At 46.9% G+C, this 62,960-nt stretch overlaps 1 protein-coding gene and 1 pseudogene across 1 annotated transcript; both read left to right on the top strand.

The window, feature by feature from the left end:
- The first annotated feature begins 16,250 nt into the window (after nucleotides 1–16,250).
- On the top strand, nucleotides 16,251–17,344 carry LOC118636993 (annotated as a pseudogene).
- Nucleotides 17,345–22,460: 5,116 nt separating this feature from the next.
- On the top strand, nucleotides 22,461–62,738 carry RGSL1 (regulator of G protein signaling like 1). Its single transcript, XM_036273583.1, has 21 exons — nucleotides 22,461–22,473; nucleotides 23,928–24,010; nucleotides 26,972–27,046; nucleotides 28,296–28,425; nucleotides 31,015–31,176; nucleotides 32,244–33,211; nucleotides 36,012–36,074; nucleotides 36,482–36,704; nucleotides 39,199–39,306; nucleotides 40,823–40,928; nucleotides 44,552–44,745; nucleotides 46,052–46,169; nucleotides 47,343–47,457; nucleotides 49,261–49,387; nucleotides 52,269–52,440; nucleotides 55,910–56,048; nucleotides 56,285–56,409; nucleotides 58,422–58,531; nucleotides 60,663–60,755; nucleotides 61,801–61,867; nucleotides 62,702–62,738. The coding sequence occupies exons 1-21, from the start codon at nucleotides 22,461–22,463 to the stop codon at nucleotides 62,736–62,738; spliced, it is 3,228 nt and encodes a 1,075-aa protein (XP_036129476.1).
- Nucleotides 62,739–62,960: the final 222 nt, after the last annotated feature.

The following is a 62,960-nucleotide window of genomic DNA, read 5'->3' as shown; positions in this document are numbered from 1 at the left end:
TCTAGGAGACAAAATCCACTCCTCTTGATGTTCTTAGCATCCCCAAAGCCGACCACAGATGTTGGCCGCGAACAGAGGTCAGGGGCTTACACGCGAGCTACAGGGATTGGCCTTGTACTGCCAACCTCTGTCCTGTTTTGATGTTTTGTCTGAAGTTGCTGCATTAAGAAGACCTGGCCTTAATGAAATATTCAGTCCTGGATCTTTTCATGTTTCAAATTAACTTTAATGAGCAAACAGGGAAAGATCAAGAGACCTGCAACTGGGACTTAGGGGGGACTTTGAAGCAGACGCCAGGATGGGATAGATGCCCTCTGGAGACAGGCCAGCGTTTGCTTTTGATTGCAGCGAACCCTCAGATCTTGTTCATTTGAGCTGCAAACAAGGGCCTCTGGTACCAGGTACTAAGATTTCATCTTTTGTAATGCCTGTGTGTTCCTCGTTCAGCGGACGTGTTGAATAACTACTGTGAGCAAGACCCTTGCTCTCATGCTTCTCTCCTGTGCTTTGAGTGACACCAAGGTGAATAAGACACCGTTTGTGCCCTCAAGGACTTTGTGTGCTGCTAGAAGAAATAAGATGTACGCAAACAGCCACATTAGAGGGGAGACTGAGATGTCACAAAAGAGGTACAACGTTCCATCAGATCGGTGAAGGAACAGTTGCTTGTCCCTTGGAGGGAGCCAAGACTGCCGTACGCAGGAAGATAGATGGGAGCTGCCCTTTTAGGAAGAGTAGGATCCGGACAGGCAGAGATGAGCAGTGATCTTTCAGGTGGAGCCCAGCGTGAGCACTGGCAAGGAAGTCCAGGGAATGTTCTGGAAGTAGCAAGTTGTACCTACCCTGTGTCTTCTATTTGTGTTTTCATGGGGAACTCTCCTCATCTGAGCTCAGTTACCCCATGGGACTTGTTCTATCCACCCCTCAGAATAACTGTAGAGTAAATGACTTGTAATAGGCGAGTGTGTAGATTGTTGTATGTGCTGGAATAACGGTAGTGTGTGTACCTCATGCCTGTTTCTGTTTATTACACTTACTCCCGTCCCCAAGCTGGTGAGAAGTAGAGGTCTAGGAACTTCAACTGGAATAAGGAGTTTGGGGTGGGGGAGCTGCATGTCAATACAGATGTTTGAACAAGGAAGTTTAGGATTGACACAGGCAATCCCCCGCAGAGACAGTTTTCTCCTGCCATAAAAGGGCCCTAATCCTGGATAGAACTGGTCCTGGGCTAACTGTCACGCTGCATCTGTCCTTGTTACAAACTCCTGGATGACACGGTCATGTTTCCCAAGTCTTCTGTCACATCTACATCACCAAGAGCTCTTCTTTCAAAGACGTGTCCTTCACTGCTCCCTAGTTTTCTGGTTGAAGGAGAAGCTTGCCCAGAAAGGTTAAGATCCCAGGAACTTAAGAATTCATCAGATGGTTTTTCTCCTTCGCAGAGTTGGTCTTGCGGACTTCTCTCAAGAGTGATGGGCCTCATTTAGAGCCATACATTGTCACTGTCTCCAAGCTGGGAGACAGGGAGCATGAAATTTTAAGGCGCACTTTTGCTTTTACAATGATTGGGTGCTACTGTCAATTCACAGGCAGGAGATAGGGGTGTTATATATTCTGCAGTGCATGGGACAGTCTCACACAAAAAGAATGATCTCATGTCCTACCCAACTTTCAAATTCCTATCAGGCATTCACTTAAGTGAAAAGGGAAATTATAATTATTTGAATTATTTGAGCCTAGATTCTATTTTCACATTAAAAATTATTTTCACTCTGGCCAGTGTGGCTCAGTTGATTGAGCATCATCCCATGCACCAAGAGGTCACGGGTTTGATTCCCAGTCAGGGCACACGCCCAAGTTGCAGTCTCGATCCCCAGTAGGGGTTTTGCAGGAGGCAGCCAATTGATGACTCTCTCTCATCAATGTTTCTATCTCTCCCTCCCTCTCCCTTCCCCTCTGTCTCTCAAACCAATAAAAATATTTTTTAAAGTATTTTCAGTACTGCTTAATATACACTTAATATTTTAATTGTTTAAATCAAAGGAATATCGTACTTTGCTATGTTCAGAGTTCTATCAAAAACTACTCACCATTTGAGGTACTTTGTTTCAGTAGCCACACTTATATCAGACTACAATTGTAGCTGACACAATTATAGGAATTGTGTGTATGTGTATGTGGGTTCAGCCTTTATTTCATAAGGTCAAATATGAAGAAAACTGTTTTGAAATTATCTAACTTACCTTAAATAAAACATACTCATCCTAAGAAGAGATAATATAGTCAGATGCTTCTATCAAATACTGTTGAAAGGTCAATGAAGAAGAGGATTGGAGACTGACTTGGATTTAGCAGCAGAGAAATCATTAGTGACCTCGAAAAGGTCTGAAGTTGGCTCAAAAGAGCATGACAGGACAGGAATTGAGACACCAGTATAAACAACTTTTTTGAGACTTCTAATAAAGGGAAGCAGAGCAAACGGGTGGCCTGCAAAGTACTTAGCATAGTGCCAAGCACATAGAAAGGATTCAGTAAATGTTGGCCAAAGGACTTGATGACTCATGGAGGGTGCTCAGTAAATGCTGGTCTGTTGAATACGTGCTAACAGAAGGAAATGTAGAGGTAGGGGCCGGTCAGGAAGGACTTCTTAGAGTCTTTTCTTTGGAGTCCTAAGTGATGACATTAGAGGAGGAGCATAGGGGTGACAGGGTGCTTCAGGCATGAGCCAAGACACCAAGATGCGGAGGAGTTGGGGGCAGAGGTAGCCTGCCTGCCAAGCCCCAGATATTTTGGGGGAGCAACCAGACTTAAACAGAGACGCCTGGCGACAAGGCTGACAGAAGACCTTGAGTGCCAGACTGTGGCATTTTATCTTGGGTTTGATGAACCAGTAGAGAGTTAGAGATCTTGAGCCCTCAGGGACATAATGGGAGTATAGCATTTATTGTATTTTTCAGACTGTGTGCTGTGTTTCTATTCCGAGCATCGAAGTTGGGCAGGTTACAACGTGTGTTCCAGACAATGTAATGAAAAACACATGTGTTTATACTAACTCCAAACTTCAGTTCCTTCCCTGGGTTAGAACAATCCTGGGAATAAAACTCTGGGGATAGAGATTAATAGGAAATTGGAACTCACATTAGGGACTTAAGGAGGGATGGGGAGAGAGGTCCTCCTGAGTCAGTGCGTTGGATATTGGCTTGAAAACAGACTGTCTCTGCAGGAATCCAAGCACTGTTAGGAGCAGCTTCTCCTGTCCCAGGCAGGGGCCTGTAGGCCTTAACAACGCCTCTCTCATTTCCAAGTGAAGGTGACAAAATAGTCACCCGGCTGGGTATTTAGAGTTAGGTTGATTCATCTGGTCACATAGGGTATTGAGATTCTGACCAGCTGGTTACCAAGGCGAATGAGTGGCGGCTGAGTGTGGGTCCGAGAGGGTGAGCACCAGGCTTTGGCCCAACTGGACCTGGGTTTGGATTCTGATCTTTCACCTCCTGGCTAGGTGACTTTGACAAGGCCCTGAACCTTGATAATTTATCGGTCAAATGGGGACGATGCTTACTGAGCAGATTTACTAGCTATACAGTTTCTTGCATAAGAAGAATGTCTACTACTCACTTCTGCAAATACCACCCGGTTCTGACTAGTCAACAGATGCTGGGTAAGCGGAGAGCGGGGGGTGAGAAGCAGTAGCACGTTCCGGCAGGAATGTGACCGTCCGGCCCGCGAGCCCTTCAGCCCCAGACCCTAATGCAGTCTCTAGCAATCCTACTTTGGTCACGGGTTCCAGCTTCTCAGGGAAGCTCCAGGAGGTGCAGCCACTTCTGGATTCTTTCGATGATTAGATTATGACTCAGTACCTTTTTTAATCCTGGGACGATTCACACCGAGCAGTTGGGCAGGTGCACAGTTGGGGGAAATGAGTAAGCAACAACAGTGTCTGTTAATCAGTGACCTGGGGCTCTGTCTGTACTTACAGCTGTAGCTTTCTATTAGGTTCTCAACGGCTGGCTGGGATGATGGAGACACCAGGTATGTTTCCATGGGTGTCAGGGTCTTGCTTGCCCCACTTCACCGTGGAAAAGATTCCGGGCCAGCCACATGTGGGCAGCTGTAGACATTCAACATGGCTCGTGAGGGCGGCGGGTCTGACCCGGGATGGAAGGTATTGTCCTAACTCCACTGCTGGGGTGGCAAATAGGCCTTTCGCTCCAGAAGGTTGGATCTTCCTTAGCTCTCAGGAGGGTGGACAGCTCTCTTTGTCCTGAAAATGCAGACCTGGCCTGGTGGTGCAAAAACTATTGAAGCAGGAGAGGTCAGGATGAACCGTTTCTTTAGGAAGTTAAACAGCTGGCTGCAGCCTGGCCTTGGAGGAAATCCCAGGCGTTGAGACAAGCATGAGACTCGGGGTTTGGCTGGAAGTAGATGCCGCCACTCTGGGCAGGACCTCAGAGGGGACAGCAAGGATCTGATAGGACCGAATGGGAGAGACAAGGTCCCAGAGTCCATGCAAGGAACACGTGTCTGAGGTCACACAGAATGACCGGGGTGGCTTAGAGTGACCTCCTCCTAAAGCCCCTGCTGGCTTGAGCAGGGACGAGGCTGGGCCAGCCGCTTTATCCCCCTGGGCGGCAGCATCAGGGATGGAGCGTCTTTCCCCCCGAAGCTAGAGGGAGGGACAATGTTGCTGTGTCAACAGCAAGAGCTCTGTGTCACGTCTGTCTTCTTTCTGGGTCGCTTGAACAGAAACGTATTATCTCACAGCTCCGGAGGTGAGCGCCTTGGGTCACGGGGTCCGCAGCAGGGCTGGTCCTGCTGAGACTGTCAGGGGCTCTGTTCCGTGCCTCTGCCTGAGCCTCCGAGGTTGGCTGTTAACCTTTGGTGTTCCTTGGCTTCTAGAAGCATCACCGATCTCCGCCTTCATCTTTATGTGGTGTTCTCCCTGTGTCCGTGCCCAGATTTCCAATATGACATCAGTCATATTGAACTGGGAACATACTCTGCTCCAGTATGACCTCATTGTAACTTAGATAATGATATCGGAAATGTCCCTATTTTAAAAAAGGTCACATTCTGAGGTGCTGCAGGTTAGAACTTCAACAAATGAATGGAGGAGCACAATTCAACAGGGTCGATCTATACAAGCAGGGTCAGCTGACACGCATGATGAGAGAGGAACACCCCAAGAATGTACCAGAAAGTGTGATAGAGGAATATAAAGAGACAAGGCTCTTTAACCTCATGGAGACTCAGTTTCCCCAGCTGTCACAGGGAGGGAGCCTCCTCACCTAACGTGGTTGTTAATAATTCTCACTTATTGCTCTGGCCGGTTTGGCCTAGCGGTTAGAGCAATGGCCCATGGACCAAAGAGTCACGGGTTTGATTCCAGTCAAGGGCACATGCCTCGGTTGAGATTTGGTCCCTGGTCCTGGTTGGGTCATGCAGGAGGCAACCAATTGATGTGTCTTTTTTGCATCAATGTTTCTTTCTCTCTCTCTCTCTCTCTCTCTCTCTCTCTCTCTCTCCTTCCCTCCCTCCCACTCTATCTGAAGATAAATGGGAAAAAAAAATACCCTCAGTTGAGGATTAAAAAAAAAAACTCCCATTTACTGAGGGGTCTGCTATCTCTATTTCATGCAATTCTCACCATAACCCCGTGTGGTGAATATCCTTATTTTGTGGGTAAGGAGACAAAGGCATAGGTAGGTTCAGCCATTTTATTAAATACATTTTTTTCTTTATTGATTTTAGAGAGAGAGGAAGGGAGAGAGAGCATCGATGAGAGAGAACATCAATTGGCCACCTCCTGCATGTCCCCACTGGGGATCGGGCCCACAACCTGGGCATGTGTCCTGACCGGGAATCGAACTGGCGACCTCCTGGTGCATGGGTCGACGCTCAACCACTGAGCCACACCAGCCAGGCTAGGTTCAGCCATTTGCCCAAAGTCTCATGCATGGCTCGTCAGTGGCAAAGCTGGAAGTGAGACGTTGGGCAGTAGGGTCCAAAGTCTGAGCGCTTACTTATTCCTAATATCTCCTGGTTTTAGGGCTGAGTTCTGGGCAGTGATGGGCTGAGAAAGAGGCAAAAGAAAGAGGATGTTCTTTGTACTGGGGAGGAAATGCCAGTCTACTGAGGACAGTGGGTGGAGACTTATTTAAAAGCAAGTAAGCCTGGTGTTAGAGGATGGGGGGAAAGAGAAAGAAAAAAGATCAATAAAACCTAGTCCATGACCTGGAGGAGGTGGGAGTGCAAATAACAGATATGGAGGGAAAGGAGCGAGTAACTGGGGGGAGGGGAAGAGGGGGAGGCTGCAGGGGACAGGTGACTTTGAGCTGACTTGGAATGTGCCACAGGGTATGGATCCTGTTTTGAGTCCCAGCTCTCACAAGCTGTGTGACCTCGAACAGGTTACATACAATCTGGAAAACTCTGTTTTTGAAACTGTTAAATGGAAACGTCTGTTTGCCTTCTTAACAGCCACCTGCCTCTCCTGTCTCCTTAAAGATCCCTGCTTTGCGTTTCGCTAGTTACCCTCCCTGTCCTGTGCCGCAGAGGACGTGGGCCTGGGCACCAGCCACGTTGGCAAGGACGGAAGCAGGCTGAGCTCCACGGCAGGCGGTCCCCTTGCTGGGCGTGACATCCAGGTCCAGTTGGGGAACTACGAGGGGAAGCCTGCCCCCCACCATATATCCATATAACAAAGCTCTCTTTCTGCCCCTGGGCGTTCTGGGAGGATATGGCCTCTGGAAGCAGGGCAGTATCTTGAAAGCATGATGGTTGCCGCTCTGAGAACCAGGCCAATGGGAAGGGCAGAGAGAAAGACGAGCAATGACCTGGATCCTTGATGAGCTCATTCAGCCACAGTCCACCGGCCCTCGGCTGCACTAGCTCTGGAGGTCTCGTTAAGGAAGAGAGTAAGTCTCAATGCTTCAGCCAGTGGAGTCAGGGTTTTCTGTTTGCAGCCAAAAACATCCGAAATGATTTATTACCTGATAGATTTGTGGGGAATAAATGAAACATTCCTATAAAGGGCTCAGCGCTGTGAAATGTTGCACTTATCATTAAGAGGACACCTTATTATGGAATTATATATGGTTTTCTTCTTTACTAATAATATGTGTCATAGTTCTCCAACTATATATGAGAACATTTTGGCCAGAACCCAAGCTTCTGCTTCTTTGGTGCCCAACTCAGTTGCAAAGAAAAATGCGTAGTAGATATTTAATATCTATTTCATATTGTGAGTTGGGTGGAGACTGTGTCCCCAGGAACACATGTTTTATTTTACCCCTGAATTCTACAAGAATCTAATGGGATTTGTTTGAAAGGGGAGAAAATGGCAGACCTATCTAAGACTGAAAGGCGCCAGGACTCCAGGCTGTCGGGGCTGGAAAGGACCTGGGAACCATCTGGTCCTTCTTCATTTCACATCTGGGGCCCAGAGACTGCCGCATGGTCACACAGCTTGAGGCCAGGCCAGGACTGGAACACGGCCTCCAGACTCCTGCCTCAACCCCCTTCCTTTCTGTCATTGCTTCCTTGACTTTCTCCAGTCCCCTCCCCTTACAACCTGCGAACGGGGGAAGCCCTCTCCCCAGAGGTTGGGCTGCCGGGAATCCACGAGAATCTCGGGGAATCTGTACATCCACTTCCTACCAAGGTCGTTCTGCTGAGTTGCTGCCAGGGACCAGGTGGCCTGGCGTGAGATCTGAGACTCGGCACACTTTGTTGTCCGCAAACATCATCCCTGAAGGGTCACCAAGGCCAGGTGTTGGGAAGAGGCCCCTCCCTGTCCACGCACTGACCAGTATCCAGTGTGGAGGGGGCTGGTAAAGGGCACCGAGAGACCCCTCTTTGGGTCAGTGAAGAGGAGAGCACAAAACCTACTGGCTGAGGGGCGCTGTCCGTCCCAGTCTGAGCTTTGGGAACTCTTGAGAGACATTTCTCCGGTCTGTTCTGGGCTGGCTCTGCTCATGGCCTACCCTCGCCCTCACCCACCCCACCACTGCATCCACAGCTCTGTTCACGCCAGTTTCCATACCTACTCTCGTCTGCTGCCCACCCCCAAGCTGTTGGCCAGTGCAATGTAAATCTAAGTGCAAATGTGTTCCCCTCCATCAGAATTAACCACACCCTCCAGTTCCCACCATACTTGGTTTATTCTATCGTCATAAACCTTAGCTTAAGATGGCTTTAGTTGGGTCTTTTCTGCTAGATCGGTGCTTCTCAGACTTTAAGTGCATACGAATCCCCTGGAGATCTTGGTAAACAGAGATTTAGATTTGGTTGGTCCAGCCTGGGACCTGGAAATCTGCATTTCTTACCAGCTCCCAGGTGAGGCTGACACTGCTGGCCTATGAACGACACTTTGAACAAGATACTAATATAAGAGAGGGGCGTGAGGACGATATGAATTACTAAAGTCAAGCAAAGTTAAGCCCAGCATGGAACTCCCCTGACCAGATATGCAAGCAGACCACGAGGAGCTCCTACAACAAAAAGAATTCCTGCAAAGACTGATGAATGGTTACTCACCTAATACCTTATCATTTACCCAAGTCATGTAAGGAAGACAGACCACAAAATACACCTTGTAAAGGTTAAAGTGAATCCCAATGTTTTGTTCCACTCTGTTTCCCCACACCAGCAAGTTTCCATAGAAACTACAAACAGATATAAACGCTCAACCTGTAGAGACGGTTGGGGTCTCTGTTCCTTCTCCTGTAAGCAGAGTCTGCCACTGTGTCTGTGGAGTGGCTCTTCTTGCTTATGCTCTCTGCTCAGCATCTGGCTTCCTCCTGAACCCGTCTGGCTCGCGTCTTGAATTCTTTCCTTTGAGAAGCCGAGAACCCTCTTGGTTCAGGGCTGGAGTCTCCTCTAGGGTCTCACCCCTCTGGCATTAATACTGCTTTTGATTTGCTTGAGGGCAGGAGCTATGTCTTATTCATCTTTTTAATATTAGCTGATAGCATGATGTCTGGCTGATTATAGGTGGTTAATACACATCCGTTGAATTGAAGTAGGTTAAGTTACTGGTGTTTTTTTATTTATTTAAAAAATTTTTTTTCTTTATTGATGTTAGAGAGAGAGATAAAAGGAGAGGGAGAGAGATAGAAACATCGATGAGAGAGAACATCAATTGGCCACCTCCTGCATGCCCCCCACTGCGGATCGGGCCCACAGCCTGGGCATGTGCCCTGACAGGAATCAAACCTGCGACCTCTTGGTGCAGGGTCGACGCTCAAGCACTGAGCCACACCAGCCCAGCAATTTCCTTTAAACGTGATACTGGGCAATCTGGGCGGTGTTAGAAAACTCTTGTAGCTGGGATGGCAGAAAGCGGGGTGGCACAGGATTGGGGGCTCATAGGAAGGCAGGATAAATCTTGAGCTGGAGCAAGACCTCAGCTTTGCAGATCCAGAAACTCAATTTCATCAGTCTGTTTAGGTCTGAAGGACTGATTGGCACTAATACATAAACCAGAGGCCAATTTATTCATTAACATTAGAGAACATGTCTTGCACTGACTGAATTACTCATGCCTGCTAATGAGATGCCCCCACCCACCACCCACGCCTCCCACACCAGCACCCACCCGCCCCTTTCCCTGGGATCAAAGTCGCTAGGGATGGCTTAGCTCCGAACATTGACTCAGAACACAGACGGCTGAACGAACCTGTGGGGGAAACAAAGCGGGTAAAGGAAAAGCCCGAGACATTGTCCCTTTCCAAAAAGATTTCGCTTCTATAATAGAGTATTTATTTTCTTCTTGGATGGCACTGGATAAAGACAGATAAAACCTGTGTTTCTGGACCCCATATTGACCACTCACTGCCCCTTCAGACAACATATCCTTCCGCCACGAAGCCCAGCTCCAAAATAACCGATTTGCTTGCAGCTCCTTCCAGCAACATCTAATCTTGAGGACACATTCAAGCAGGCATTTCGATGTCAGGCGATGTGTGTGTGGCACCTAGTACCTCTCAGGGTGGGGCGCTTCCATTTATCTGATGCTGAATCTCCTTGTCCCCCAATTCTGGGGACCCCTCATCTGGCCTCTTTTCTTGACAATACCACCGAGGTGCTGGACAGAGGGAGACAGATCAGGATCCAGCCAGGGGGCCGGCCGGAAAACTGGGCTCCCCTGCAGCCCGGGGGCCCCGTCAGTGGAGGGGCTGGCTGGGAAGGGGGCCTCACGGCCTTGGCCCACTTACACGTTGGCCTCATGCTGAGCTGGGGTTTTCTTGTACTTCTTGTAGACAGTCCGCTTGTGACTATCTCAGCATATACTTTGTTACCAACTAAGCCATTAACCACGTGACATCCTGTGAGTCACTTCTCTCTGGACTTGTTTCAAATAGGCTCTGTGCGCTCATCCAGCCCTAAGATGACCAACTAAAGTAATTTATATGGAACCTTGGTTCTTGAACTTAATTCATTCTGGAAGGCTGTTAGACAACCAAACCATTTTTTTCCCCATTAGAAACAATGTCAATTGAATTAATCTGTTCTAGACCCCCAAATGATTCCTGTTTTAACCTTCCTTATACACAGTAAATGTCTAATGTGCTGTGTAATCGATACATAAACACTTCAAAAACAAAAAGGACATGAAATGTAAATAAAAACTTAATAAAAAGGAAATGAAGTGTACAGTAAAAAAAAAAGAAAATTTAAAAATAATAAGCAGCCCTGGCTGGTTTGGTTCAGTGGGTGGAGCATCGGCCTGCAGACCAGAGTCCCGGGTTCGGTTCCCGCTAGGGGCACGTACCAAAAAAAAAAAAAAGGCAGCAACAAAAGCAAAAAATCTACGAATATATTCACAGCACAATTTCCTGAGATGTTAACAACATGAGGTTTAGCAGTAAACTGACTCATACTCGCACATTCTCTCCTTTGTCGCCTGAGACACGCGTGACTGATCATTTCAACATGAAAGGGTTGTTGGGTTGAGAAGCGAATTGATCGGGATCGGAGATGTTCAAGAACTGAGGTTTGAGTGTATTTATAACCTGCTTTAAAGTACTACATTTATGGAATCCCACAATTCCACATACACCTATGGGGAGAATGAGTCTTAGAGGAGGTAAGTACCTCGTCTTGAAACACGCACCTAGCAAATGGCAAACTAGGTCTCAAACACAAACCAGACGCCTCATTTTCTGAATCACCGACTGGTAATGTCTCCGGGGGCCCGGACAAGGATTTTCGACGTACCCACTCCTTTGCTTTCCCTTTTCCTTGCCTCTCCCATCTCAGGGTCTGGTCTGCTTTCACCCTCTAAGTCTTCTTTCTACTGAGCTCTCTCTGTTCTCTCAGCCTTCTCGATCTCTCTTTCTCCCCTCCACCTTCCCATCCTTCTCCCTCACCAATTCATCCCTTCTTAGCTTCCTCCTGCCTCCCCTGCCTTCTCTCTTCCTCCTGCATGCCAGCCTCTTTTGGTAAACATTGCTGAGTTCTGCTCTTATAAAGATGTCGCCCCACACTCCTGGGTAAATCTGGGTTGGTGAGGCCGGGAAGATGGTGCCCAGGCGAGGCCTAAGGACCGGGGTGGTGTTTCCTAGTCCAGTGCAGTGGCCTCCAGGGATCAGGTGAAGGACGGCCTCCACCGGAACCACCAGAGCTGGGAGACAGCATGATTCCAAATGCAGATCCTTGGGCCCCTGGCCCTTTATTCATTAGGTTTGGGGTGAAAATTTAGTACTCTGTATTTTTATTTTATTTTATTGTTGAAAGTATTACAGATGTCCTCCTTTTTACTCCATTGACCCCCTCCTGCCTGCTCCCACTCCCCTCCTGCTTTCCCCAGCCTAATGTCTGTGTCCATTGGTTGTGCATAAATGCACATAAGTTCTTCGGTTTATCTCTTCCCATCCCTCTGAAGTTTGTTAGTCTGTTCCCTACTTTCATGACTCTGGATCTATTTCGGTCAACAGCTTATTGTTCATGATGTTCCATAAATAAGTGAGATCATGTGGTACTTGTCTTTCTTTGACTGGCTTATCTTGCTCAGCATAATACTCTCCAGGTCCCTCCATGTCATCTAAAAGGATAAAAGATCTTTCTTTTTTACAGCTGCATAGTACTCCATTGTGTACATGTACCACAGCTTTTTTATCCATTCATCTACTGATGGACACTTAGGCTGTTTTCAGATCTCAGCAATTATAAATAGTGCTGCTATGAACATAGGGGTGCATATAGCCTTCCCGATTGGTGTTTCAGGCTTCTTAGGATATATTCCTAAAAGTGAGATCACTGGGTCAAATGGCAGTTCCGTTTTTAATTTTTTGAGGAAGCACCAAATTATTTTCCACAGTGGCTGCACCAGGCTGCATTCCCACCAGCAGTGTACTCGAGTCCCCTTTTCTCCACACCCTTGCCAACACTTGTTCAAGGATTTCTTGATGGCCACCATTTGGCAGGTGTGAGGCGATACCTCATAGTCGTTTTAATTTGCATCTCTCTGATGACGAAAGATGTTGAGCATTTTTTCATACCTGGCCATTAGTATGTCCTGTTTGGAGACGAGAAACAAAGGGAAAAAATAATAAATGGGACTACATCAAACTGAAAAGCTTCTGCATGGCAAAAGAAACCAGCATCAAAATGAGAGGGAACTCATTCTTTGGGAGAACATATTTGCCAATGATACATCAGATACAGTGGTAATATCCAAAATATATAGAGTATATAGAGTACCCATCAACTCAACAAAAGGAAGACAAACAATCCAATTAAAAAATGAGCAGAGGACCTGAATAGATACTTCTCAAAAAAAAAGTACTCTGTATTTCTATTTTATGTTTTCTTAATTTTAATGTTTTATTTTTAATAATTTTTCTTCATTGATTTTAGAGAGAGAGGAAGGGAAAAGGAGAGAGAGAGAGAAACATCGATGAGAGAACATCGATTGGCCGCCTCCTGCATGCCCCTCACTGGGGACTGGGCCCACAACCTGGGCATGTGCCCTGACCTGGAATCAAACCAGCGACCTCTTGGTGCATGGGTCAACACTCAAAATGAGCCACACCAGCCGGGCAGTACTCTGTATTTTTAAAAAGCTCTCCTGAGATGATTACGATGAGTGGCAAGGTTGATACTTGTGCCCACCAGGCCCTGTCCGTGGGGATGAGCCAGTGAATGGCCAAATGCCCACAGTAATACCAGGAGGGCTGCCTCAGGTGGAGGCCTTGCTTATAGGTCACAGAACATCAGTTAGCAAGTTTGGCATCTGCTCCCTCCCCATCCTGGGTGGTGCCCCAGCAGTGGGTGTCTGGCTCCATAGGGGCACCCTTTTAGATGACATGTCCTGCCTTATACTGTTATCACCCCTGTTATTACTGGAAGGAAAGAGAGCAGTTTTCACTCAGTTCCCTCTAATAGAACATGAATTTCCTAATTAATTAGTTTCCTAATTAAATTAGATCCCTAAATTAAATTAAGTTCCTAATTAAATACCAGGACTTTCCCACACAAGATCTCTGGGGGACAGACATGTTGAATCTCCTCTCTGCCTATTACTGAAAGATACACGATCTTTGAAGATAAGCTCTGGGCTGCACCCCCAAGCTCCTTGTTGGGGGGTCACACTCTGCCCTTGGTTAACACCATGGGCCTTCAATGGGGGCAATGTCATCTCAAGAGGTTAAAAAAATTGTGATTTTTTTAGCTGTCACGGTGCTTCCAGGAGGCCACAGACATTAAATTACTATATAGCTACGGCATTACATTTTCATGAGGACATTTGTAATAGTGTCAACAATAAAAATAAGTTTAAGAAATCTTCATAAGGGGAAGGGGATAAGGGAACACATGTTGTGAAACTGTCTTAGAGGGGACAAAAACTAGAAAATGGTTGAGAAACACTGGCTTATGCAAAGGGGTTCATGTCTCTGGCTAAGTTATAATTGTGCCGAGTCATCCACATCCTTTCATCCTGCATCTTCTGTGATTAAGGACCAAGGAGTGAAAGATAAACTTCTCTAATTGCATAGCTCTGGTCATCTGTTCCATTCACGCTTAGCATTAGTGACCGTGCATCATTTGTAGGGATCTGTGCTGTCTTCATAACTATATTATAAAGCATTTTAGGGAAGAGACCATGTGTTCATTTGATAGCTCCTTCATCCATCAAGCATTCATTGAGCACCTCTAGGCACGGGGCAAGATTCTAAAGAGACAAAGAATGCAGGATATGGTCTCCAACTTCCAAGACTTCCCAGTAAGTCAAGAATGGTGGCGTAGTGTGACAAGTGTAACCTCAGAAATGGTGTAAGTCACATAGAGAGGTACCTTCCCCAGCTGGGAGGAGGCGGTGCTTGAGCTGAGCCTTAAGGAGAAAGGATTTTCTCAGAGAAAGAATGTGAACGGGAAGAACATTCCAGCTCAAACTGGAAGCTTCCAATATGCCTGGAGACAACAGTACCTGTGGGAAGGAACTGGAAATGAGGTCCGACCAAAGCAAGAGGCACATTCTGAGGACATGGATTTTATCCATAAAGCGATGGGATGCCGCTGGGGAATTTCAATGAGCCAGTGGCATGATTAGCTCCCTTTTGGCCCCAATGTGGATGTGAACAGATGGGGACTGGAGATCGGTTAAGAAATGTCACCACACTGCTGAGTCGGTGATGCCTGGACGAGGAGGCCGGGTGGGGTGGGGGATCCGGAGAACATGCTGAGGCTGTGGGGGTGAGTGAAAATGAGTACCACCACTTCGAAGGGAGACTTATCACTATTAAAACCAAAAAAGGGGAATAGTCTGTGACTCAGATATGCCCATTATGGTTACCTACCCTAGAGAAGATATTTGTTGAGCACTCTTTGTTTAAAAGAATCAGACCAACATGTTCATCAATAAAGAACTAGATAAGGAATATGACATGAAAAGGAATAAGCAGCACCTCTATATAGCAAAATGGTTCTGTCTCCAACACATTCTATGACTGAGTGAAAAGAAGCCAGCTACAGGACAATACGTACAAGTGTTAATGTCCTGAAGAAAACTCAATTTGGCATTTGAAGAACCCCTTTGCAAATAGCTATTTTCCCACTCTAAAATGAACCCACCCACTCACCCACACAGCACTTCTACTTAGTCTTCTTATTTCTTAAAAAAAAACAACAACAACACTTAATATTCAGTAGATACAAAAGAACATTTATAGAATGCATATAAACTACACAGAGTTGAGTTACCACCAACACTCTTGTGCTCAGCACCAACTGTAAGAACAGGAAAACATCATTATTTTCAATGTCTTGTGTGTCCCTCTCACATCTATCCTATGTTTCCCACCTTGTAAATAATCATTTTCCTGAACCTTGTTTATAGATCCACATATGTGTTTACATTGTTCAGTTTTGTGTGTTCTTGGACTCTCAATACATGGAATTGTATAGTGTATATTATTCTGTGACATTCTTTTTGCACCTGAAGTTGTAGTTTGCGGTTCCGTGTCTGTATTGGTCAGAGCTCTGCAGAGAAGCAGAACCAATAGGAGATTATGAGGAAATGGCTCATGTGGTGATGGAGACAGAGAAGTCCCACCATCTGCGGTCTCTAGCTAGAGACTGGGTGGTGTCACTGCAGTCTGAGTCTAAAGACCTGAGAGCCAGGAATGCTGATGGTGTCAATCCCAGTTCAAGGGCAAGAGAAGACCCATGTCCCAGCTCAGTAGACAGGACAGAAGAAAAAGGAGCAAATTCCTTCTTCCCTTACCTTTTGTTCCATTCAGGCCCTCGCCAGATTGAATGGAACCACCCACACTGGTGCAGGTAATCTACTTTACTGAACCCACTGATTCCGATGCGAATCCCATAGATACACCCAGAAGGAATGTTTAATCTGGGCTTCTCAGATTAAATTCTCAAATAATTGGGCACTAAGTATGTTTACATGTGGCCCTTAAGACTGTTTATACCCGGGAGAATACATTGTACTTAGTGTTTATATGAGGTCATAGGAGAGGACTCGTACGGGAAGTTCTCTACATTGTGTGTTCTCTGAGCTTCCTCGCGTCTGTGAATTTGGAGGGTAGGGAGGAAGGTAGTATTGACATCAAGGACAAGTGGGAACAGAAGCAAGGGGGACCCATAGCAACGTTTCTGAGAAGGGCAGATGCCCAGGCACTGTGCTGGAGAATATGCTGGTATCGCTGTTTGGCAATGGTCAGTTAGTTATCAATGAACCAGAGCAGAAGACCAGAACGGAAACCATGACACCCACCCCACCATAAGTTTGGGTTTCCTCCAAAACCATTTCCCTTCTGAATGTGGATGCAGTGAGCTGGAGAGAGGATATAAGTCAGCTGCAGGAAGCTCTCTCCACACTCTGGACCCTAAGGAGGTCATTCCTGAGCCCCTCACCTCCGACTTTGGCCAGACCAGTCTTCAGTTCCATGGGAGGCTTTGAGGGTCACCTGTACCCAGGCCTGTCTTTCTTCTTCTATGGACTTTATCATGCACGACTCGTTTCCAGGGCTTTGATATGCAACTGCCCCGTTCAGTATCCGCCACGCCGTCCCTGGAGCAGAGGGAGATGGGCCAGGCTGCAACAAGTTCACTATGTCGGGCTGGTGAAGATACTGAGCGCCTGCATTTTAGTAGCCCAGGAGCTGTGTAGCGTGCCTTTGCAGTTCGTCCTCATCAGCAATATATATCATCAGCGAAACTTCTTATACCGCAAGCAGTGGCAGCATCTCACTATGTATTCGACCTTCTTCTTGAGTGGATGCATCGACGTGGTGAGTCAGAACCTGCTGCCCCGGAGGTGTGCTGCTCTGGAGCAAGGTGCCCAAGCCCTGGGCATGTTTCTACTTCTGCCCCTGATGGTGTCTCACATGCAGGACTCAGAAGGAGTGGAGTTGCAGTCTCACATCCTGCTCACCCAGGCCATGTTCCTGCTGCTGCTGGTGGTGACGGGAGAGCTCTGGGCTCCCAACATGCTGCAGCTCTGGGCGATGAAGGCCTTTTTGTACCTGATTATAGGCTCTTGGCTGATGCAGATTGGCTTCATGCTGTTCAAACCCATCTCGGGCTATAAATGGATGGACGATGACAAAAATGACATTCTATTTGTCACCACCTTCTTCTGCTGGCATGTGGTTTTCACTGCCATTTTGATGATCTGGATCTATGGCTTCTCCTTTTGGTGGTACTGTTACATTCGCTGATGTCTGAGCCTGGCCGAGCCCAGAATGGTTCCAGGCACCTGCACATTCTGGAAGAGCTGGTGGGAAACTGAGGCAAGTGGAGCTGTCAGCGGAGAGGACCAGGACCCGTGCGCCCCCCCGCCCGGCTTCTCTCAGTCTCGTGTGCTGAGAGTGTGCAGAGGTGAATGACAGCACAAGAGGCACGTGACTCTGACCTTCAAGCTCCCCAAGCATTTCCCCTGCCCCCTCAACTCCCCTCAACTCCCTGCTCACCCCGCTCCTCCCTGCACTCCTCACTGTCCTCCAAGAGAATGTAAAAATAAACACCCCAAATCCTGCCTCGGCGTCTCTATAATTCCCCCCACCCATCACCCAGAATCCCCACGAGTCACAGGCAGGACATCATAATAATGTCCACACTGTATGACATCATCACGATTTACCTCTCATAACAGCCACCTCCCCATCCTTCCTCTTTCTGGATCTCGTCAGTACTCACACTACTGCCATTTTGAATCTATAGAACTCTTCAAACTGTTACCGAGTTCTTTGTTTGGGTTACTTTATAATTTGTCAAAAGAAATGTCAGAACCTTTCTTTTTTCCAGCTTTATGGAGGTATACTTAATGTTTTTAAAATCGCATCTATGAATGTATACATTTGGGTGAGTCTGGACCGCGATCCTTAGAGGCAGCGCCCTCTGCAGGGTCTGGTGGAGCAGAGTAACACCCCGCACGCTGTCTCCCCGAGCGTCATTTGTAAGGTCTTCTATCTGTGTAGACCAGCCCATTGCTCTGTACACACCTCAGTCAATTTCCAAGGGGTAGACCAACATGGATCCACTCCTTTCTGGTTCTCATGTACAATACAATCCAATGGCTTGTTTATTTCACATACTTTTCTTTCGCTCTTTTTTTATTTATTTATTGATATTGGAGAAAGAAAGGAAGGGAGAGAGAGAGAGAGAAACGATGAGAGAGAACATCAATTGGCCGCCTTCTGCATGCCCCCCACTGGGGATCAGGCCCACAACCTGGGCATGTGCCCTGACCTGGAATCGAACCGGCGACCTCTTGATATATGGGTTGACACTCAACCACTGAGCCACACTGGCCGGGTAACACATATTTTTCTTTTTAATCCTACAACTACCCTTTTGGTTGGTTTATAAATGGTCATCTAAAATTCAAAGAAACTGGCTTAAGGCTGGGTTTCCTAATGTCATTTTGCTGTGTCACATAATGCTACTGCTCAGTGTCAAGGAGGGTTGGCATTCTGAAGAGTAGAATTAAATTATTGGAGACTTACAAAAAAAAAAAAAAAAGTCTTTATGTCACTATTCTGCTTCTCTACCTGCTGTTCCCAGGAGGTGGCGCACCTGTCAAACTTCCCTTACTCCCAGCCAGGTCAGGACTAAAATGTCTAGGCTTAGGACAGAGTGAGGCTGGGGCAGGAATTCCAGAGGGTCATGGTTCTAGTTCCCCTGTTGCTTCTAGTTCCTAGAACTAAGTGAATCTGTCTTCCTTTGGTTCTGGCCCCATTCTTCCTTGTTAATTTTCTGGTTCAAAAGTTAAGGTGTAGCAGGGGTGAATTGTTGTCTGGCTGTTAAGGGTCCCTACCCTCTGAATTTGGGGGCCGGTGAGCATTCCGGGTTATTGCAAAGGGAAGAGGCGCTTCCTAGTGTCATTTAGATCGGGCTCAGCAACATCTCCGCCTGTGGGATGGCATGTGCCTGGCATCCAATGTGACCAGCAGGCAGCTGTTTGTGGAAGGCTTAGCCCTCACCCCAGTGGGGTGATCAGATCACTGGAGGTGAGCAGTGGTCCCTGGGACGGAAATACTACTCAGGCTTCCAACCCTCTGCAGAGCCTCCTCTGTGGAGGGAGCCCACCCACTGAAAATTGTCCTGCGTGTGCAGCTTTAAAACGGCTCCATTCCGTCCCTGTTTGGACTTCTGATAGCGCCCTGGGATTCTCCAGCAATGAAGGCTCCCAACTGGCTCTTAATAGAGCATTCCCTGGCCAGCCCTCCTGGCCCCGCCCCGGCAAGGTAGTTCAGATTTCTCCAGCTCTGCCTTCAATGGGAATATGCTCATTTGTGTAGATTAGGGCTTGGAATTAGGCAGATGACTCCTACCCACAAGAGCTCCAGTGTCCTCTGCAGACACTGGCCCTGCGCAGCCCTCGCATGCGCAGTACGCACCTGTCTGCTGGCCTGGGGGGCTGGGGCTTCCAGGCCGTGAAGTTCAGGCCCGCCCTTCACCGGCTGTGCTTTTTCTGGTCCTGGTGGCCAATGGAGCTCAGCAGTTTTCCCGGTGGGTTTTGCTGTGTTCCTGGTTGACCCCTCTGGTCCCATCTCCTGTTTCTCCCCCACAACCTTGGGTATCTTTCCAGGCCTTGCCCGGCCCTGCCACTCCTCCCGGTAGCCGGGTGGAACCACCTACAGTGCCAGAGAATCTGTTTCCCTCCACCTCCTTTCCTAGTGATCCAGCAAGCTGCTTCCTAGGACATTAAGAGCATATTTTGGCCCTGGCCGGTTTGGCTCAGCGGTTAGAGCGTCCGCCTGCGGTCCGGAGAGACCCGGGTTCGGTTCCCGCTAAGGGCATGTACCTCGGTTGCGGTTTGTCCCCGGCCCTGGTTGGTCGTGCGGGTGGGCAGCCACTCGATGTGTCCCTTTCACATCGATGTTTCCCTCTCTCTCTCTCTTCCTCTCTCTCCCTCCCACACTGTCTGTACAAAAAATGGAAAAATGTCCTCGGATGAGGATTAAAAAAAAAAAAAAAAAAAAAAAAAAAAAAAAAAGAGCATATTTTGGATTATTTTACTGAAAAATACGTTTTTGCTCTTACAATTAGACCTCATCTTGAGGCAGTATCTCTCACTAATTAAGGGAAGTTATTATATACAAGGGCAGAAAAGCAAAGCCCAAATATTAATATTTTGAGATATTATCACTCTACAAAGGTAACTGAAGAGATACCAAAGCTACTAGTAGACAGATCTATCCCCTTTCTGAGGACTTTTGAGGTCCTGTTAATTACTAATCACCTCATTCTTGAAGCAAATTACTGCCTAGAGATATTATGTCTCACAATATGTATCTTTCAAGTACAAAAAAAAATATTAGGAGGTGTTCACAGAGCCACAAAGGATTAATGGGGCCTGATGTAATAGTGGGATGGACAGGCCTCCTGTTTGGATGATAAGGACCTTTCTGTATTCCTACATCACAGTATGCATGAACACTCTGACAGTAATCCTAAACTTTGAAATGTAAAAACAACTTGAAGATAAATTTTGGGAAGAACAAAACCAAAAACAACAATAAATAGGGTTTTGGAGAGAAAGGTGTCATCTTCAACACTATCCACCAGAGGGCACTATAAAGGCACTTGCTCTCCATTTGGTATAGAACTACCCATTTAACAGAGAGAAAGGAGAAAAGAAAAATTCAGAAGCAAGTGTTATCCAAGCATCCATTAATATAATGAAGGTATGTTTGTTTCCTGTTAAACTTAGATGTGTGGACATGAATAAATATAGTATTTAATTGATAGATACAGATTATATTTATAGATGTATGAACATAGATACATATATAGATATATTTATTCATACACAGATATGTAGATATGTGTGTATATCAAAAACACAGTAGCGCCAACATATCCTTTGAGGTGGAGCTACAATGACTACTTTTTAGCAGCCTTATGAAAATCATCAAAATGCTCTTTTTAGCTTATCATATGTTAAGCATGCAATAAATAGTTGGTGAATGAGTAAAGAAAGAATCTGGTACAGTAGCATAGAGAAAATGTCAATTTAATTCTGATATGGGTTTTGAAGGATAAGTAGGAGTTTGATAGATGAGTTCAGGCAGGCATCCTGAGGTCTTGTACGTTCCTGTACTCAGACACCTAACGTGGCATTGCAGTTCCAGGGATGAGATTTCATGGCCCAGTGGTACTAGAGAAAAATATTGAATTCCTGTCCCACCCCCCAGGAAGGGTGATTAAGGAAGAGCCACACAAAATGGTTTTATGGAAAGTTTGATAATTTTCTTTTCAATTTGAAGGCAGAAGGTTATTAATGGGTTCTTACTAATTGAGGGAGAACCTTATGCCAACAACAAGAAAAATGCTTGCGATGGCTTGTATTGTAATAAATATTCATTATATTATGGTACTCATTTAAAAAGACTAATTATTAAGCTATTAACTTGACATATACAATTATTTATAAATGTAGTAATTTCATTTAAAGTTGTTTTCACTTGTTCATTACTTTTCAATAAAATCATACATTTGATAAATCAAATTTTCTTAAATAGATACCATTTCCATATTTTGTGAATTAAAACTTTTTATACATTTCATATTTGATTTTAAAATATTATTCTTTTAAATACTTTAACTATCTAATAAGGCATATTTATAAACTTAGCAAAATTCTTATAAGGGCTTAAAATGGTTTTTTAATTAGACCTAAATCCACATCTCAGCTCAGGTTCTTACTAGCTGTGTACTGGTTAGCATCCTTTCTTTCTTTTTTTTTTTCTTTTTTTATCCTCACCCGAGGACATTTTTCCATTTTTTGTTCAGATAGAGTGGGAGGGAGGGAGAGAGAAAGAGAGAGAAACATCAATGTGAAAGGGACACATCGAGTGGCTGCCACCTGCACGACCGACCAGGGCCGGGGACAAACGGCAACTGAGGTACGTGCCCTTAGCGGGAACCGAACCCGGGTCTCTCCGGACCGCAGGCCAACGCTCTAACCACTGAGCCAAACCAGCCAGGGCTACAATCTCTCTTTTCAAAGCAAATGGAAAATGAAGTAACCCATGGCCAACCAGAGGAATCTATCTGGAAAGGTGGGCAAGAGGTAGAAAACAAAACTCAGATATTAGGTTGAATTTTCCAACTTATCTGAGAGACAAATCAACTTACTACATATTCATTGAGTACCTGTTACATTTCTGGAAGGATATTACATCCAAAAGACACATTAGAAGTAAATGAACAGACCCGTACTTTCCCAAAGCATAAAGTCAAGTTAAAGAGACAGAACTGAAACTTAGGAATTAACCTATAACCGGACAACAATGATGAAGGACCTGTGGGTGCACACAAAGGCCTGAGAAGAGGAAGAGTCCGACACCCTCAAGGGGAACCAGGAGACTGGGTCACATAAAGACATAGAATCTGGAACCCCTTGGAACAGGTGTCACTGCGTTCTCAAAGAGCCGGGTTCTGCCGACGAGGCCAGTTCTGCCCCTAGTCAATCACAGTGGCAGAGGAACAACATGAGCAACGCTGGTGAGTCCCCGAGGGAGGGCTCCGAGGCTCTGAGCTCCCAGATAAGGCAGGTCACTCACCTGCCCACCCACGAACAGACCTGAGCCCCCCGGGGACACCACGAGTTATTCACGCCCTTTGTTTTCCTTCTCTCTTCTTTCTGCACCCTACCCCCCCCCCCTTATGCCACCATATATTTGAGGACAGGGCAGGACCCCATTCCTAAGACAGCTAAGGCAAGAGGGGAAGGAAAATGCAGGTCAGGCCATGATGTGTCACACCTCTTCCAGGTAGAAGGCTAGCGTGCGGTTTAGGGTCAGCCAGCGGTCTCTTTTGTTCCCAAGTTGGCATTTTTATTGTGTGGAACGAGTGTTGAAAGCCTTCCCAGATTACTAGGAACTTTGAAGGCAGAATAGGTGAGAATGATAAACAAGAATGAAGAAACCAGAGGACGAGGAAGGGGAGGATGTGGGGAACCGTGTTCCTATACTCTGTTAACAATGTCCCGTTGATGGCAAGCCCTGTCATAGTCAAGCCCCTTGTCACCCACAGTGTGTGTGGTTATGGAACATAATCAACTGGGAAATTTCTGCCAAACCCTACTTTCCTATACTCAGATGCCCTAAAAATCTTATTAAACAAATCCATGCCAGGCTTTGTGAATGACAAACAGAAGTCCTAAAGATTGAAGATCTTCTCTTGAAAGAACAATTCATTCAACATTTATAGAACTGAGACATCGTGCAAACACTTTGGGTGCCTAGGGGACGGAAGATGGAAAGGCATGGTCCCTACTCTCATAGGGTTCAGTCTAGTGAGGAAGACAGATACATCAATGGACGAAGACAACGACCTCATGATGGGGAGATGTACATGATGGTGCAGGAGGGTAGTGATCAATTTTACCATCTAGTAGGTTCTACCACACTTGGTTCACCACAAAAATGATTTGTAGACCCGTTGTTGTTTTTTTAATTGATTTTTAGAGAGAGAGGAAGGGAGAGGGAGAGAGAGACAGAAACATCGATGAGAGAGAACACTGATTGACCGCCTCCTGCATGGCCCCCACTGGCGTTCAGGCCCACAACTGGGCACGTGCCCTGACCAGGAATCAAACTGGTGACCGCTTGGTACATGGGTCGATGCTCAACCACTGAGCCACACTGGCTGGGCTGTAGACCAGTTCTTGATGGATGAATTGTCATTGTGAAGCAGACTGGGGGTGGGGGTGGGGTGAATGGACATTTCAGGTGGTGGGAATGCAGAAACAAAGACTTGGAGATGAGGTGAGAGTGAGAGCATATGTAAGGGAGAGCAGAGGACAGCCCTGGGGAGGGGAGAAGTTGAGGTAGATGACCCCAAAAGTCATGGCCAGCTGAGATTTGGCCATTCAAAATGACCCATTCGGTTGCTTCGTTTTCTCATCCTGAGTACAGTCCTGGTTCGTGAGGGTGTTTGTGTTTCTCTCCATACAGAGATAATTGGTTCTACAAATCCCATAATTCTGCTGGAGGATGAAGTCTTTGCCGATTTTTTCAACACATTTCTTTCTCTCCCGGTAAGTTTTCTCACTCAAACTTAAATCCACATGTTTCATCAACAGACAAGTAGTGAATCTCACTGAGAGGTGTGCCTTTAAAAAAAAATAAATAAACTTACCAAATCAAAATGATTTCAATTTGAGAAAATAAATATCAATTAGAATTTCCTCTAAAAATTCCAGGGGCTCCCCATCATTGATGTAATCATGTCCCAAATCCCCAGCCTCGTTGGTTGCCTTTGCCTGCCCATCACACCCTCTGCCGGCGCCCACTGGTCTACCCTCGGGAGCACACCTGGCCCCCTGCACCTCTCCTGTTTCCGTGGTTACCCCTATCAGTCTTCATCATTTTTCAAACCTCTGCTTAAATCCTGTTTTCCCTACGACACTCTTAGGTCCTTCCAATGGGACCTACTTTTCCCACCTCTGCGCCCCTCAGCACTTTGCAGGGTTCTGTGTTTTACACGGGTCTCCCCCACGGGATGGGGAGACTGTGACTTTCTGCAGGTCAAGGACACGGACTGTGGGCTATTCATTGCGCTGCACTCCCCCATCCCAGGTGTTTAGCACATGAAGACTGTTGAGTTGTTCACAAGAACCAAACCTATATATTTTCTCAATCTATGCAACTAAAACAAACATCCAAACATCAAAGTACTCTTAAACCCAAACCGAGGCTAATCCTGCATCTCTTTTGGTTGATGTGCTTGGTTACATCTTAGCACCGGTGCCTTATAAACATCGTGGCTCATCTCAGTGTGCCCTTTCCCGTGGAATGCCACCCGTTAAAAGGTGACACTTTATATAACTGCGAAAAAACACTCTGTTATCCCACAAACACTTGGGTGGCTACTTGGTGCCAGTCGCTGGGCTCAGCCCGGGGACACAGATAGTTACGATGCCATCTCTATCCTAAGGAATTCCCAGTCTAACGTGAGTAATTTAAGGTGCATGACATGGTAGAAGTCCCTAGGAGGCAGTGGGTGCAGAGCCCGCGCCCGCCTGGACGAGTCAGGAGAGCTTCAGTGGAGAGGTGACACGAGCCAAGTCTCTAAGGAAGACTAGGTATTCGAGAACTGGGGAGAGGATGATGGACAAAGAAGCAGGAGAGAAAGTCTGACGGGTTGAGTAGCAGGAGAAGCGCAGGCGTCATAGACAGAACGGAGTAAGTCGGCACCAAGGAGCACGGGGCTGTGGCACTAATAGCTCAGCGAGGCTAAAGGGACAGCTGTTGTGACCGCAAGAGATAAGGCTGCCCAGCCAGGCCAAGCCGGGCCTCTGAGAGCCGGCGGGCTGCGCTTAGGGTGAGGACGTGGTCCTGAAGGCCACAGAGAACCACCAAAGGCTCCTGAGTAACAGAAGAACGTGCTCAGGCTTCTGCGTGGGAAAATTGTTTCTGCGGAATTCGGGGCGTGGGGTGGGCTCTTCAGGGGACCACACCGGGGGCAGGGAGACCAGTTCGGAGGTCGTCTCAACAGTCCAGGTGAGAGATTATAAGGATCAAAAGGCAAAAGGGGTGGGACAGCCAGGAGAGATGCTTCACAAAGCAAAATGAAGATTTGTCACCGTTTGAATGGTGGGGAGAGGTGGTAACAAGAAGCGGGGAGCTGCGATAACAGGCTCGGGCGCCTGGAAGGACGGAGGAAGAGGCCCCGAGGAGCAGGTCTTGGGGTGATCCTCACACTCCTGTTGCCTCTGCCAGTGTCTTATGAAAGGTTTCAGAAGTGAAACTAGGACATTGTAGTTTGTGAATTCCGGAATTGAAGTTCTCTGGGAGGCAGTGGGTGCAAGGAGGGGGTGCGCGCCCCTGCCGGGAGGAGTCAGAATGGAAAGAGTCATGTGGGAAACAGAATCCCAGCCAGGAACATAGGGAAGTCCCGGCCGGGTAGGCAGCTGTGCTCGCCTCAGACAGACGGTGGTATTTCACGTCGACACTACTGTCTAGACGTTTCCGAGTAAATCGCCCTGTGAGGTCAACCCCATTCGCTTCTGACAGATGGGTCTCAGAAGTTGAATGACTCCACTAAGGTCACATGGGGCTGACCAGGGCTATGGCTGCAGACCTCAGCCTTGTGCCCTCTCTGGTACAAACGTCACGTGGTGTCGCTGCTGCCACACGTTACTCCCACGCGATCTCACTGCTCCCCAGTCCCACCACACACCCCATAAAGGTAGCCTCACAGTCTAGTCGGGGCATGTCCTGGTGTCACGTGCTGGGCAGGGAGGGGTCACTGAGGACAGAACCTCCTTTACAGACTGATGTTTGTACAGCGCAGGCCCAGGACAAAGAGGAGAGACGGCGGGGCCACAGACCGCCAAAGCTGGGGGCTGTTCATCTTGGGGAGGTGGTCCGACTGACATGTGCTAGGAGCCCAGAGCTGGGGCTCCAGACCCTCCAGTTTATCACATGCTTTGGGGACACTTTAAGCCCTTTGGGGGGCCTATGGTGAGACTGCTGAGCTCAGCACAGGGTCCTTCCCACGTCTCAGAGCTGGTTGCCCAGGTCACTGTCCCTGCACCACGACGAAAGAGAACAGGAGCCTAGAATTACCTATTGATTTCGAACACTTAATGCCTCCGTAAGTCACTTGCACCCCAATCTTCATATCCTCAGTCCTCTCTACTTTCTCCAGCTCAAGTGTTGAGGCAAATCCAAAGCTGTTTCTCTTTATGAAAGGGTTTAGGCCTTTGAGCCAATAAATACACAGAAGTCAACACTTTTTAACATCTGGGCTTTGGCCTTGGGACACAGACAAGATATCTGCGAGGTCGAGGCAGGGCGGAGCCAAAAGACAAACCAGCCTTGTGATTTCGTCTGCTCCGGGTGTCTGCGCACCGCCCGGCGCGTTGATGCGGTGGCCGCGTTTAGGAAGGAATGGCCCGAGACAGGAACGCAACGGAGCCTTCCGTTCCCCTGCTGCCGACGGATCGGGACATGTTGCTCTACCCCTTCGCTGTTTCCTAGTTTTCTGTTTGCAGGTCTTTGGCCAGGCCCCGTTTTACACAGTTGAAAATGCACAGTGGAGCTTGTGGCCAGAAATACCTTATGACTTGGTGAGTAAGGGTCTTACTTCAAGGGCGGAAGTCTTGGGGTGGTGGGGGGGAAGGGGAAGCTGAATTCGAAGTGTGATTGGGGGAGAGAGAGGGAGAAGCAATAAAGCAGGTACGTAGACAGCATTAAGCCAGATAGACATTTCCCCCTTGTGCGTTCTTACCCCTTGGGCAAGAGATGCTCCTGAGTCCTTTTTTTTTTTTTAATCTTCGAATCCATGGTTAGCAAACGAGATTTATCTCCCACGCTCACTGTGACTGTTGAGTAGTAGATGCTTAAAGCACTGTGTTGAGAACTGCGAGGCCACAGCTAAGCCAGAGGAGTCTGGGAATCAGTTGGCAATGCCCGCCATGGGCGTGGGGTGGGAAGGCACGGCCCAGGGGCCACATGGTAATTATTTGCACTATAAGGTGTAGCTCGAGGTACAATGCCACTCTGCAGTTCCTACTGACTGCGCCACCACTCTCCTCCAGAGATTGCCTCCCTCTTTTCCCTCTTTCTATCCTTTTTCCTTGTCCTCATCACTGTCTTTCTCCTTTCCTTCTCCCCCTTCCTGCCTTCCTTTCCACTGTGCAGACGTTAGATTTACCAATACCCTCCACATGCCCTTCCAGCAGCGGCTGGGAGCAGAAAGACCATGCTGAGCCTGCTCACTCCAAGGTTTTGTTTTTCTCCGGGATCTGGAGAGCTGGGAGAGACACTCCACCCTGACTCTTACATGGGGTGTTCCCAGGAGATCGAAACTTACAGTTGTTAGTTGCTCCTTCCCTTCTCTGGTGGCTCGATCTCTCAGGGATCCATCTCATACTCTAAATGATGTTACGGTGGAGTCTTGGTGTTTTTGGACATGCTCGTCAGTTGACATGGGCTGGGAGCCTGCAAAAAAAAAAAAATTATAAATATGCTTCCGAAGAAGCAAGTTGAATAGAGTTATGACTTGATACCACAGACGAAGTCTCTTCTGCTCCTCTTCCATCAAGCAAGACTTCGATCTTTCTAAAAACAATGTCACCCGGGTCTAAGGAAGATTTATGACGAAAGACCAAGCCTGTTCTTGCCAAACAATCCATTCACTCCTTTGGGAGCCTTAGTCCAAGTCTCCAGTCCCCTTAGGTTCTATCTGTAATCAGCACACCTCTCCTCTGGGCCAGATAGAGCGAGTGTGAGGCTATTTGTTGCCTTTGCTAAGCTGCATTTCTTAGCAGTTCAGTTCCATTTCTCCTTTCTGTTTCTGTTTTGTTTGGACTCTAGATCCCAAAGTACAAAGGATTATTGACCTGGTTGGGAAAATACCGGTTACCTTTCTTTTGTAAAAGCAACTTGTGTTTCCATTACATTCTCTGTCAAGAATTCATCAGTTTTGTTAATTCCCCAGAAGGAGGTAAGCATGGGGGTGTACGTGTGGAGAAATACGGGAAGCCAGCCTGCAGAGCCATTCTGTGCCTGTTAGTCCTGCAGTAAGGTACCAATAGTGGCCACCTTTATAGCTGGAGACATGCAGGAGGCTCAGCCTGTGTTGTGGCAATAGGTGAAATCTTAGGCTGCAAAATCGGTACCATCAATGAGCAGGAGTCAAATAGGCTGGGCTCTTTGCCACCATAAATGAGAGTTAATGGTGGCCACAGAACATGACGAAATTGTGTAAAATTTATCCAGAAACAATATGTCTCACCACCTTCATTGCTACCACCTGGTCAAAGCCACCATCGTTTCTCACCTGGCCATTGAAATCATCTTAGACTTCTTGGTTCTGGACCTGTTCTGCTGCTCATAATGGCCAGAGTGAGCCTTTAAACATTTGATTCAGATCATGCCATTCCTCTTTTTGCCACCCCCACCCTTGTACCAATGGCTTCTTTCTCAGTGTGAAATCCAATGCGCCCACAGTGGCCTTCGAGGTCCTAGAGACCTGGCTTCATTTCCTTTCTGACCTCCTCTCCTCCTCCTCCTCCTCGCTCACTGCATTTCACCTCATTGGCCTCCTTGCTGTTTCTCAAACATACTAGACAGGTTCCCATTTCAAGGCTTTGCACTGGCTGTTTGCTCTGCCTGGAATGCTCTTCCTCCATATCCACACTGGCTCCCCCTCTCACCTCCTCAAGTCTCCATGAAGATCTCACCTACTCCACGGAGACCTCGATGCCCACTGTCCAACCCCTGCCCTAGCGCTCCCAACTCTATTTACACCCCCTCCTCTACTTTTTCATTTTTTTCCTGTAGTGCTTATAACCTTCAACCTTTCTAGATAATGTACTTATTATGCTGACTGTTCATTGTGTGCCTTTAGGGCAGGGATTTTTGTTCTGTTTGCTAATGTATCCCAAACACTTAGAATGGTACTTGGCATTTCGTAGATATGTAATAAATATTTGTTGAAGGAATGAATGAATAAAGTCTCCATCTAGGATTGCATCGGTAACTTTACTCTCAGCTCATCTAACCAAAGGAAACCAAATACGTTCCCCTCAGAGAAGGTTACGATTCAGGAGATCCCACTGAGTAAAATGTTGTACCAAATCACTGTCCTACTCAGCTCCCTCCTGCAATGTATGTACGGGACACTGGATTGGCAGCAACACTGCCACGCGGGGACTGCAGAAGGCAAGGGGCCTTGGCTGGAGGGTGTTTTGATCTTGGATTGTACCTATGCTTGTGGGTCCCTCACCTGTTCCTCGATGTATATCACTAGAGGGTCTGGTACCTAGTTTCAAAAGCACCACCTAACCAGGACCCAACTCGTCTAACGGGCCGCCATCTCTCCTCCCTCCTACTGAGCGAATGGCGGCCTGACTGTGCACAGGCTGAGGGCGGGGCCGAGGCCAGAGCTCACTCTCTCTCACCATGAACTTCTCCTGGCAGCCAAGATGATGAGATGGAAAAACGCAGACCAGTGGCTACTCCAGAAATGCATTGGCGGGGTCAGAGGGATGTGGCGCTTCTGCACCTACCTCAAGGGCAGTGCAGGTGGGTTCTGGGACTTCTTCCTGAGCACCTTTGCAAGTTCTTAACAGCTTCCAGGATGCCCCAGGGCACTTGCTGACAGCGATGTATGTCTATGGTGAATAGAAAAAGTGACTTCGAATGCAGTTTGGGTGAAGTCTTTAAAAACTGGGACCCATAGTGTAGGCTAGAGCAAACACAATCAGAGTCCCTTTCATTCATTCATCACTCACACATTCATTCATTCGTTTCACAATGGTCATTGAGTACCACTGAATGGCAGCCACTGTGCTGTAGGTGGGGATACAAAGGTGGACAGGAACCGTAAGTCCCCACTTCATTGATCTGCCATGATGGTAGAGAGACAGACAAGGAGCCAGTAAACAAATCCCTGTAGCAAAAGTGTTGGGATGCCCTGCTTTCTGCTCCGTTGGGTCCCGCGGTTGATGAGTTCTGGGAGAACCACACCTGTACTGGCTGACACTCCAGTTCAAGTTGTATCCAGGGACAGCCCTAGTTTTAGGGTGAAACCCTGGATCTCAAGGGAACAGGGAGGAAGAACCAGTCAGGCTATCGTTCAGTGTGTCACAAAGACTTCAGTCCTGGCAAAGCTGTGAAACAGGGAACATAGTCTTCGGCACTTTTTGTCCCCAGTGTCCTTTTGTCGGTTACTCTGGGTCCGTGGTCTAGGAAATGTCACTTTCCCTCTGATCTTTATTTTTTGGACCCAACTCAAATGTCTCATGATCCGTCCTCAAAGTTTTATAGTTTTCCCTAAATGGACAGTTTTTCTAACAATAAAAAAGTCACAAAAGATCCCGATCTATTATGTCCCTTCTCCTCATGACTCCCATCTGCCCTCATATTAGCACATTTCTGGAGATGGTGCCTTAACCCGAAGGAGTAGCTCATGGGGATGTTGGAGGCATAGAGGAGGCTGGTGGTAGGGGTATCAGCTGCCACACCCAGGGGCAACCCCGAGGGGGCAAGGTGGGGGTGCAACCCTGGGCCTCCCCTGTCTGATCTGTAGGCGAAGAGCTGGTGGATTTCTGGATCCTTGCGGAGAAGATCCTGAGCATAGATGAGATGGACCTGGAATTGAGAGACCACTACCTGTCTCTCCTGCTTGTGCTGAAGGCCACCCATCTTCAGGAGGGTTCACGAGTAGTGGCTCTCTGCAACATGAACATCAGTGAGAACGATAACGTGTATCTGAAGTGAAATCCCTGGGAGGTGAAACCAAAAAAAAGAGGAGACTGATAGCCCTCAGTCTCCTGCTTTGCAGGGACCTTGGCACCGTCTAGGCTCCAGGGTTGCCAGTGGGAAACCCAACCCTTAGCAGGGGAGGGGTGAGAGAAACCAGTTCTTCTTAGGCTGGTACAGGCCTCTTCCTGAGATGTTACTCGCCAGTGATGGTTGGCTGGATGAGGTGAAGAGGAATTGGAACAAGGTCATTGAACAGCTCCTCCACCTTCTAGGTCTGCAGGGCTTGTCTTTCTTTTTTTAACATTGGGGATTCTCTAGAACAAACTACAGCACGCAGGCCAAATGAAGAATACGTGGACTATGAACTATGACTGTTTTCCTATTTTTAAAGGGTTAATGAAGACAAGTGTGCAACAGACACTGTAGGTGGACCATAAAGCCTAAACTAGTTGCTAGCTGGCCCTTCACAGAAAAGGTCTGCCAAGCTCTCTTCTAGAACATCAGATTCATCCTATTTATTTATTTATTTATTTATTTATTGGGGAGGCATTGCTAATGCAAACACAAATGTGTTCCAGAAGATTTGCTGTTTGGGATTATCACACTACTCTTTATTCATACAGATATTTGAGAATCAATGACATTAAAGTCAGTGCTAGTGAAGACTCCTTCAAATTATTCAGTTCAAAGCCCTTCTTCCTGTCAGATCTGACCTTGAGAAATCTCATTCAGAGGTACATGTCTCTTGTTCTTCAACATGTTTTCATGTGACATTCGCTTCTCTTTACAATAACGTTCAATATTCTAAAAAATAACCTGAAGAATCACCTAGAATGACTTATTTATCTAGGGAAGAAGGAAGGTAATCAGAGAAAGAGGTCACTGTGCTGAGCAAATCCTAAACATGTATCCACCTTATATTTGACCTGTTCATACCCCTGGATTGTGTGAGGAACAAAGGAAATTCTATACGCAAAAACATTTGAAAAAAAATTTAAAAACCTCACCATTAACACATCATTTTCATCCTTCATCTCTCTATCTACTTTCCAGAGTCCCTCTTGAACCTCTCCATCTGGCATCCCAACCAGTCAACCACCAGGAGGGATATCTTGAGCAACATGCAGAAAGTGGCTCTGTTCAAACTCCAGAGCTACTGGCTTCCCAACTTTTACACCCATGCCAAGACCATCATAGCTAAGGAGGAGTCATGCCAGGGCCTGATGCAAGAATATGAGACTCGCCTCTGTAGTATTTGCTGTACCCATGCAGGAGGGCTCCCTCTGAACATGAGCATCAAGAAGTCCCACCACCCCCAGAAGCACTACTCGAGCAGGAAGACAAAGCTGAAGATGTGGCAGTTGATAGATCATGCCTCTTGGTCTCTAGAATTGGATACCAAGCCAGATAGCAATTCCACACCTTCCCAGGAGACCTGTCCTAAGGCTAAGATGGTTATACAAATGCCTTGCCTGAAAAAGTCCTCTTCAAGGGCAGGAATAACCAGTTCCCAGGGAGAGGACAGTTGCTGTGCCAGGAAGTCCAACATGAAGAAAAAAGCCAAGAGCCACCTCCACATGGAAGGCCTCTTTGAGACAAAGTTCTCTACTCACCTGAGGACTGCCACCCCCATCATCCGTCACTCCCCCCAGATGACGATCAAGAAGGCCATCAAGCAAAGACTCTGCTCAGGGTACACCCACTGGGCCTTGTGTGCTGATGCCTGTGCAGGGAGTCCCTTCCGGGATCACCTGAAGAAGCAGAATTTGAAAACAGAGATCCAACTCCTGGATCTCTGGCAAGACCTGCACCATTTCCTCAGCGTCCTGATGAGTAACAGGAAGACTGGGAACGCCATCTTTTGGCACATGCTAGGCAACCGAATCTGTGAGCTCTACCTAAATGAAGAGATTGGTCCACAGCTACCGCTCAAATCCCAAACCATTGAAGGTCTGAAGGCACTGCTGCCTTCTGGGAGTATGAACCCCTGGATCCCCAGAGCCCAGGAGGAGATCTGCCAGGTAGGTCATACCTTACAGAAATGGGTTCGTATCTGGAAGATTAGGTCAAAACTGACCTAAAATTCTGTCTGGTCATCTATACCAAGTTAATGATCTAATTACGCATATAGCCCTTCACCTATTGAAGAGTTGGTTAATCTTTTAGGTGTAAGCTGTACAAATTCCCAAGAACCAGCCAAAACTCCAAAGTCGAGGAGTGGTCCATATTCACCTTTTGTTCCTTCTTCAATTCCCTCTTATGTGGAGTCTCCCAAAACCATGGATCTCAGAGTATTCCACCAAGAGATGTTTTAATAACTCTGTTCTAAACATTATATATTGAAATGCAGGGTCTTTCTGTCCTGGAACCGCCAGTTGAGACTGTTCCAAGGACATGGCCAACTGAGAAGGGTTATTGTTTTTGTTTTGTTTTTTATCCTCACCTGAGGACATTTTTCCATTTTTTGTTCAGGTAGAGTGGGAGGGGGAGAGAGAAACATCGATGTGAAAGGGACACATCGAGTGGTTGCCACCCACACGACCAACCAGGGCCGGGGACAAACTGCAACCGAGGTACATGCCCTTAGTGGGAACCGAACCCGGGTCTCTCAGGACCGCAGGCCGATGCTCTAACCGCTGAGCCAAACCGGCCAGGGCGAGAAGGTTTCATTCTTACTCCAAAGCATTAGCTATAAAAGCAGGAGACCCTTCTGAAGACTCACAGAACATAGGCCCGTTGCTTGACTATTGCATCATCAAGATCTTGGGAGAAAACAAATGACAAAGTCAGCTGGGAAACAGATGTATGTCCAGTTAAAGGGGCTAATTACAAGGGAGTGGGCACGAGGGTAGGGAAATCACAGAGGATAGTACAATACCCCAGGGCCAGTACGCATGGTCACCTTTATCACTCTTAGGCCTGCAGAGTTGAGGAGAGGGAGTAGTTACCAGAACCAGGAGGGAAAGAGCTGCAGGGAATGGAATGCCAGCAGGAGCTGTAATTATCAGCAGGGGTATAGCCAGTCTACAGCAATCTGGCTGGGAGGGACCCTGGGGAACAGATACCCCAAACTCCCTCTACTCCTGCTTTCCCATCTCCTGTCAGGACTCTTGATAGGATAAATCCTACCAGAGGTCACGGAAGCCTGTTGATGTGTTCCATAGAGGTTAATTTCCCAAGGCACAAGCCAGGTGAAGAAGGGTGGCGGTTGATCTGGAGGGGCAAGTGGGTATAAATAGCAAATTATTTAGTACAGTATAATGTATTCTCCTTACATTACCTCTTCGAGGCTTCCTCGCACCTCCAAGAGATGGATAGGATAGTATTACTGTCACGTGTAAAATGAGGAAAATAAGACTCAGAGAGGGTAGGTGGATTAGCCCAAGGTACACAGCAGACTAGCAGAGGAGCCAGGGTCAGAACCCAGGAGTTCTTGGCTATAAGACCAGTACAATTTCTAGTATACCATCATTATCCAGGGTGGCAATCTGGGTAGTGTAGGACCAGATCAGTAGGTCTACAGCCAAAGCTCTCCTGTGCACAATTCTTCAGTATTGGAAGCTCAGAGTTCCCTTGCCCTTAGTGAAATGTGTTCCCTCTTCTCTGCTCCCAGAGAACTTTGTTCACATCTCTGTGGTGGCATCTGTCATGCTGCCATTCATCATGTAGAAGGTGAGCTCCTTGAGAACCAGGTTTGTAGCATATTGATCTGTACATTCCCAGCAATGGGCATAGTGTCTGGCATGTAGGAGGCACTCGGAAAATATTTGTCAAATCAATAAATGAACAAATCAATAATCTGAACATGAGAGTACAGATATATAAACCTAGCGAAGCACTAGCTTATAGGTTCTGTTGTTACTGTTGGGTTTTGTTTGTTTATTTATTTGGATGTAATGAAATATTCTTCACAAATGGGTAAGGTCTTCAAGTGGGAGATATTAAGAATAGACACACCAACCCTGGCCAGTTGGGCTCAGCAGTTGGAGCGTCAGTCCACAGACCAAAGAGTCTCGGGTTCGATTCCAGTCAAGGGCACATACTTTTGTTTGCGGTTCAGTCCCCGGCCCTGGTTGGGGTCATGTGGGAGGCAATCAATCGATGTGTCTCTCTTACATTGATGTTTCTCTCTCTCTCTCTCTCTCTCTCTCTCTCTCTCTCTCTCTCTCTCTCTCTCTATCTCTCTTCCTCCCTCCCACTCTATCTGAAGATAAATGGAAAAATTTCCTTGGGTGGGGATTTAAAAACAAAACAAAACAGTCCAGCCAGTGTGGCTCAGTGGTTGAGCATCGACCCATGCACCAAGAAATTGGGTTCGATTCCCGGAGACAGCCAATTGATGTTCTCTCCCATCCATGTTTCCATGTCTCTTGCCCTCTCCTTTCCTCTCGCTCTAAAATCAATAAAGAAAAAAAATTTTTAATAATAAAATAAAAACAAAACAAAGCAGTAGACACACCAAAAGGAGATGGTTGGTTTTCAGGACCATTTTGAGAATCAGATGAGATAATACTTGGAAAGGAACAAAGACATATGAGATGTCAAGTAATTGTCCTTCAGTAAACTATTTACTGTATCTCTTCTTAAGGAAATATTGATTACTATCCTCTGAGATTCAGAGAGAGGCTGTGTGAGCTGCCATATTTAGAAAGGCAGAGGACTGTCCCCTGGTTGTTCATGGCTAATGTTTGCTGTCCCATTGCATCTCCAAATCAGAGAACCCAAAATCTGCAGCCTACTCTGCTCCCATGTGAACACTAGCAGGCGAGATGCAGCGAGCTGAGCACCACCTCCTAACACTATGCTGGGTTTGAATTGCAGATGCTCAGCCCCTTGTATGATGAGTTCCTGGATGAAGAGGACTACTGGTTTCTCACTTTTTCAGTAGGAGGGGCTTTGAGTTGGGGAGGAGTCATGAGGTTGAGGGAAGACGAGAGAATAACCACTCTTTTAGAAGCCTTATTTGTTAAAGTAAATGAGTCTGATTTTTTTTTTTCTAGAGGCAATTGGGGGGTTGACATGGTCCCTGATGTTCTAAATACAAACCTCTCAAGGAAAAAGACTCAAGTACATAAGCTGACTTTGAAGGAGTCACGTGCATGCAGAATTTCCCTCTTTAGAAAATGAGAGGGAGGGGGTTGGTGTGTCGAGGAGCAATGGTTCTGAACAGTGGAAAACGACCAACCTGAGCCCGCAGGACGGAGACCCAGGAGGCCTGGGCTGATGCAAATATCTCACTGCTGGTCTCGTTCCTGTAGCAAATGTTGTCTGTCCCCTCCCCCTTCTCTTAGACTCAGACCAAGTTCATCAGCACCAAGTGGCATAAGAGAGAGTCTATAAGCAAAAAGGAGAACATCCTTCTTTATAAGAGGTTTGAGGAATCCCTGGCGTTAAGCCAGGGCTTGGCGAACATGGAGGAAATGGACTCTATGCAGTGGCAAAAACTGGCTACTGAGGACCTGAGACAAGGCGGGTCTCTCCAGGTAGAACTGAAGTCTCCAGTGTTTCTGACAGGTGAGCACAGTCACCAAAACTTTTTGGACCCTGACATATAGGCAACTGGGAAGTAAGAATAGTTTGCGTTTAGGGACTGTTGGCTGTGTCGGCGCTATGCAATGCAAAGATGACCTCATTTGCTCTTCAAAATAACCTAAGGTAAGTACTGAGTAACTGAGGCACAGAGAGGGTAAGTGACCCTCCCAGGGAGGTGGCAGGGACAGGATCTGAATCCAGACTGGCTGCAGCGGCCCCTGCTGGCTGTGAAGGGAGCCAGAGCGCTGGAGTGTGGCCGTGATGCCCACACAGCATCGCCACGGTGGAACTGAACCCTTCATCTCCTGCTCTGGTGACCGCGTTCTGCCTCACCGCCCCTCCCGCAGAATCCAGTCCAGAGTATTTCTGTGGATATATTTTTAACAGCGACCTTCCTTTCCCGACATAACGCCCAGCCTGCCCAGGCGGTGGAGATGAGCGGATGGAGCACGCTGCTCTGCTGTCTTACAGGCCTGGGGTCGCGAGCTCTGCTAGTGAACCTGAAACTTGAACAGTGCATTTTACCTCTCCTTAAGCCTCAGTTTTCCCATCTGTAAATTGGGAATAATAATAGGCTCGTTGCGAAGATGACCTGAGGTCATCTATGAAAGTTATTAGCACAATGTTGGGCAATAGTACAAGTCCAATGTCAGCTGCTGTTATTCATATTGAACAAATTGCTTTCACTGTCTATGCTGAAGCAGTCAGAACAAAGCAGTATTTCTTAAAGGCTGATCCACAATGAATGCATTTGACTTCAAGGAACATATACCTGTATATATATGTGTGTGCGTATAGATAGAAAATATTTTTCCATAACAATGATGCACTCTAATATTCTCCGTTCTATTCTATCTCACTTTGTAAACACCAGCAATGATTCCACTTATTTTCTGACATACTATTGAGTCGTGACCTACCCTTTGAAAAACGTGGATGGAGTAGGAGAGAGCAAAGGCTTGGACATTCAGTTCTATTACTCTCTCACTCTGCCGGCAAATGACCTCATCCCTCTGAGCCCTGTTCCCTCATCTGTGGAATGGGGATAATGGCCCCTACTTTGCAGGGCTGTTGAGAGGGTTTGGGGTGATCCATTTACACAGCAAATAGGTGCTCAGTAGGTAAGATTATACTAAAAGTGTAACATTCAACGCTTGAAACCTTTGCACTGCACGGGGCACTGCATGTACAAGTCAAGATGCCCTGGGTGTTTGCCCTCGGAGCCATGCTTGAGTGTGAGTTATTTAAACCCATCATGGCCCTGGCCGGTTTGGCTCAGTGGTTAGAGTGTCAGCCTGCGGTCCAGAGAGACCCGGGTTCGGTTCCCACTAAAGGCACGTACCTCAGTTGCAGTTTGTCCCCGGCCCTGGTTGGTCGTGCGGGTGGCAGCCACTCGATGTGTCCCTTTTGTGTCGATGTTTCTCTCTCTCTCTCTCTCTTTCTCCCACTCTGAACAAAAAATGGAAAAATGTCCTGGGGTGAGGGAAGGAAGGAGGGAAGGAAGGAAGGAAGGAAGGAAGGAAGGAAGGAAGGAAGGAAGGAAGGAAGGAAGGAAGGAAGGAAAGAAGGAAGGAACCCATCATGAACAGGCCCTCTGTTTTATCTGAGTTTCACCTTCTCTCCAAATCCCAAAAAATCCCGAACCTCTCCCAGAAGTCTAGCGAGAAGTGGGAGAGAGGGTAGCTGGTCAGTTTCACCACCCATATACAAGGCAACAGGCATCTCTGCAGTGGCCGTGGCGAGTCAGGGATGGCCAGGAAGTGGGAACCACCCTCCATGGGGACGCCCGCTCTTTGCCCCCAGCACACACGATTACTGCATGGTTTTTGGAACACGAGTTTGACCTAAGGGTCTCCTGTGCATTTGCCCATCTTGGGGCCCTGACTGCCAGGTAGGCTGTTGCCCCCATTCAGGCTACACCATAAATTCACGGAGCACCAGACCTGGAATACTCTCAGCTTTCATATGGAGAAAATGTATCTCAGAGAGGTGAATAGGTTGCCCAAGGTTGCTCAGCAAGGGAGAACTAGGAGCCCAGAACCATTGCAGAAATAGTCCACTGCTCTTCCAAATTTACAGCCAGATACCCTGGCTGAGAGATGCTAACGATGACAATGACATTTGACATAAGGGCGACAGACATCCGTGAGTCCACATCCTGGGATTCCTTCTGAACTCACCAGTGGACACAGAAAGCACTAGACTGCCCTGGACAGCCGTGTGCGACGAGGCGGGAAATGTCCGTGGGTCAGTGGTCTCCCAGAAGGCAGAGCCCTCCCGCCCTGGAGGGGAGGGAGGCTGCATCTCCTTCTAACTGGGCTTAAGGAGCTCATATTCTTTGTGTATAAACACTCCGTTCAAACACTATTGTCATACTTAAATAACATTTTAAAGGCAATACTTTCTACAAAAGTATATGAATCTTTGAACCCAGAGTGGGCAATTAGATTCTCCCTTATTTTTCTCTACCTGACAGACATAGAGAAAATGTCCTTTGAGGAACTCTGCTATAAGTATCCAAAGGTGGCCATAGAGAAGATCAGTGATGACTACAAAATATACTGTGAAAAAGCACCTAAAACAGGTAAGTGTTTAAACCCATAGATAGATTTGAGACAGCCAGATAGAAAGAATCTCCAAACTCAATGGGTCATACGCCAAAAGAGGAACCGTGCTTTGTTTGAAATGAGGGACTTTGTCCCCACCCCACCCCCATACAGCCATAGAAGGGCATCGTGAAAATGAGATGCAATTATAAATGAATGAGGATGAGGATAAAAATAGTTCATTCCTACCTTCTTGCTCTGGGGTTTTAAATAATGCAGATTTGTCTTCTGCGAAGTTCCTTGGAGTCAGAGATTTGTGGAAGGCGGTTTGTGGGGCACGTTCCGGGGAGTACCCCTGTAAGGGAACGAGGAGAGCAGGACTGGGCAGAGGCAGAGGCTGAACTTCGAGGCAGTTGCAGGAGACCTCACAGGCCTCCTAGGGATCTGTTTACCAAACCACACAGAAATTTCCTGGTGGGGGCATTCTATTTAGTGAATGGCTTAAAAGACTGACTATAACGAGGCATGTTCTCATTTCTGGAGGACTGAGTACCACCCCGCCCCTCCCCTTTCCACAGTCTGGATCATTTCCGACGATATTAACAACCTCCGAAGGCTCTTGAATACTAAAATGCTTCGAGTCTGTTCTGTAATAGTAACGTTTTAACGTAGTTTTGAAACGGGTTTCTAAATGGCAATAGGGCACCCGACACCCACTCCAAACTGGGTGGTGTGACGAAGACCACTCGAGAAGCTTGCTGTGGGAGCAGTGTCCTGGGAAAGGGGTTGGCTCCTGTCAAAGCACAATGTGAAGGGAACTCTTAATGAAGAGGTCGAGCAAGGATCCGTGAGGGTTTGCTGATCACAAAGCAGGAATTCCAGGGGGCAAGTGGAAGGGGGAGGGGGGGTAGCAGAGGGATCCAGGAAAACAGTATGTGGCCTAGAAAAATGGCTGATCGGGCCCTGGCCAGTTTGGCTCAGCAGTTAGAGGGTCAGCCTACAGTCCAGAGAGACCCGGGTTTGGATCCCGCTAAGGGCACGTACCTCAGTTGCAGTTTGTCCCCGGCCCTGGTTGGGGTCGTGTGGGTGGCAACCACTCAATGTGTCTTTCTCGCATTGATGTTTCTCTCTCTCTCTCTCTTCCCCTCTCCCTCTTGCTCTATCTAAAAGATAAATGCAAAAATGTCCTCGGGTGAGGATAAAAAAAAAATAAAGGCTGATTGGGGAAGGGATGCCACTTGGGGCTGAAATGGGAAGGAGAATTATGATGGACGAGGTCTCAGCCATCTTCAGAGGAAGGTGGGCTCTGTACCTAACAGCCAACAGACTTACTGATGTTAGTGCCGGAGGCTAAAATCATCCTCCAGTCTCTTAAGCACTAATGGCCTTTGCATCCCTCGCACTGAAGGCCTGAGATGGTGACCACTGTGGGGACTGTGGTTTTTCCACATGCACTCACTGTCCGGTGATGTCCTTGCTGCTTTGTCCCTTCTTCTTCTTCTCTGCAAAGCTTTTTATAACATGGTGTTGCCCAACTTTGTAACTTCTTCTTAGATTTTACAGTGAAAATCGACAGAGAACCAAAGATATATTTATTCGCAAATAGGAAAACGTCCATAAAAAAGTTTGGTGTTGCAAGGAAGCCTTCGGTAAGACCCAGGTAAAACATAGGGTCTGGTTATCCTGATCTCCCCAGGCACAGGCCTGGAGTGAACTGATTTTTCTGTGTGTTAGTTTCCAGACTCTTTTCCATCTATCACACATACATGCACAGGCATACTAAGCATGTTCAATCATTATTTATTTTCTAAACCTGACACCATGCAATATATATTGTACAACAACTTTTTCAACATAACAAACTATTATGGACATCCTTTTATGTCAGTATGTACAGGTCTACCTCCTTCCATAGTGTGGAGGTAGCCTGATTTATTTAACTAGATGTTTTTTGTGGACATTTATATTATCTTCAACTTTTCACTGCTAATTAGTCCCATGACAAACATTTTTGCACATGTATCCTTGCATGTTTGTGTTTTCTGGATTGTGTACGACTATAGTGGCCTCCTAACTGCTTCCTTACTTCACGTCCCCCCCTCCCCCCTATAATCAGTCCTAGAGTTAGCCTCTGGGAGGCTCCACTGTTAGGCAAAGACTTCTTTCAGAAGTCCGCCCTCACCCTTATTCCACTTATCTTAGTACAAATGCCACCTCTACTTAAAAAGTTCTCCAAGCGTATGACTTCCCTTGCCTCTGAAACACCAAATCCCTAAAACACAGCCCCAAGCACTTACCATGTACTATTTTGTACTGCTCTTTATTTTCCAGGTGTGTTTTCTACCTTCTTGACTATAATTTTCTTCTAAGTCATGCCATTCATTCAGTCATTCTTTTTTTTTTTTTTTTAATTCCGTGACTATTAATGACTAGCTATATGGAAAGTTCTCTTATCGTGATATATTAGCACATACAAATGTGGTAGTCAAAGTCAGTGGCAGAATATTTGCGTAGAGAAAGTTCCCAGAAGTATGTTTTCAGTAACTGCTCACATTCATAGGGCGTGATAAGTTCTCTGCCTCTTTTAAATAGTCTAGAGAGATGTTTCTCCCTTTCAAAGAACTGGAATTAATCCCTAAAGTTCACTCTTTTATTCACTTTGCTATTCCAATTTGTGCTACTTACCACTTTTCACTATGTCTACAGAAATACCTATTTTCCAATTTAGTTGAATACAAATATCACATAAATCTTTTCTAAATCATATATTCACACGATCATTAAGTACTAGAGGGAATATGCAGGGTTATATAGTCCAGTTCATGCCTTTAGCTAAGACTAGAGCAGGGTGGCTGAGGTATAACACAATTGCAACTTTCTTAAACCTTGTCCCAGCCCAAATTCAATCTAATAAATAATCCCAAACACTCAGTGGATGCTAATAATACCAAAAAAGACATAGTCCTTGCCCTTAACCTAATACATAACTAAATATATTATAATAACTTACCTTAAAATGTTATGTATGATACAATACTGACTAATTACTATGAGAGTATAATGGAAACAAGAAATTTTGAGTGAGGGTTAGGAGAACTTGGAGTATCAAAAGAGCCCCTGATTTGCATGTAGGAATTCGATTGCAAAGAAATGGGAGTATTTTGTGTGCAGAGCTAACCTTCCAAGTTGAAGAAATGACACAAAGAGATAAACTCAGAAATATGAAAGTGGTATTCAAAGACTTGAAAGTAGTTCAATGGTGTTGAAGCACAGAATGCATGGGGAGAAGGGACATAAAACATAAAATTAGAAAGCTAGATTGAGACTAAAATAATAGAGCCATGGAATAATAGTTGGAAGGTTGTTGCAGTGGTTTGGGCAAGTGATATTAAAGACCTGAAGTTTATAGTGGAAGTAGATACATAAGGGAAGATACAGATTAAAAAAACAAAATAAAACACTGAATATGAGGAATTGGACTTCTGGAGTAGTGGAGTAAGAACCTCAAAAAATTCTCTCCATAAAAACAATGGTAAAACTGGACAAACCTGTCAAAAATTTTAGAACTCTATAAATTATAACATCCAAATCTTCAGTTAAAAAATTATGATACATACCGCCCCTGTCCCCCCCCCCACACACACACACACACACACACACAAACCCACAGGAAAGTATGGCTCATACACAGAGGAGAAAAAAGCAGTCATTAGAAAATGTCTCAGGTGATTCAGATATTGGACTCTCTAAAGACTTCCAAACAATATGTTCAATGAACTAAAGGAAACCATGTTTTAAAAAATTTAAAGGAAAATATAATGGCTCAGCAAATAAAAATATCAATAATAAGATAAAAATTATAAAATAGAACCAAATAAAAATCTGGAGTTGAAAAGTACAATAACTGAAATGAAAAATTCACTAGAAAGTATCAATAGCAGATTAGAGTTGGCAGAAGAATTAGTGAACTTGAAGTTATCTCAGTAGACATTATCCAGTCTGAAAGCATCACAAAACTAAACATCAATAGAACCTCAAAGACCTGTGAGATACCATCAAGAACACCAACATACAAATAATGGAAGTATCAGGAGAGGAAAAAGAGATAAAGGGGCAGAAAAAATATTTGAATATATAATGGCTGAATACTAATCAAAACAGACTAGAAGCTTAATGAATTCCAAGTACGATAAACTTAAAAAGATTCACTCCTAGACACATCAGAGTCAAATTACTGAATGACAAAAATATTACAAACATAGTCTGGCCGGTGTGGCTCAGTGGTTGGGCATTAACCCATGCACTAGGAGGTCACTGGTTCGATTCCTGGTCAGGACACAGGCCCAGGTTGTGGACTCCATCCCATGCAGGAGGCGGCCAATCGATGTTCTCTCATCAATGTTTCTATCTCTCTCTCCCTCTCACTTTCTCTCTCTCTAAAATCAATAAAGAAATAAAAATATTTTTTAAAGATTAGAAACATAGTCTCACCATATCAATGATAATTGAAACCACTTCTTCATATCAATGAAAATTGAAACCATAGAGGAGGCAGAGATTACCCAGGGGAAAAAAAATATCATAAGGCAAAATTCAAGAAGATTGGGGATGAAACAGTAAGGGAACCTATATTTAAGGAACAGTGAAAAAGAAATCTGCAAAGGAAATTTAGAAATATTGATCAATAACTGCTGATCACTTGTACTTAACCTCACTGAAATGACTGACAGTTAGGGATTGTTTTGAATCCCTAATGTAAAAAGGTTTCCTTGAAAAAAATTATTCCCCTTTAAAATACTTCTCCTCCTTACCCTGGCTGGTTTGGCTCAGTGGTTGGAGCGTCGGCCTGCAGTCCAGAGAGACCCAGGTTCGGTTCCCGCTCAGGGCATGTACCTCGGTTGCAGTTTGTCCCCGGCCCTGGTTGGGTTGTGAGGGTGGCAGCCACTCGATGTGTCCCTTTCACATCGATGTTTCTCTCTCCCCCTGCCCCCCCCCACTCTATCTGAACAAAATATCAAAAAAAAAGAAAAAGAAAAAGTTAAAATACCTCTCCTCCTCTTCCACTGGGGTTGTCCAATGATTGAACCAAGCTTAGGATGGATACATAAAAATTTATCTCCAAGGAAATAAGAGTAACCAACTCCTTCACTCTGATCTTCACATAGTTAAAGGCCTGCAGCCTGCAGCCTGCAGCCTGCCAGAAGACCTTCCCCATTTCCTACCGAGAGCAGAATCCAGGGTCACCATCCAGTCTCTCCACCAATGATGCTTTCTTATTTCCAGAAACCTGACGGAAGTCCTCCTAAATACAAACCACTTGGAGTTCTTCATGGAGTTCCTCAGAGAAAGGAACGCCGAGGGCCCCCTGGAATTCCTGGTAGCCGTACAGAAGATCAGTATGGAGGCGAATGAATACAGTAGCAGGTTGCTTATTGAAAATACTGTCAGGACTTTCTTCCATGGCTCAGTCTCTCCTGGTATGCAGCCTCTTCCCCTGATACTGTTTGCTTCTCCCTTTAGTCTCTTAGAAGTCTGGAAAAGAGGTGGTCTTGAGTGAGTTCCCTAAAACAGCATAACAGAACAGCTGCCCTATGTAGCAGTATTGAGACAAAGATGAAGAGGGACAGTCAAAGCAGGGAAAAATAATGAATCTGAAGTAAATTACTAGTAAATTACTAGTAAATTACTAGTAAAAGAAGCCATGTGCAAGAGAGTTGCATTTGTATGTGAAATACATCCTCTCATTTAATTTTATTCAACCCTGAAAATAAGATTATATTTAATCCTAGAAGTTTGAGATAGCTCTACTTGACTAATGAGGAAGGTGAAACAGAGGAGCTAATTAACGTATCCAGTCGGTGGACCTTGAATTCAAACTCAGGTTGTTTGACCTTCAAATCAACTGGACTAGAGTTAGATACAAAAGCAAGAGTACGCTGTATGCAAAGTTGGAGTGTCCACCACTCGACATCTTGTTTTCTTGCCCGAAGTGAGAGGGTAAATCTGACCCATGTAAATTTATTTGGCCAGAAGCAGGCGTTGCCTGTAAATTATTGGGCTATAAGTCTGGGGGGGGGACAGAAAGGGGTGGGCTTGGTTCCATTGGAGATAAACAAGCAAAGTAATGAAGATAGCGCCTCCTATTTTGACACAAACAGATGGTGTGTGTGTGTGTGTGTGTGTGTGTGTGTGTGTGAGTTTTGCCTGTGATAAACCAAGATAAGGTTATAGATTTTATCAAAATAGAAAGACATAAAATTGGCAAACCTTGTAAGAAATATTTATTTGTTAAGTCTTGGAATATCGAATTCTGTGCATTGTTTTGAATGAACTAGAAGAGATGCTGCCCTTGGTAAGTTTTCAAGTCATAATAATGAATATCATAGTCTTTGAACAAAAATTGCATTGCCTTTACAATACTTGTAATATTGGGTTTCCATCTGCCCCAGCCATTAACTTTAATCCTTTGTCTGTCCCTTTCCTAAACCCAAATCTTCAAACTAGCTGCAGAAATGAATCTTTTAAACATGTATTCCTCTTACACACTTATCTGAGATTTGAGTGGAACTAAACTAAAATAGGACAGTATTTACTCTACAAAGCACTTGCACATAACATTCCAAAGATGCTTTTGAGATTTTCAAACGAAGTGTGGCGAGTCCAGAGTCTAGCCAGACTGGAATAAGGGACTGTGAGGCTCTCAGATGGAAACCCGCCAGCTGCCTCAGATGGCTTCTTTCTCCCCCTCACTCCCCTCCTCCCCCTCTCTGTGTCATTTTCTAGAAGAACTGCTGATGTGCGACACCCCTCTCATCAAAGAAATCTCTCAGATGCGTTACGTCAGCACAGCCTCACTGTTAGCTCTCCAGAGCGTCGTCCTGAAGTCTCTGGAAGAAAAATGGTGAGTACCGAAGGCACTGTCCAGAGCTGCTCATCGGCTCCGGGAGGCACCACCACCCAAGGAGTCTCTGAATCCACTCACAGAGCCCTTGTCAAGCCTCCCAGCTGAAGAAAAGCCAGACTCTTCTTGAACTCTCTTACCTGCCTATTACCTGCGTGTGTGCACACACACACACACACTTTCACACACACACACTTTCACACACACACACTTTCTCTCACACACACTTTCTCACACACACTCACACACTTTCACACACACTTTCTCACACACACTTTCTCACACACACTTTCACACACACACTTTCTCTCACACACACTTTCTCACACACACTTTCACACACACTTTCTCACACACACTTTCTCTCACACACACTTTCTCACACACACACACTTTCACACACACACTTTCACACACACACTTTCACACACACTTTCTCACACACTTTCTCTCACACTTTCTCTCACACACACTTTCACACACACTTTCTCACACACACTTTCTCACACACACTTTCTCTCGCACACACACTTTCACAGACACACTTTCTCACACACACTTTCATACACACTTTCTCTCGCGCACACACTTTCACAGACACACTTTCTCACACACACACTTTCACACACTTTCTCACACACACACTTTCACACACACACTTTCACACACTTTCTCACACACACTTTCTCACACACTTTCACACACACTTTCTCACACATACTCTCACACACTTTCTCTCTCACACACTTTCTCACACACACATTTTCTCACACACTTTCTCTCACACACACTTTCTCTCACACACACACTTTCACAGACACACTTTCTCACACACTTTCACACACTTTCTCACACACACTTTCTCACACACTTACACACACACTTTCTCACACACACTTTCTCTCACACACACACTTTCTCTCACACACACTTTCTCACACACATATACAATTCTGTTTATTTGCCTGAACAAGAAACAACATAGTACTGATTGGGAAGGACAGGCCAACCTTAGCAAAGGTCTAAAATCATAAGAAGAGTATTTCTGAGTATCTTGATAGTCCCCAGTTTCCACCTCGACTTCCTCCAAAAGCAGAAATAGGTTTGCCTTGGCTGTGAACTTGGATGTGCCAGGCTTTGGCCTCCTCTGACATTTTGGCCTCCTCCTGGCAGGTTTAGAGAGTACCAGGAGCTGTTCCCAGCCTTCCCTCTGGAAGGGCAAACTCCAGCACGAGCTGTGCCCAGGAAGGCCTCGAAGAACGCGACCACTCACCTGCACGAACCCCAGGTCAGTGAAGAAGCCAGGCACTAGGACGAAAAACCGCTGCCTAGGCATTGCCAACCGTACGAGAGTTTCACTGTTAGCTTATTCAATCACCGAAACAACTACCCTTTGGGGTAGGTTTCTGAAACTCCATTTTATGAAGGAGGGATCTGAGTCTCAGAAAAATTGTTACAGTGAGAATTTAAGGAAGTCCCTCTCTTTAGTGTCTTTGTGCCAGGCAGAGGTCACTCATGGAGATCAAAATGTCAGGTTTGTTGTTGTTATATTTGTTGTTTTTATTGCTGAAAGCTACTTTCAAGGACATGGATTGACCATGAAGCCAAAAGAGTTTGATTACCCTCTCTTGCACCCAAATTAAATTTACATGTCCAGTCACTGTAGCATAATGGAACACCTGAGGCCTCCACTTACCCTGGTGAGCCCCTTACTGTATGAGAAAGAGTGGGCCTGACATGTGTCCTGGAGACAAACACCTCCCAGAGAGAGAACGCAAAGGACCAAGAGCAGACCCTACCTGCTTCCTTCTTCCAAACTCATCAATTAGCTAACTCATTCTTTCTCCCACTGGAGAAGATAAAAGGGAAAGAAAGAGAAGACAGGTATGTTATTCAAGAAAGTTTTTATACGGTTTGAGAAAATAAGAATAATGTTAACCTCTTAAATAATTGTATGTTCAATGCATTATGGAGTTAGTTCGTATCAGGAAAATTTGAGCCCAACTCTGACTTCAAAGATCATGCCAAGATATTTCTGAAAATAATGCCTTATGCCCGTGGATCTAATATTCCAGATATGAAAATGGACTTCCCAGGCCTTTCTTCCTTTTATACCCTCCATGCATGAATCAACTCCATGTCAGGGTCCAGGAATGTAGGACATTGGAAAGAATACTGCACCCGGAACCAGGACGCTTTGTCTTGATTTCAGGTCTTCCTGTTGCTTTTAGATAAGAAAAAAATAAACAGAAAACCAACATGCACATATGCCTACTTTGTGCCAAACACCGTATTAGGGTTTTCATATATCATCACTAACCCTTCACCACAACCACTATTGTTTCTTACACATGGAGACATGGATGCACGGGTTAAGTAAATTAACCCAAACTCTACAATTAGGGTGAGCTAGGCTCTGAAGGCATGCATCTACTGAAGTTCCCTGCCTGTAGAATGAGAAAACGAAACTTAGATCAACAAGATGCTTTCTGGCTCTCAACATCGATTTCTCAAGGGGTCAATGAACTGGAGAACAGTCGCTAGGTATCTGTGGAGAAATGGATGAAGAAACTTATCAAATGAATATGTGTGTGCACGTGCATGCGCGTGGCAGGTAAGTGTGTGCATCTCATTATTTGTTTTCTTTTTTTAATGCTTAGAAATGGTTTTACTCATTTCTTTATTTTTTTCAACATTTCAAATTCTGCCTGAGTCATTATTCCCTTCTTGTGAATCATACTTATCTCTGGCCTCTGTGTCTTCCTGTTTTTAGCTCTCACACCTCCTCTCCCAATCACGGCAACTCAAATCTTCACTGTTGAAAGACTATGATGCAAAGAGCATGGCTGATGGCCCCAGACACGCCTGGTTGAAGTCGGACTCTTCCATTCAGCAGCTGCTTGCTCTGGGGAAGGTTATACGAGTTCTCTGACTTGAGTTTCCTGGGCTTTAAACTGGAGCTTAAAATCATTCCTTTTAAAGGAGGTGTTGTGAGGATTGCATGTAAAGAATGTCAAGTTCCGGGGCGTAGTTCGCTCTGTGGACAACAGCCGTAGTAATGAATGTGTCATACCCCTCTCTCTTCCCGCAGAAGAAAGTCTGGACGAAAATGACCAACTTTATCAAGAGCTTTTGCAAGTACCGTAGATATATGTCCAACGTCAGCATGCGCCAGGAATTTGAAGAATATCTTCACCTGGAAGTACAAAACAAGGAAAGTAAGTCACGTCCCCGTTTGGTTTCAGCAGCAGGGCTAGCCCACAGCGGAAGCTGCAGAGCTATGGCTGTGTGTCATTCATGCCTGCGTGAGCCTGGGGTCCTGCAAGAAGCCCAGGTCCTGGGTGCAAAGCCAAGCCCGGGCCTTCCCACAGAGGATGGGGGCCCAGGAGCTTCTGCTCGGAGCCAGCAAGGGTGGCGAATGAACAATCTAAAGCAGTGTGAGATCTCACATTTTACAAAATGATCTCATGTTGTTCGTCTGAAGTAGCAATTTATTAAGTTGTTTCATTCATTCATTCAACACACTGATAATGTGGCAGGTGCTTTGCAGGGTGCTGGGGATACAGTGGTGAACATGCAGCATAGGATCTGCTCTCAAGGCACCTCTCGTTTTGAGGGCAAGGCAGAAAATAAGAGCCACAGATGTTGGAGCCAAATATCCTGGGTTTGACTCATACTTTTTAACTGAAGGACCTTGTGAAAGTGACTTTTTGCCTCAGTTTCTTCATCTGTAGAATGGGAATAAGTGTGCCTATCTCAGAGAGTTGTGAGGATTAAGCGAGTTAATATATATAAAGCATCTTAGAACTATTCGTGGCAACAGTAAGTGCTATAAAAGGCTCAGCCAGTATTCGTGTTATTATATCATTGTGATGCCTGATCCCAGTGATGATCGTAAGGAGACCCTAAATTAGTGGAGGGGGAGGGGGTCAGGAAGGCTTCTCCCAGAAAATGGCATGAAGTTGAGTTTTCAGGGATGAGCAAGTTAGGCAAGCAAAATAGGAGGGAGTGATTTCTAGGTCTGCATAGAATCCTAAAATAGGAAAGAGACGGTGTAGTTCTGGGACTTAAGGGCCATTTGGACTAGGGATTAATGAGATGGGGAAAGTATCCGAGATAAGACTGGAGGAATTGATAGTGACAAATCTCATCTCTCTCTCTCTTTTTTTTATCCTCACCCGAGGACATTTTTCCATTTTTCAGATAGAGAGGGAGGGAGAGAGAGAAACATCGACGTGAAAGGGACACGTCAAGTGGCTGCCTCCTGCACGGCCCAACCAGGGCCGGGGACAAACTGCAACTGAGGCACGTGCCCTTAGCGGGAACTGAACCCGGGTCTCTCTGGACTGCAGGCCGATGCTCTAACCGCTGAGCCAAACCGGCCAGGGCTCATCTCTCTTGATGACCTGTGAGTTGTTCCAACTCTCACTTTAACAAACTATGCTGCAAAAGTTATCTATTTTGCAACTGTCAGTTTCTATGAAACTTTTAAAATGGAAGTAATGGGTACATGGTTAAAAATAGTTCAACTGTGGCCCTTTAAAAACATTGCACTAATTAAACTCTCTCCAACAGTATAAACGAGGGCCATGTTGTCACCAAGTGTGGGCTATTGTACATTTTTTAAAAACTGCCAATCTGGCAGACGAAAAACCATGTGCCATTCTTACGTATTTTTCTTTGATAGTTGAGCACCTTTATTCATTGGTTATTTGTATTCTTTCTGGACTGTTTACATCCTTTGTCTGTTTTTCTATTGGAATTTTAATATTATTTTCTTTTCTAACTTGTAAAAAGGTTTTGTATATATATTTCATGGACAGCTTCACAAGCAGACATTTAAGATTTAAGAACAGTTCTAGCTCTTTGGTTTCTTCTTTGAAGTAAAATCAACTCAAACCCTTATGCATATTACTGTATCTAGATTTCTTGGGTGGGTTTAGCACCCTCTTGCCTAAAATTCCTGACTATCATATCAATTTCCACTGTTTTTCTGACTTTTTTTCTTCTTTAAACTCAAGTCTCAGAGATAAAGAAAAAGAGACTGTAAGATAGTTCGGAGAGACCTTATGCTTTGTAACCCTGAGACCTAAGACAGTGTTTCGGACTCAACAGGTATTAGGTATTTATTGAATATTGTGATTACCCTCCCATCCAAAAGAATCCCACTAGACAGTTTCTTTTCTTTTTTTTTTTAAATATGTTTTTATTGATTTTTTTTTTTATTTAGAGGAAGGGAGAGAGAACTAGAAACATCTATGTGTGAGAGAAACATTGATTAGCTGCCTCCTGCACGCCCCCTATGGGGGATCAAGCCTGTAACCCGGGCACGTGCTCTGACGGGGAATTGAACCGGGATCTCTAAGTCCATGGGATGACAGTCAATCTACTGAGCTTCATGCCGGGCTAGAAAGTTTCTTAAACCCAGCCAGGCACTGAACTAGGGTCCACTTGTCAGATGCAGCCCCAAACTGCTCTCTTCTCAGCCCTGAATCCCTATGAGTAGGTTTATTTGAGTACATCCTAGTCAAGAAACTTTTAAAAATAAATGTCTTAGTTTTTCTGAGATACAAGCCAAACCTTCTAGAACCTTCTATGCTCTCCTGTACTCATTCCTGTCTTATTTCTACTCTAGCCTCATACCCTCTGTTTCTTCATTAACTTCTTTATTCTTTATATTTTGGCTTTTTGTTTGTGCTGCTTTCCCAGTTCACTTCTAAACGACTTCCCTGATAAACCTTGATAAGCATCATCAGAACCACACACTCTATTCTGAAGGTCACCTCTGCACATTTCGTTTCTGTTAGGGATTGGCATAACTACCGTGTGCTTCTATCTCGGACAACAAGACACCTTTCAATAATCCCTTGATTGGGGAGGGGGTGTATGTATGTTGTCATACCATCGAGCAGATGGCTTTCCCAGCAGCCCTTCAAGTCCAAGTGAAAGGTTGAACCCAATGATAGGGAGTCACTATTTCAAAAGGCCCCAAAGTGAGTCTGCAGTTTCTTTCATTTTAGTTATGCCCAGATGGAAGGCTTCAGGCTTAAGAGGGACTTGCTCGAGCCAGCTGCTAACTCCTTCCTCCTTCTCTTTCAGATATCCCTGCATCCCCCACTGTACCCGTCCGCCCACCCCCCCATCAAACAAATGTCCGCAGTGCAGAGGAGAATGGCGATATCATCCTTATGAAGCGCCGTATATTTGGCCACAGGATTATCACCGTCAACTTTGCCCTCAATGATTTGTATTTCTTTTCTGAAATGGAGAAGTAAGTTTCCCACCTCACCTTCCCCTTGTGGCTTCCCATGCTTAGTATCTCCTGGCAAAGACCAGAGTGGCCTGTAAGTGGCGCTGTGATTCCTGGCACTCCCACCGAACGCTGTCACTCTATCAGTTCCCACCATCGTTCCCCTTGGATCCTGAAGCTTCTGTATTCTGGAGTTCCCGATGCTGAAATGCACTTACCTATACCCAGGATGTGGAGCCCTTTGTACTGTTACTTATGAATATGATAGAAATCCTCTTCTGTAGCACCATTGGACCAAGAGTTCTTTTTCAATTTATTGATTTGAGAGAGAGAAATATTAATTTGTTGTTCCACTTATTTATGCATTTATTGGTTGCTTCTTATACGTGCCCTGACCGGAGACAGAACCTGCAACCTTGGCATAGCAGGACAACACTCTAACCAACTGAGCTACCCAGCCAGGGCTGAACTAATAGTTCTTTAGTTAAAGAAAGGAATTATAATAATAAGGTTGTGTGTGTGTGTGCATGACTTTAAACAGTACTTTTAAGTTAAAACACATTAATGTTCATTCACTCACCTTCAAACTTTGGATGCAAAGCCAAAGCTGTTCCACTAATTGGGGTCCACCTGTGTTTCTTGCATATGCTATCCCTACAGTGCTATCTACTGATCCTAATTTTTCTCTCATTAAAGTGGAATGAGAACTTAAAGGTTACTGCAAAACAACTTAATCCTTCTGGATTTTTATTCTTGTCTTTTCAATGTTCGAAATTGCCTTGCCACACCTAAAGCAATAGCAATTTTTTTAAAAAGCAACTCACCTTTATTGGAACATTCCAAAACATCTGATTTGTTCTCATAGATACAACAAATACCTTCAATTTCATCTTGGTGTTTTGTTCATTTTCATAAATTTGCAGTATAGTAACAAGTACAACAGGCAGAAACATTTGGGAAGCAACAGGGAGGACTCTGGGGACATGTCCGCTGCAGTGGGAGCAGGGCGAGCTGTACTGAGGTCGCAGCAGTGCGCAGTCCCCTGGCCGGTGTGTTTCCGGAAAGGCAGAGCCCTGGGAACTCAGCGCATCCTTTGGGGTTCAGAGCGTTTCCCACCGCACCCCAGTGAGGGGCTTAGCTCCGTTCCACAGACACTGATGGATGGCTTGATTATTCTTGGCACTGGATTCGGCACTGGAGATACAAAAAGTACCAGTAAGACATGCTCTCCATCCTCCACATCCCACAGAATGGGGGTGGCAGAAAAGACACGAAGCTCAGAAGTGGGATGCTAGGTGCTATGGTTGAGCCAGGACGTGATGGAGACAGCTGAGTCCCAGGTGTGGTTTCGTGGCAGACAGGTCACCTACGCTGAGTTTTGAAGAATGCGGAGGGGTTAGTTACATGTGTAAGGGGGAGATGAGCAGGGAACAGGAAGGAATGCCAGTCCGGGTGAACAGCCTCCCCCTGCTGCCCCAATTCCATCACCATCATCTCTTTCTCACTCGCTCACTACAAACCGTTCCCTGCACAGCAGCCAGAGAGCTTGTCAACAGTGTCAACCAGAGTATAACACCCTCCTGCCCAAAATGTTCCAGTGGCTTCCCGTTTCCACTAGAATCCAGTCCAAGCTCCTCCCATTGCCTAAATGGCTCTGCGCAAGCAGGACCTACCTACATCTCGGGGCACCTACTGCATCTCGGGGTACCTACTGCATCTCGGGGTACCTACCTGCATCTCAGGGTGCCTACCTGCATCTCAGGGTACCTACTGCATCTCAGGGTACCTACTGCATCTCGGGGCACCTACTGCATCTCAGGGTACCTACTGCATCTCAGGGTGCCTACCTGCATCTCAGGGTGCCTACCTGCATCTCGGGGTACCTACTGCATCTCAGGGTACCTACTGCATCTCGGGGTACCTACTGCATCTCAGGGTACCTACCTGCATCTCAGGGTGCCTACCTGCATCTCGGGGTACCTACTGCATCTCGGGGTACCTACCTGCATCTCAGGGTGTCTACTTGCATCTCGGGGTGCCTACTACATCTCGGGTTACCTACTGCATCTTGGGGTGCTCACCTCCTGCTACTTGCCTTTTGCCCCAGGCTCCAGCTCCGAGGCTCTGCACTCTGCTCCTCCCTGGCTGCAGATGACTGTCTTTTTCTCTCTTATTGTCTGCGTCTCAGTGTCTTCCCCCTTCCCAGTGACATGCCCTTTTGTTGTCTTCATAACCTCCACTGCATATTTAATTATTCACCTGTTTCCTGATGCATCTTCCTCCCTCACTGACTGCGAGCTCCTGGGAAGCTGGACTTTGATTACTTTGTTCACTACTGAATCCTGCTCCTGGGGCTGTGCCTGGCACAGTGTAAACCCTCACTGAAAAATGCTCGTTGACTGACTACATGAATGGAGATGGGAAAACCTAGTGTTCTACTATTAGGAAGACTTTAAGTTATTAAATTTTTACCTGGCCTGGGAGAAGTCAGCTGTGTACATAAATCAAGATAAGGTATAAATGATAGATATTTGATGGTTACTGAAAGAACATGTTGCAAGGAGACAGAAGGTGTGGATGGGACTTCCAGGAGCTGGGGGAGGTGGGGATGGGACATTCAGGAGCTGGGGAGGTGGGGGTGGGACTTCCAGGAGCTGGGAGGTGGGGGTGGGACATCCAGGAGCTGGGGAGGTGGGGATGGAACATTCAGGAGCTGGGGAGGTGGGGATGGGACTTCCAGGAGCTGGGGGAGGTGGGGATGGGACTTCCAGGAGCTGGGGGAGGTGGGGATGGGACTTCCAGGAGCTGGGGAGATGGGGGTGGGACTTCTAGGAGCTGGGGGAGGTGGGGGTGGGACTTCCAGGAGCTGGGGAGGTGGGGGTGGGACATTCAGGAGCTGGGGAGGTGGGGGTGGGACATCCAGGAGCTGGGGGAGGTGGGGGTGGGACTTCATGTTAAATGGGTATGAAGTTCGAGTTTGGGAAGATAAAAAAAGTTCTGGAGATGATGGCGGTGAGCATCACACAACAGTGTGGATGAACTTAATGCCACTGCAAAACAGTTAAACTGGGGAATTTTATTTTATGTATATTTTTTTATAGTAAAAAAAATTAATAAAAGGAATATGTTGTTTCAGAGACTGGTGATCATTGTGAGAGGGTCAGCAGAGGAAGGGAAAGAAAGAACAAGATAGCCCTCAGCCCTCGAAGCAGTCAGAGGGCCGGATGGGTAAAGAAGGGAGATGGGATAAATCAGGAAGTCGGTGATGGAGAAATACACTTGTAGAAGCACATAGTCTTAACATATTTGACACGCGGTAGGTACTCAGTTAGTATTTGCTGAAAGGTGAATTACGATGGAATGAATGAAGTCACCATCTGGCCCAGGATTTGGCCCTGTCTGTTTTAGGCCAGAAATGGGCCTGGGCTGGCTGCCCTCATTAGCCACTGCTTTCCTCGTTGTTTATTTCCTACGTACTTCCTCTTTCTAGATTTAACGACTTGGTGAGTTCGGCTCATGTGCTACAAGTCCACCGGAACTACAATGAGAATGATGTGGTCCTGATGAAGTCCAAGATCAGCGTCATCCTAAGGCTCTACCTGCAGTCGGAGGTTCCTCCAAAGCTGAGGGTAAGGGGGACGGCCACCCTCCTCTGGCCTTGTGCTAAGGAGCATTTCCCCCCGAGAACCCCGAAAGCTAACTATCAGGCACCTCCTAAGTTCTGGGTCAGCCAGATACCCACCTAGCAGCCCCACCAAAACTTCTGCTTTCTGGGGAGGGGGTGGTCTTAAAGGTGGTGGGGGCCAAGAGAGGGTTTCTGCCTTCCCTGGAGCCTCTGCCAGTGACGGGCTCCCACTGTGGGTAGGTGAACATCTCTGAGTCGCAGAAGGAGACCATCCTTGCTGCCATCACAGAGGGCCGCCTCGATCGGAGCATCTTCCACGGGGCTATCATGTCTCTCTTCCCCATCATTATGTACTTCTGGAAAAGGTAACTCTCTCCCTCTCCTCACCAGGTCAGGAAAACACCTTTGACTTTCTAGAGAGTCTTTGACCTTCCTGTAGCTCTCTGTTCAGTGTTCAGGTTTGTGGGAACCAAGATGGTGTCTTGTCCTCCTACTCGGCTTTGTCCCTCACACTGAGCACTGAGCCAGAGGATGGGAGGCCAAGTAAGACCGGGATCGGAACACCTGGCTCCCAACTCTCCTTGCGCTGGCTTGAAACAAGGATGTTAATTTGTGTTAGGTGTAGGTTCTTCACCTAAGGGTGACAATGGACCGTAGCTACTAGGGAGCAATCTGTCAAGGCTGACACAGCTGTCCCCATGCTTAAGGAGCCTCATGGGGACAGTCAGCCAGGGGAGTTTTGCTCTATCATGCCCACATCCCATCATTACCAGTAGGGGCACAGTTGCTAGACATTTTGATTTTCAAGAGAAGCTGGAAATTCGGCTTCTTACATCATATCACCCCAGGTTAAAATAGGAAGTGTGGCAACCAACTCAAACCTACAACTTGGGGAGGAAATTGTGAAGCAGAGAACAGGCAGGACAGAGGCAACCGGGCCCACTGGTCCCTCGCCTGTCTTGCTAAGGTTTGGGCCGACAGACTCACCTATGTTTTTCTAGCTAGTTACCCACGCCTGTGGTCCACTGTGGCTCCAGCTCCCCCTTCCACATGGTGAATGGCAGTGCCCTGGGTGATAGTGACCACAGGACAGCTGGCTGATATGGCCCCAGACCAGGCAACTTGGGATGTTCAGAGTATTATGGTGATTCCAGTTCTTAGCAGTTCCCTTCTCCCACACACACTCACACAAAGGTTACTTTCTTAAAATAGAAGTATAAAGGTTGCTCACCAATCACCGACTTCCATGTTTAAATCCCTAGGATAAACTATTTAATCAGGATTGAAAGAATTTTTTTAATCATGTTCAAGATAACCAGGTGAGCCTTTTGAACACCAGTTGTTATCTAGCTCTTCAATCTGGACTTGATTCTGTGTCTGCTCACTGGGACTGAATAGAAATTTGTCCTGAAACTTTCTGGAGGATCAGAAAGTTCTGGGAAATATGTGATGCTTTTGGCCCAAGTCAGTGCTCGGTGCTCCCTCAGGGGGGCTTTGAGTCCTAGTCCTCTTGCAGGTGGTTCTTTACTTGCTTTCTTATATACTTATGAAGAGTCTTATATTGTGCAAACTGTGTCCATACCTATTATCTCAGATGAACCACTCAACAAGCCTGTGAGGTGGGTGGTGCGAAGTATTATTATTCCTATTTTATAGATGAGGAAACTGAGGTTCTGAGTGGTTAAGGGACTTGCCTAGGTAAGTGGTACCACTTGGTAAGTGGATTAGAAACCAGGTCTCTTGGTCTCTCAAGCACCCTAAAGGATGCATCCTTGGCATGTTGGGAGGCCCATGGCTGGAGGGAGTTTAGCAGGTGGAATGGGAGAAAGCAACTGTGATTGGGTGGAGTGTCCCTTGGGGAGGAGGAAGGTGGGCAGCAGTCAAGACCACCGGAGCCAAGGCAGGATAGAATAAAGCTAAGACAAGCCTCCAAGGGGTCCAATCTCAGGACGGGCTGAGAAATAGCAGGGGGCTAGGGCCAAGGTGGAGATGGAGAGTGTTGTGAGGGCATCTTGGGAGCCACTGTGCCAAGGTTGTCGTGAGTCTGAGTCTGAGTTCATGTTCTCACTCTACCAGGTGGGCACAAATGGGATCTCAGTCTGATGCCGAGGGGAGCACCCCAGGGTGGGTACCCCGGGGTGGGGTACAGCAGATTCTCTACAGACTCCATTCACAGGAGGCTCCAGAAGGAAGTCCCAACATACTGCCCGTCCCAGACCCTCACTGGAGCCTGGCAGCATGCGGAGGCAGGGGCTGTCCTCTTGTCTGTGGGACCCCCACCCGCTGTGGGGACAGGTCCTGGCCCACTTCCCGTGCTGTGTCACTGTCCCCTCGGTGGTGGATTTCTCCCTGTGACCAGAAGCCGTTCTTCTCACAGGTTTTGTTCCTGGAAGGCAACCCACTCTTACTTCCAGTACAGGGGCAAGAAGCCGAGTCACAGAAAGTCTTCTTCTAAAGCTGTGTGCAAGTACCCTGCTTGGAGCGGAGGTGAGCTCCGCCCGCCCCGCCCCTCCGCTAGCAAACAAGACTCCTGAAGGGAAGGCGTGGGCTGCAGGGACACACACACACATAATCTGCACCCAAGGATATTTTTCCATTGATTTATTTTAGATAGAGTGGGAGAGAGAGAACATCAATGTGAGATGTTCTTACATTGATTGGTTGCCTCCCGCATGACCCCCACTGAGGCCAGGGATCAAACCCACAACCAAGGTACATGGCCTTGGCCAGGAATTGAACTTGTGACTCTTTGGTCCACAGGCCTACGCTCTAACTGCTGAGCCAAACTGGCCAGGGCTTAAAGTATATTTAACTGTGGCTCTCAGTGCTGGCCAAAAGGTCCCCCCACCCCAGGGGTGGCTCCCCAGCATCACATCGCAGGATGCCTCTGGGCACACAGTACACAGTCTCCATGGTGGGGACATGGAGGTGGGGACCTGCTCTACTGCTGTTTACAAAGCCCCCACTCCAACCAGCTCCATAACTATGTTACAGTGTTAAATGAGAAAATTACAAAATGGAGGTAGAATATTATGTTACTGTGGTAAATACATATACAAGCATATATCTGATTTTTTATGAAAGCATGGAGAAAAAATAAGTAAAGACAGAGTGTTAATAGGATCATCTCTGGATGATGTCATTTTGAGAGATTTCTATATTATGAATATATTGGGTTTTTTTTGTTTGTTTGTTTTGTTTTGTTTTGTTTTAATCCTCACCCAAGGATACTTTTCCATTTTTTGTACAGATAGAGTGGGAGGGAGAGAGAGAGAGAGAGAAACATCGACGTGAAAGGGACACATCGAGTGGCTGCCACCCGCACGACCAACCAGGGCCAGGGACAAAATGCAACCGAGGTACATGCCCTTAGTGGGAACCGAACCCGGGTCTCTCCGGACCGCAGGCCGACGCTCTAACCACTGAGCCAAACTGGCCAGGGCAAGAATATATTGTTAATCGTGTTATTAACATATTATTTATATATTACTCACATATTTATAAATAAATGGAAAGACACACTTTTACATGTTTTCTTTGCACAGAGCAGTTCAACCCAGTCCCTTTCCCAACACCTGCCCTGAGATCAGCTCTTGAGCGAAATGAGTTTGAGAGAGAGACGGAGGGTGCACAGGGCAGTGCCGGGTAAGGGCAGGCTGGGTGACTCTGCGGCGGACAGTTCGGGGAAGCAAACAGAACAGGTCTGTGCACCTGGAGCGGTCCCAGCATCAGAACGCACTGTGCAGATTGGGGCAGGAGTTGTGAAAACAGCCGCCAGCTGTCCCAGGATGGAGTGGAACACCGCTCTTCCAGCTCACACCTGCCACCTGCCGTGCTCCTGTCCCTGCCCCTCCCCCTGAGCTCCCCCCCCCCCAAAAAAAAACATGTTGCCCCCTTCTTTGGGGCTCTGGAGACCTAAATCCTTCTCTGGGGAGCAACTCTGGCTGCAGAACCCAGCTCCTGCTCCCATGACCCCCTGAGAGGGTCCTCGCCTCCACAGGAAAAAATCACCCACTCCCTGGGGGCAGCTGCCCCTTGGGTCAAGGAACATGGCTCCATATCCTTGTCTCTGCCTTGTGAAATGTCACCGCAGCAGAGAGAAATCAGTCATCTCTTCAGTACGTGGGCCACATGTCCCTGCGAGTGCAAGGCTTCTTTAGAACGAGGGGGGGGGCAGCAAGAGGGAAAAGAGAGGGGGGTGGGCACGCAGGGCAGACAAACAATGCTCACTCCAAGGATCAAGAAAATGCCCCCCCTGGTAGCCACAAAGCTCCCAGCCTTTGGCTCATTTTCCATGCTGAGCTCCCGGGAGGTAAATGCCTAAATCTTTTCTGGTGTCAGAAGTCGGAAGAGGTCAACAGGCCGCCCCAAGTTCAGGGGTCAGGGCCACTTGGGTTCTAGGCTTGGAGAGTCATCCTGTATGAGCGGAAGCATTTTGAGAAGCTGGCTTCCCCTCCGGTGGCCTCAGACCGCTGATCTGAGACACCGGCGTTTGGATTTAGAACAGGTTCTATCACCAACATCCTGTGATCCAAGGAGCGGTAAGCAGCGGCTTTCTTGCTTACTTGGAACAATTTCCTTTGCTGGGTGTTGCTAACGCCCCCTCTGCCCTCCCCAGGAGACCACGCCATCTTAAGATTCTCCTTGCTCAGAGGTGTCGAGTGGCTGCTGCCTCCGCAGCGAGAAGTGGTCGCGAATTCAGTCCAGAACTGTGAGTTGGAGTTGGAATCCCACGGATATCCTAAGTCCACTACTCAGTGAGAGGGCGACCCTAAGGCCAGCTTGGCCAATCTCCTTATTGACCAGGAGGAGACTGAAGTCCCCAAAATATGAAGTGACTTGCTCGGGATCACACGACTTGTGAGCGGCAGGCATGGGGTGACACACAGGTCTCCTGACTGTCCTCCAGGGCCCTGGGCCCAGCTCTCATTAGAATAATCATATCTTCTTGAGTCTTTTACAGCCCCCTGCAGGTGGGTAGCTTAAGCCCCTCGATATTTATGCTGGCTCCTCTGCCCGTCTCCAGGCGTGGTGTGTCACCTTTGTAAGGGACAATCAATGTCATGCCGGTTATCACTGTCCCCTCCCACGGAGAGCACCTGCGGCTTCCATGGGACCTCCACCCCCTACCCCCTGCTTCCTGGGGGCTCCCGCTGCTGGTCCTGCCATCCCTGGAATGAACACTCTGGTCCCAGCCTCCCACCTTGGGCCATGTCATAGCCCGTTCCTCCCCATCCTCAGCCGCTGGGAGCCAGTCCCACACCCAAACAGGGAATCTGCGTTGGTTTCCGCACGGTCTCTCCCAGCAAACCTTTCCTTTCTGTCCGTTGTCAGCTTCCGTGTCCATGCCAGAGCTGCTGCTGCTCCGAAATGCCAGCTTGCTTGGCCTCCCCCTTTGCATATGGCCCCTCGATGCTTAAGTGAGAGGCCATTATGGCTCACTGCCCATGACCCACAGGGTCCCAACAGCCCTACAGTCTGGTGTTTCTAGTGCTCATCTGGCCTCATCTCCTTATTCTGCTTCCCTGGGTCAGAGGGTTGGCATCAGGACCTCTACATCGCGATGAAATATCTCCTAGGACAAAACTCCATTGCAGCATCCAGCCCAGGCCCCCTGACTGTCCCTGAGCATTGCTGCTTCTCCCTCCCTTTCCCAGTTTCTCCTCCGGCGGCTGTCCTGGCCGGCCCATGCTGGCGGCCCCAGCAGGGCCTGTGCTCTGGGATCTGATGCAGCGTTTCTCTGTGTTTGCCTTCAGCTTCATCGAGCAACCTGACCCAGCCAGGATACACCCTCTCCTCCATGCAGCTGTTTCCTGCCCCAGGGTAGGCGCCTGCTGGAAGACCCTTCTTCAGTGCTGAGCATCTTTGTCCAAGTACACAATGGGAGATGGGGGAGAGACTTCCCAGAGTCCTAGCTCCACCTCCTGACACTCCTTGGCACATGGAACCCAGAAGATGAGCTCGCTGCTTCCAGAGAGGCCTGTGGGCGTCCTCACCCCCCTCCCTTAGGACAGGCATTTTAGGAAGCCGAAGCCCTGGACCCACCTTCCGGTAGAACACTCCTGCTGGGGGACGAGAGCCCAGACAGCCTTTTCTTGTCGGCTCCCTGACCGTCGAGCACTGCAGGGCAGGGTCCGTCCGAAGGGAAGGAACGAGGAGGCTGTTCTGCTGGGCAGGATGTTGGCCACGAGAACAGGAAGGACTGGGGCCTGTCAAACTCAGATTCATCCTCGCTTCTGAAAAAGCAGCAAAGTGGGGCTGACGCTAAGATAAGGCTCTGGGAGAATCCTCAGGGGCCAAAGAGCTGCTCGAAGGTCAAGGTGACAGACAGCAGGCTCTGAGCGGTGGGCGCTGTTTCCCACGCTCTCGGATCTGCTGCAAGTGCAGCAGGGGCACGGGGCCTCCCAGTAACAAGGGGCCTGGGGACAAGCCAGGTACTTTGGAGCTCTGAGCTCAGACAGGCATTGCAGAGCTTCAGAGGTTACAGGCCCTTCGGGGGGGCAGGGGGAGAATAAGAATGGGAGCCCCTCCCCCCGCAAGAGAAAGGGTGTTGGTTTAGGCTGTTGTCACCCCTAAAGGGTGATAGTGACACACTAGCAGAGAAGACAACACTTTATCGCCTTTGTGATACGCAGCCATTCTTCTCTCTTCCTTCAGGCAAAAATTGTCCACCACCAAAAAGGAGAAGAAATAACCTAGTCAGGCCCCCAACAGAGGCGCATCATCTCTCAGAAGCCTCCGGACACTGACAGAACCGTTTCCGGTCGGAAATGAAATGTCCCAGCACCGTCGGCCCTGGAAAGACCAAGGGGTGGCAGCAGCGGGTAAGATGTGGGCAGAGTGGGAGCGGACCCTGGGGGGCCTGACAGAGATGGTCCTTCCACAGTGGACATGTAACAGAGCACCCTACTCCCGC

Source organism: Molossus molossus, unplaced genomic scaffold (genome assembly GCF_014108415.1).
Source record: "Molossus molossus isolate mMolMol1 unplaced genomic scaffold, mMolMol1.p scaffold_m16_p_20, whole genome shotgun sequence".
In the NCBI taxonomy this organism is placed as follows: domain Eukaryota; kingdom Metazoa; phylum Chordata; class Mammalia; order Chiroptera; family Molossidae; genus Molossus; species Molossus molossus.
This window is presented reverse-complemented; position numbering and strand designations above follow the sequence as displayed.

Excerpts from the sequence above, each read along its gene's own strand:
- RGSL1 (XM_036273583.1), top strand. Across the intron at positions 47,458-49,260 it reads CTCACCTGCACGAACCCCAG|AAGAAAGTCTGGACGAAAAT; the intron begins GTCAGTGAAGAA and ends CTCTTCCCGCAG. Across the intron at positions 52,441-55,909 it reads TTCTTTTCTGAAATGGAGAA|ATTTAACGACTTGGTGAGTT; the intron begins GTAAGTTTCCCA and ends TCCTCTTTCTAG.